This window comes from Macaca mulatta, chromosome 14 (genome assembly GCF_049350105.2).
Source record: "Macaca mulatta isolate MMU2019108-1 chromosome 14, T2T-MMU8v2.0, whole genome shotgun sequence".
NCBI lineage: Eukaryota > Metazoa > Chordata > Mammalia > Primates > Cercopithecidae > Macaca > Macaca mulatta.
The window spans coordinates 58,816,799-58,888,887 of NC_133419.1; the positions used below are offsets into that span (position 1 = coordinate 58,816,799).

Here is a 72,089-nt window from a genome sequence, read left to right on the forward strand (position 1 = left end):
AGCTAAAGCAAACCGAAGCAAAAAGAACAAAGCTGAAGACATCATCACATCGCTTTCCCTCACACTATATTTCAAGACTATAGTAATTAAAACAGCATAGTACTGGTAAAAAAGCAGACACATAGGTCACTGGAACAGAATAGAGAACCCAGAAATAAAACCGCATAACTTACAACCAACTAGTCTTTAATAAACTTGACAAAAATAGACACTGGAGAAAGGACACTATATTCAATGAACAGTGCTGGGAAAATTGGATAGTCATATGCAGAACAATAAAGCTGGACCCGTATCTCTTACCATATACAAAAATCAAATCAAGATAAAGATTTGAATTCAAAACCTCAAACTATAAAAATCCTAAAAGCAAACCTAGGAAATACCCTTCCTGGCATCAGCCTTCACAAAGATTTTTTGGCCAAGTTCCCAAAATCAATTGCAACAAAAACAAAAATGGACAAATTGGACCTAATTAAACTAAGGAGCTTTATGCACAGCAAAAGCAACTATACATACAGTAAACAGACACCCTACAGGATAGGAGAAAATATTTGCAAACAATGCATCTGTCAATGTCTAATATCCAGAATATATAAGGAACTTAAATCAACAAGCAAAAGACAAGTAACCTCATTAAAAAATGGGCAAAGCACATGAACAAACACTTGTCAAAATAAGACATACAAGAGGCCAACAAACATAATGGAAAAGTGCTCATCACTAATCATCAGAGAAATGCAAATCAAAACAACAACAAGATACCACTTCACACCAGTCAGCATGGCCATTATGAAAAAAAAAAAAAACAAAAGAAACAAGGGATGATGATAAGGCTACAGAGAAAAGGGAATGCTTACACACTGTTGGTGAGAATGTATATTAGTTTAACCACTGTGCAAAACAGTATGGAGATTTCTTAAAGAACTATCACAGAGCTACTATTGAACCCAGCAATTCTATTACTGAGTATATACCAAAAGGAAAATAGATCATTATACCAAAAAGACATGTGCACATGTATGTTCATTGTCATAGAAAAAACATGAAATCAACGTAAGTGTCCATCAGTTTGGTGAATTGGATAAAGCAAATGTGGTACATATACACCATGAAATACTATGCAGCCAGAAAAAAGAAACAATGCTCTTTGCAGTAACATGGATGGAACTGGAGGCAATAATCTTAAGCAAATTAAGGCAGAAACAGAAAACCAAATACCTCCCTTAAAATTGGGAGCTAAACCTTGAGCTCACATGAACATAAACATGGGGACAATAAACACTGTGGGTTACTAGAAGGAGGAGGGAGGAAGGTGAATGTGGGTTGGAAAACTACTTATGGGTACTATGCTTAATACCTGGTGTAATATATCCATGTAACAAACCTGCACATGTAACCCCTGTATCTAAAATAAAAGTTGAAAAAGAAAAAAAGACAGTATTTTTTTATTAAAAAGAATAATCTAAAAAGTTAGATTCAATGTGATTTGTTTTTATTCAATGAAACAAAGTTTAATATTTGAAAAGGTTTTATTAAGGAGGGATGTATGAAATTACAATCAGATTTTACAGAATTTATAGAGACAAAGATAATCAGCTTAAAACAACTGACTGTGATAAATAGACTTATTATTTAAAAATAGCACTTTTCCTCCAGAGACTGAAAATATACCTAATATAAAATTGATTTCCAAAAATTAATTACATTTATAGCCACTAGTAAAGTTACAAAACATTTTAAAGTAGAAATTGAAAGGAATATAAAGCAAATAAATCACACATGAATCAACAAACATACAACTAAGCAAACTTCTGATGACTTAACTGGAAATCATTTCATTTAGATTGTGCTTGGATCATAGAGAAACTTCAAAGTTAGAATTTTCATATGACTTAGACAATATTGATAGTGACTCTTGAGGACAACTCCTTCACAGTGCTTTCTCTTCCTTGAGGACACTTCATGGAAAATATATTTACAAGTTCCCATTAATGCAGGAAAAAGAAGTCACCGTAAACAAGTTTCTCCTCCAAAGGTGCTGAACAGCATCATAACAGAAGAGCTTTCTTCAGCACATGAAAGATTAAAGAAGAAAAAGGAGGTTAGAGGGAATACTCACTTTCTTTTCTCTGTTTTTAAAAATAAATACAGAAGTACTTTTTTACTGAGTTGGTAAATACTTTCTTAAAGAAAATAATTATTCTAACGTAAATAAAGGTAACATTTTTCTTTGCTGTTATGGTAATTAAAAGCACATTCTCATGTAGTAAGTTAAAATACTTTGAAATATACCCAACTATTGCCCAGTCTATAAAATGACCAACATAAAAAATAGTCATGGTAAAGGATATGAACAGACATTTCTCAAAAGAAGACATTCATACAGCCAACAGACACATGAAAAAATGCTCATCATCACTGGTCATCAGAGAAATGCAAATCAAAACCCCAATGAGATACCATCTCACACCAGTTAGAATGGCAATCATTAAAAAGTCACGAAACAACAGGTGCTGGAGAGGATGTGGAGAAATAGGAACACTTTTACACTGTTGGTGGGATTGTAAACTAGTTCTACCATTGTGGAAAACAGTGTGGCAATGCCTCAAGGATCTAGAACTAGAAGTACCATATTACCCAGCCATCGCATTACTAGGTATATACCCAAAGGATTATAAATCATGCTGCTATAAAGACACATGCACACGTATGTTTATTGCAGCACTATTCACAATAGCAAAGACTTGGAATCAACCCAAATGTCCATCAGTGACAGACTGGATTAAGAAAATGTGGCACATATACACCATGGAATACTATGCAGCCATAAAAAAGGATGAGTTTGTGTCCTTTGTAGGGACATGGATGCAGCTGGAAACCATCATTCTCAGCAAACTATCGCAAGAACAAAACCAAACACCGCATGTTCTCACTCATAGGTGGGAACTGAACAATGAGATCACTTGGACTCGGGAAGGGGAACATCACACACTGGGGCCTATCACAGGGAGAGGGGATGGGGGAGGGATTGCATTGGGAGTTATAACTGATGTAAATGACAAGTTGATGGGTGCAGCACACCAACATGGCACAAGTATACATATGTAACAAACCTGCATGTTATGCACATGTACCCTAGAACTTAAAGTATAATAATAATAATAATTAAAAATAAAAAATAAACATAAATACAGAAACAGGGAAAGGAAATAAGCAAAACATGCTTAACTTTCACAAACGGGGCACTGGTCAAATAAATTGTAGTTCATATGTTACATGGAAAACTATGCAGAAATTGAAATAAAGTCATCTAAATAGAGTTAATGAAAGAAAAATTATTTCTAACTTAATAAAAATATTATGTTATATAACAATATCAAAAGTATCAGCCATATTTGCTTGTTTAAACAAGACTAGAAGGAATATGACTAAAATGCTGACTAGCTATGCTGGACTGCTTATGCCTGTAAATTGCATTCTGTGGCTAAGCATTGCCATCAATATATTTATTTAAATGTTTTTTTCTTAGCCCATATTATATATAACTTTATTCATCTGGACAGGGAGATGGATACAGGATATGTCAGTATGATTTTCAGAAATTTAGCTCCCTACTGTCACCCAACAACCAGAACTCTGAAGACAGTGAAGATTTTTTCTCCAGATATGGGATCCAACTGTTGCTCAAGATGTGGAATCTAACTTTATTGTTGTCTGTTACTTAATAAAATTTACAAAAGGATATTACCAAGGATATCATGCATTATTTGCTAGCCCATACTTATTAAAAGTTTTAATATAATGTGCATATCTATTTGTGCCTAAACAGTATAAATATCTTGTAATAATTTTTTAAATGACTGGATATAAAGTTCATCAAAAGTCTACTGTCAAAGTGTCCCCGTAGAAGAAGTTTCTGAAATGGGGTTGTGATCAGGAATGGGAGAGGCCTCCTCTAGGTATTATTATTACAAGTGTTATATAAACTCTCTTATAGGTTAACTCCAGTTAATAGGAAGTCAAAGCATAATGTTCAATTTCTTCATTGTGCTTTTCTTTTATTTTCCAAGCTTTTTAGTATAAAATGCTTTAAAACACCTTTAATTCTGATTTCAGCTATTGGAATAGGATTTAGCACAGTGTTCCTCACATATTCATTTTTCAATAAACCATGAAATGAGTTTGAGTCCTGTGTACTATAGTGAGATTGACACCTCTCCAGACGTGGACTGAATTTTTAGTAAACATATGACCCTCAGAACTCATATTGAAATTGAGGTCACAAAACCTCCTAAACTTTTTCACGTGAAGTATTGATTATCAGATTATCAGATTAAGTGTTCCCTATCCTCCATTTACGTAATTGATTTTCCCATAAACCTAGATATAGAACTTTATTTTATCCTTTTTCCATTTGATCCTGTTTGTTTTCAACCATCTTTGTAATCTGCCAGTCTTTCAAAGTATTGTTTATATAATACAAGTCTTTTATAATTCCCCTTTGCTAGCACAGTATCTGGAGAAGCTTCTAATCTCTTGCATCAGTACAAGAGGTAGGAGTACTGGATCCACCCGGGTTATTCAGATAGGAATGCCATTCAGAGTGGCCGGAGGCAACTAACATCTACAGGCAATGGGGATTAATATAAATGACTTCTGTGCTCCAGATATCTAGAGGTTTCCAATGTTGAGTGAACTCCAAATTTCTCAATCTGCATTTTAAGTTTCTTCACAGCACATTCTTAATTTTCCTTTTCATCCTTATTTTAATTTCTTGTCCACTACAAACCTTGTACAGATGAATTCCAGATTGTAATTAACAATTTTTATTTGAGGCTAATAAGCCAGTGTATTTCACTATTTGCTAAAACATCACATTGACCAGGATCAGGAAACAAAAATCCTTCTTGATAAACAGAATTTTTAAAATAGCAATTGTTCTGCAGCTCTGTAAACCCTATTTCCCTTCATTAAAAAATGCTTACAGTTATGAACAAGACTGAGAAATATCAGATCAAAGCCAACTAAAGAGACAACATACCTACATGGAGTACAGTAGATTGGATTTGATCCTAGAACACTAAGTAATACTAATGGAAAAGATAATAAAATCTGAATAAAATGGCAAAATCTGAATAGTTAACAGTGATGTATCAAATTTGATTTCTTATTTTGACAAGTGTGTATGCTAATGAAGGATGAATACATTAGAATAAACAAATTGAGAGATACATGTGTGAAAAACTCTCTTTAGCATCTTTGCGATTTTTCTGTAAGCCTAATATTGTTCCAAAATTTTAAAGTTTATTTTAAAAAGAAACACATTATTAGTTTTTCCTTACCAAATATTTTAAGAGAAATTTGATTTATCATATTGGCTTTCATAAACTAAAGATATATTTTCCCTTCCTTGACAGCCACAATAACATGTACAGCCAACAGTTGGCTTTTTAAATATTTGCCTGAATTTTTTATTATCATGATACTCATGAATTGATGTTGTTTTTATTTAGCTAATTGATAAGACAGAGATGAAGTGAAGTATAATTAACAAAATTGATTAAGTTAGTGCTTTATATACTTAGCAACTCTAAAAAATTAATAGTGCTTTATATACTTAGCAACTCTAAAAAATTATGCCATCTCTTTTGAATATCACTATTTGGTGCCAGCAAGAATGAGTGGACATCTCCATGTGCCTGCTAGAGAAGAGGGTCTATAGGGCAGGTGTCTTCATTTTCTCTTAGAAGCATTCCTCAGATCAGGATTGCCTTGTTCGATTTTCATGTTTCATAGTCACACTTCATGAAAATCAACGGCCCCAGCCTTCCCAGAATTAGTGAAAATATACAATATGCCTTTCAAGAAAGAGTTTGGTTGGTTGGAGTGGGGAAAGAGCTAGGTCCATTCTCCACCAAATATCAGTCACACATAGGCCTTCAGATCCTCAAGGACTGGTGAACATTTTCTAAGACTTCTCATTTTTTCAGTCCCTTGCTTCAGCTCCCTGTAGCTAACTTTGGCTACTCACCAAGACACAAGTGCATCTCCTGGGCCTTCGTTCTGGAAAACTCCTAGCAGTTGACTCTAGATTTTATGGTTACTTGTGGCACAATTAGCAGCAGAGACAGAAATAACTGGGCTGTGGATGACTTGGTGGACAGAAGGATCTGTCAGTTCACCCTCTTCTTAGCATGCGGGCACACTTCACAGATGTTAAAGTCTGAGTGCTTCCTGGAGTCCAAAGCAGTGGTGGGGCCTCTTGTCACTGAGGAGGAATTATTATCCTATAGCTTCACTGTTTGCTGTCATTACTCTATGTTCCTTCCTGTTCTAGGCTGAAAACCTAGAGGGCTCTACACTGCAAGCACTCTCTTCTAATTTGTACTACTTAAATCCTGGCTGTAGTTCATATTCCAGCAGAGGTAATATTTTATATTTCTGTAATGAGGACAAAGCAGCTTTAGAAATGTTTTCAAAGGATTTTTTCTGTTTATTATTATGTGTAACTTGCCCATAGCTTTCTTTTTTTTCCAACTTTATTGAGATATGGATGACAAATATAACTAGAATGTATTTAAGGTATACAATGTGATGATTTGATATATGTATACCCTATGAAATGATGACCACATGCAAGCTAATTAACATAGCAACGTATCAATCACCTTACATACTTACCCTCTGTGCATGTGTGTTGTGAGAACACGTGACATCTACTTCTGTAGCAAATTTCAAATACACATTTTTATTAGCTTGTCACCGTGCTACACATTGGAACCTCAGAAATTGTTCATCTTAAAAATAAAATTTTGTATCTGTTGACTAATATTTTTCATTTTCTCCCACAGTCACCCCAAACCCTTGGCAAACACCATTCTACTCTCTGCTACTGAGTTAGACTCTTTTCTAGCTTCCACATTAAGCAAAATTAGGCAGCATTTGTATTTCTGGGTCGGGTTTATTCCACATAGCATAATATCCTCCAGGTTGGTCTATGTCATTGCAAATGACAGAGTGTCCTTCCCTTTTAAGGGTAAATAATATTCTATAGTATAAATAGACCAAGTTTTCCTTATCCATTGGTCTGTTGATAGGCTCTCAGGTTTTTTCCAATATTTTGTCTATTGTGAATAATGCTGCAATAAACATGGAGTGCAAATATGTCTTGGAAACAGCGATTTGATTACCTTTGGATATATAGTCCGAAGTGGGAATCTTGGATCATACAGTAGTAATAGTTTGAATGTTCAGACCTCCATCCTGTTTTCCATAATGGCTGTACCATTTTACGTTCCCATGAATTGTGTACACAGATTCCATTTTCTCCCCCTACTTACCAACACTTGTTTTGCTTTGACTTTTTTGGTTTTCAAAAATAATACTAACAGGCAAGAGGTGGTATCTCATTGTTTTTTATTTTTTGTTTGTTTATTTGTATGTTTTTTGAGACGGAGTTTCACTCTTGTTGCCCAAGTTGGAGTGCAATGGCACAATCTCGCCTCACTGCAACCTCCTCCTTGCAGGTCCAAGAGATTCTCCTGCCTCAGCCTCCCAAGTAGCTGGAATTACAGGCATCCACCATCACGCCCGGCTAATTTTTTGTATTTTAAGTAGAGACGGGGTTTCACCATGTTGGCCGGGCTGGTCTCAAACTCCAGACTTCAGGTGATCCACCCGCCTCGGCCTTCCAAACTGCTGGGATTACAGGCATGAGCCACTGCTTCCGGCCTCATTGTATTTTTGATTTGCATTCCCTTGATGATTAATGATGTTGGCCATGTTTTCATATACTTGTCAGTCATTTCTGTGTCTTATTTAAAAAGAAATGTCTATTTAAATCCTCTGCCTATTTTCAAATAAGGTTATGTGTTCTTAGGCTATTGAGTTATTTGTGTTCCTAATGTATTTTGGATACTAAATCTTTTATAAGATACACGGTTTGTGGCTGGGCACAGTAGCTTACACCTGTAATTCCAGCACTTTGGGAGGCAAAGGCGGGCAGATTTCCTAAACTCAGGAGTTTGAGACCAGCCTGGCCAACATGATGAAACCCTGTCTACAAAAAAAATACAAAAACTAGCCAGGTGTGGTGCCTGTGCCTATAGTCCCCGCTACTTGCGGGGCTCAGGCAGGAGGATGGCTTGAGCCCAGGAGGTTGAGGCTGCAGTGAGCTATGATCTCACAACTCAACTCCAGCCTAGGTGAGAGAGCAAGACCCTTTGTCAAAAAAGATACATTGCTTGTAAATATTTTCTCCCATTCCGTAGTTTTCCTTTTCATTTGATCAATTCCTTTGCCATGAAGAAACTTTTAGTGTGATGTACTTCCACTTGTTTATTTTTGCATTTGTTGCCTAGGTTTATGGGCCAAATTCAAAAAATTATTGCCAAAATCAATGTCATGAGCTGAGTTTTTCTTCTGTTTTCTTCTGAGAATTTTACAGTGTCAGGTCCTACCTTTAAGTCTTGATTTATTTTGAGTAGCATTGTGTGTGTGTATACAGTATAAGGGTCCAGTTTCATTCCTCTGTGTGTGGAGATTAAATTTTCCCAAAATAATTCACTGAAGAGGTTACTCTTTTCCCTTTGTTTATTCTTGGCACCTTTGTGAAAAAGAGTTGATGGTGTATGCACAGGTTTATTTCTGGTCTCTTTGTTCTGTTGCATTTGTCTGTGTGTCTGGTCTCATGTTAGTCCCATACTAATTTGATAGTGCTTTGTTATATGCCTATAGTTATATATATATACTTTGAAATCAGACAGTGTGATTTCTCCAGCTTTGTTCTTGCTCGTAATTGGTTTAGTTATGTGTATCTTTTGTGGTTCCACAAAAGTTTTAGGTTTCTTATTTTGTAAAAAATCACTCTAGAATTTTGATAGAAATTGCATTGAACTGTAGATTGCTTTGGATGTATGAACACTTAAACAGTATTAATTCTTCCAATCCATAAACACAGGATTTTTTTTTTCAATTTTTGTGTCTTCTTTGATTTCTTTGGTCAATGTTTTATAGTTTTCAGTGTATGGATCTTTCACTTCCTTGTTTAAATTTATTCCAAAGTATCGTATTCAATTTAGATGATATTTTAAATGGAATTATTTTCTTTTTTATAATTTTTAATTTTCAATTTTTTGGGTCCATAATAGGTGTATATAAGAAAGAATGAAGAAGATCTAGTATTTGATAGACACAGGGTAACCTTAGTTAATAAGAATTCAATTGTATTCTTAAAATTCTTTTCTTAATTTCTTTTTCTGATACTTTCCTGTTAATACATAAACATAAAAAATTATTAACTTTTATTTTGTGTTCTGTGGTACGTGTGAAGATTTATTACATAGGTAAACTTGTGTCAGAGGGGTTTGTTATACAGATTATTTCATCACTCAGGCATTAAGCCTAGTACTTAATAGTTATCTTTTCTGCTTCTCTCCCTCCTCCCACCCTCCACCCTCGAGTAGACCCCAGTGTCTGCTGTTTTCTTCTTAATGTTCATAAGTTCTCTTCATTAAGTTCCCACTTATAAGTGAGAACTTGTGGTATTTGGTTTTCTGTTCCTGAGTTAGTTTGCTAAGGATAATGGCCTCCAGCTCATCCATGTTCCTGTAAAAGACATGCACTCATTTTTTTTTTAATGGCTAGATAGTATTCCATCGTGTATGTACCACATTTTTCTTATCCAATCTGTCACTGATGGGCATTAAAATTGATTCCATGTCTTTGCTATTGTGAATAGTGCTGCAATGAACATTTACATGCATGTTATGGTAGAATGATTTGTATTGCTCTGGGTATATAACCAGTAATGGGATGGCTGGGTCGAATGAGAGTTCTGCTGTTAGCTCTTTGAGGAATTACCATACTGCTTTCCACAATGGTTGAGCTGATTTACATTCCCACTAACAGCATATAAGGGTACGCTTCTCTGCAACTTCTCTAGTATCTGTTATTTTTTGACTTTTTAATAATAGCCATTCTGACTGCTGTGAGTTGGTATCACATTGTGGTTTTGGTTTGCATTTCTCTAATGATCAGTGATATTGAGCTTTTTTCATATGCTTCTTGGCCACATATATGTCTTATTTTGAAAAGCGTCTGTCCATATCCTTTGCCCACATTGTATGGGCTTTTCTTGTTTTTCTCTTTTTTGTTTTTGTTGTTTAGGTTTCTTATAGATGCTGGGTGTTAGACCTTTGTCAGATGCACAGTTTGCAAATATTTTCTCCCATTCTGTAGATTGTTTACTGTGTTACTCTTTTATTTTGCTATGTAGAAGCTCTTTAGTTTAATTAGATCCCTCTTGTCAATTTTTACTTTTCTTGCAAATATTTTTGTTGTCATTATCATGAAATCTTTGCCCATTACTATGCCCAGAATGGTATTTCCTAGGTGGACTTCCAGGGGTTTAATAGATTGGGGCTTTACCTTTGTCTTTAACCCATCTGGAGTTGATTTTTGTTTGTGGTGGAGGAAGGTGTCCAGTTTCAATTTTCTGCATATTTGCTAGCCAATTATCTCAGCACCATTTATTGAATAGGGAGTCTTTTCCCCATTGCTTGTTTTTGTGAGCTTTGTAGAAGATCAGATGGTTGTGGGTAGGTGGCTTTATTTTGGGCTCTCTATTCTGTTCCATTGGTCTATGTGCCTGTTTTTGTACCAGTACCATGCTGTTTTGCTTACTGTAGCCCTGTGGTATGGTTTGAAGTCAGGTAAAATTATGCTTCCCGCTTTGTTCTTTCTGCTTAGGATTACCTTGACTATTCCAGTTCTTATTGAGTTCTATATGAATTTTAAAATAGTTTTTTCTAGTTCTGTGAAAAATACCATTGGTAGTTTGACAGGAATAGCATTGAATCTGTTCATTGCTTTGGGAAGTATGGCCATTTTAATGATAATGATTCTTCCTATCTATGGGCATGGAATGTTTTTCCATTTGTTTGTGTCATCTTTGATTTCTTTAAGCAGTGTTTTGTAATTATCATCAAAGAGATCTTTCTCCTCTCTGGTTAGCTATATTCCCAGGTATTTTATTCTTTTTGTGGCAATTGTAAATGAGACTGCCTTTCTGATTGGTTGTCTGCTTGGCTGTTGGTGGTGTATAGAAATGCTAGTGATTTTTGTACATCGATTTTCTATCCTGAAAGTTTACTAAAGTTGTTTATCAGCTGAAGGAGCTTTTGGGCCAACACTACAGGGTTTTCTAGATATAGGATCATGTTGTCTGCAAACATAGTTTGGCATCCTTGCTTCATATTTGGATGCCCTTTATTTCTTTCTCTTGTCTGATTGTTCTAGCTAGGACTTCCAATACTATGTTGAATAGGAGTGGTGAGAGAGGGCATCATTGTTTTGTGCTGGACTTCAAGGGTAATGCTTCCAGCTGTTTTCCATTCAGTATGTTGGCTGTGGAAACAACTAGTTTTTATACGCTAATTTTTTTTTTTTTTTTTTTTTTTTTTTTTTTTTTTTTTTGAGACAGGGTCTCCCTCTGTTGCCTAGGCTGGAGTGCAGTGGCATGATCTTGGCTCACTGCAACCTCTGCCTTCTGGGTTCAAGCAATTCTCCTGCCTCAGCCTCCTGAGTAGCAGGGACTACAGGTGCCCACCACCATGCCCTAGCTAATATTTTTTATTTTAATAGAGACGGGTTTTACCATGTTGCCCAGGGTAGTCTCCAACTCCTGTGCTCAGGCAATCCGCCCACCTCAGCCTCCCAAAGTGCTGTAATTAACAGATGTTTGCCACTGCATCCAGTCCTTTATATGCTAATTTGTTATCATGCAATTTTAGTGAATTTGTTTATAAATTCTTCCAGTTGCTTTTTGTTTATGGTGAGGTCTTTCAGTTTTTCTGTACAAAAGGCCAGGTCATCTGCAAACAAATAAATTTTACTTCTTTTTTTTCCAATTAGGATGTTTTTTATTTATTTGTGTTGCTGAGTTGCTCTCACTAGAATTTCCAGTACTATGTTGAATGTAAGCGGTAAGAGTGGGTACCCTTTTCTTTCACCTAATTTTAGAGGAAAAGCTTTCAACTTTTCACCATTAAGTACAATGTTAGCTGTGGCTTGTCTTTATTATGTTGAGTACATTCTTTCTATAATTTGTTGTGAGTTTTTACCAGGAAGTGTGTTGCATTTTTGTCAAATGCTTTTCATGCATCTATCAAAAGAATTGTATTATTTTAGACTTTATCTTTGTTAACATGATATATCACACTTATTGATTTGCATTGTTGGATCATCTGTGCATACTTGGGATAAGTCACACTTGGTTATGGTGTATGACTTTTTAAGATGTGCTGTTGAATTTGGTTTGCTACTACTGTGTTGAGGAATTTTATAACTATGTTCATCACGGATATTGGCCTGTAGTCTGTGTGTGTATGTGCCCTTGTCTGACTCTGGTATCAGGGTAATCCTGGCCTTGTAATTTAAGCTTGGGAAGTGTTCCTTCATCTGCAATTAATTTTTTGGAAGAGTTTTAGAAAGATGGTATCCAACTACTATCTAAATGTTTGATAGACTTTCTCTGAAGTCATCTGGTCTTGGGCTTTTTTGTTTGAGTATTTTTAATTATTGAGTCAATCTCCTTACTCAGTATTGATATGTTCAGATTTTTTATTTCTTCGTAATTTGGTCTCGGTATGTTGCATTTCATGTTTCTAGGAATTTACCCTTTTCTTCTAGGCTATCCATTTTGTTGGTGCATAATTGTTCACAGTAGTCTTCTTACGCTTATTGGATTTTTTCTGGTATCAGTTGTATATGTTCTCTTCCATTTATGATTTATTTAATTAAATATTTTATCTTCTTAGTCTAGTTAGAGGTTTGTCAATTTTAACTCTTGAAAAAGACAACTCTGTTTCATAGATCTTTTTTCTTGTTTTTATATCACTATTTTATTTATTTCTGCTCTTATCATTGTTATTTTCTTTCTTCCACTGATTTTAGGCTTAGTTTATTTCTTGTATTTCTTGTGTAAAGTTAGGTTTTAAATTTGTGACCTAACTTTCTCCTAACATAGGCATTCATTGTCCCTCTTAGAACTGCTTTTGTTGCATTCCATAAGTTTCAATATGTTGTGTTTTCATTCTTGCTTGTTTCAGGATATATTTTCATTTCCTTTTGATTCCTTAATTGACCCAGAGGATGCTCAGAAGTGTGTTGTTTAATTCTCACATGTTAGTGAATTTTCTAGTTCTTCTCTTGCTATTGATTTCTAGTTTTATACCATTGTGGTAACAAAAGATGCTTAATATAATTTTAATCTTAAATTTTTTAAAGTATGTTTTATGGGAGGTTGCTTCCAAGATGGCCAAATAGGAACAGCTCTGGTTTACAGCTCACAGCAAGATCAATGCAGAAGACGGCTGATTTCTGCATTTCCAACTGAGGCACCTCGTTCATCTCACTGAAACTGTTTGGACAATGGGTGCAGCCCATGGAGAGCGAGCCAAAGCCAGGGGGGTGGGGTGTCACCTCACCTGGTAAGCACAAGGGGTCAGCGGATTTCCCTTTCCTAGCCAAGGGAAGCCATGAGTGACTGTGCCTTGAGAAATGGTACACTCCTGCCCAAATACTGCACTATTCCTATGGTCTTCACAACTGGCAGACCAGGAGATTCCCTCCCATGCCTGGCTCTGCACGTCCCACACCCACAAGGCATGCTCACTGCTAACGCAGCAGTCTGAGATCAACCTGGGATGCTGGAGCTTGGTCGGGGGAGGGGTGTCCACCATTACTGAGGCTTGAGTAGGTGGTTCTGTGTTCACAGTGTAAACAAAGCAGCAGGAAGGTTTGAACTGGGTAGAGCCCACTGCAGCTCAGCAAGGCTTACTGCCTCTCTAGATTCCACCTCTGGGAGCAGGGGATATCTGAATAAAAGGGAGCAGACAGCTTCTGCAGACTTAAACATCCCTGCCTGACAGCTCTGAAGAGAGCAGTGGTTCTCCCTGTATGGCGTTCGAGCTCCAATAACGGACAGACTGTCTCCTCAGGTGGGTCACTGACCACCATGTAGCCTGACTGGGAGACACCTGCCAGTAGTGGCCAACAGACACCTCATACAGGCAGGTGCTCCTCTGGGACAAAGCTTCCAGAGGAAGGATCAGGCAGCCATATTTGCTGTTCTGCAGTCTCCACTGGTGATACGCAGGCAAACAGGGTCTGGAGTTGACCTCTAGCAAACTCCAATAGATCTGGAGCTGAGGGGCCTGTCTGTTGGAAGTAAAACTAACAAACAGAAAGGAATACCATCAACATCAACAAAAAGGACATCCACCCCAATATCCCAACTGTAGGTCACCAACATTAAAAACCAAAGGTAGATAAAACCACAAAGATAGGAGAAACCAGAGTAGAAAGGCTGAAAATTCCAAAAACCAGAACACCTCTTCTCCTACAAAGGAACACAACCCTTCGCCAGCAAGGGAATAAAACTGGACAGAGAATGACTTTGACAAGTTGCCAGAAGTAGGCTTCAGAAGGTCGGTAATAACAAACTTCTCCAAGCTAAAGGAGCATGTTCTAACTCATTGTAAGGAAGCTAAAAGCCTTGAAAAAAGGTTAGATGAATGGCTAACTAGAATAACCAGTGTAGGGAAGAGCTTAAATGACCTGTTGGAGCAAAAACCACAGTATGAGAACTTTGTGAAGTATACACAAACTTCACTAGCTGATTCAATCAAGTGGAAGAAAGGATATCAGTGACTGAAGATCAAATTAATGAAATAAAATGGGAACACAAGATTAGAGAAAAAAGAGGGAAAAGAAATGAAAACAGCCCCCAAGAAATATGGGACTATGTGAAAAGACCAAATCTACGTTTGATTCGTGAACCTGAAAGTGACAGGGAGAATGGAACCAAGTTGGAAAACACTCTTCAGGATATCATCCAGGAGAACTTCCCCAACCTAGTAAGGCAGGCCAACATTGAAATTCAGGAAATGCAAAGAACGCCACAAAGATACTCCTCTAGAAGAGCAGTTCCAAGACACATAATTGTCAGGGTCACCAAAGTTGAGACGAAGGAAAAAATGTTAAGGGCAGCCAGAGAGAAAGGTCAGGTTACCCACAAAGGGAAGCCCATCAGACTAACAGCAGATCTCTCAGCAGAAACTCTACAAGCCAGAAGAGAGTGGGGGCCAATATTCAACATTCTAAAAGAAAAGAATTTTCAACCCAGAATTTCATATCCAGCGAAACTAAGTTTCATCAGTGAAGGAGAAATAAAATCCTTTACAGACAAGCAAATGCTTAGAGTTTGTCACTACCAGGCCTGCCCTACAAGAGATCCTGAAGGAAACACTAAACATGGAAAGGAACAACCAGTACCAGCCATTGCAAAAACATGCCAAAATGTAAAGACCACCAATGCTAGGAACACACTGCATCAACTAACAAGCAAAATAACCCAGCTAAAATCACAATGACAGGATCAAGTTCACACATAAGAATATGAACCTTAAAAGTAAACGGACTAAATGGTCCAATTAAAAGACACAGACTAGTGAATTGGATAAAGAGTCAAAACCCATCAGTTTGCTGTATTCAGGAGACCTATCTCACATGCAGAGAAACGCATAGGCTCAAAATAAAGGGATGGAGGACGATCTACCAAGAAAATGGAGGACAAAGAAAAGCAGGGGTTGCAATCCTAGTCTCTGAGAAAACAGACTTTAAACCATCAAAAATCAAAAGAGACAAAGAGGGCCATTACATAATGGTAAAGGGATCAATTCATCAGCAAGAGCTAACTATCCTAAATATATATGCGCCCAATACAAGAGCACCCAGATTTATAAAGCAAGTCCTTAGAGACTTACAAAGAGCTTAGACTCCCATACAATAATAACGGGAGACTTCAACACCCCACTGTCAACATTAGACTGATCAATGAGAAAGAAAGTTAACAAGGATATCCAGGAATTGAACTCAACTCTGCACCAAGTGGACCTAAAAGACATCTACAGAACTCTCCACCCCAAGTCAACAGAATATACATTCTTCTCAGCACCACATCACACTTATTCCAAAATTGACCACATAGTTGGAAGTAAAGCACTCCTCAGCAAATGTAAAAGAAATTATAACAAACTGTCTCTCAGACCACAGTGCAATCAAACTAGAACTCAGGACTAAGAAACTCAATCAAAACCGCTCAACTACATGGAAACTGAACAACCTGCTCCTGAATGACTACTGGGTACATAACGAAATGAAGGCAGAAATAAAGATGTACTTTGAAACAAATGAGAACAAAGATACAACATACCAGAATCTCTGGGACACATTTAAAGCAGTGTGTAGAGGGAAATTTATAGCACTAAATGCCCACAAGAGAAAACAGGAAAGATCTAAAATTGACACACTAACATCACAATTAAAAGAACTAGAGAAGCAAGAGCAAACACATTCGAAAGCTAGCAGAAGGCAAGAAATAACTAAGATCAGAGCAGAACTGAAGGAGATAGAGACACAAAAACTCTCCAAAAAATCAATGAATCCAGGAGTTGGTTTTTTGAAAAGATAAACAAAATTGATAGACTGCTAGCAAGACTAATAAAGAAGAAAAGAGAGAAGAATCAAATAGACACAATAAAAAATGATAAAGGGGATATCACCACCGACCCCACAGAAATACAAACTACCATCAGAGAATACTATAAACACCTCTATGCAAATAAACTAGAAAACCTAGAAGAAATGGATAATTTCCTGGACACTTACACTCTCCCAAGACTAAACCAGGAAGAAGTTGAATCCCTGAATACACCAATCAGGCTCTGAAATTGAGGCAATAATTAACAGCCTACCAACCAAAAAAAGTCCAGAACAAGATGGATTCACAGCCGAATTCCACCAGAGGTACAAGGAGGAGCTGGTACCATTCCTTCTGAAACTATTCCAATAAATAGAAAAAGAGGGAATCCTCCCTAACCCATTATATGAGGCCAACATCATCTTGATACCAAAGCCTGGTAGAGACACAACAGAAAAAGAGAATTTTAGACCACTATCCCTGATGAACATCGATGCAAAAATCCTCAATAAAATACTGGCAAACCAAATCCAGTGGCACATCAAAAAGCTTATCCACCATGATCAAGTGGGCTTCATCCCAGGGATGCAATAGTGGTTCAACATACTCAAATCAATAAGCGTGATCCAGCATATAAACATAACCAAAGACGAAAACCACATGATTATCTCAATAGATGCAGAAAAGGCCTTTGACAAAATTCAACAGCCCTTCATGCTAAAAACTCTCAATAAATTCGGTATTGATGGAACACATCTCAAACTAATAAGAGTCATTTATGACAAACCCACAGCCAATATCATACTGAATGGACAAAAATTGGAAGCATTCCCTTTGAAAACTGGCACAAGGCAGGGATGCCCTCTCTCACCACTCCTATTCAATATAGTGTTGGAAGTTCTGGCTAGGACAATCAGGCAAGAGAAAGAAATCAAGTGTATTCAGTTAGGAAAAGAAGAAGTCAACTTGTCCCTGTTTGCAGATGACACGACTGTATATTCAGAAAACCCCATCATCTCAGCCCAAAATCTCCTTAAGCTGATAAGCAACTTCAACAATGTCTCAAGATACAAAATCAATGTGCAAAAATCACACACATTCTTATACACCAGTAACAAACAAACAGAGAGCCAAATCATGAATGAAGTTCCATTCACAATTGCTTCAAAGAGAATAAAATGCCTAGGAATCCAACTTACAAGGGATGTAAAGGACCTCTTCAAGAACTACAAACCACTGCTCAGTGAAATAAAAGAGGACACAAACAAATGGAAGAACATACCATGCTCATGGATAGGAAGAATAAGTATCATGAAAATGGCCATACTGCCCAAGGTAATTTATAGATTCAATGCCATCCCCATCAAGCTACCAATGACTTTCCTCACAGAATTGGAAAAAACTGCCTTAAAGTTCATATGGAACCAAAAAAGAGCCCGCATTGCCAAGACAATCCTAAGTCAAAAGAACAAAGCTGGAGGTATCAGGCACGTGACTTCAAACTGTACTACAAGGCTACAGTAACCAAAACAGCATGGTACTGGTACCAAAACAGATATAGACCAATGGAACAGATCAGAGCCCTCAGAAATGATACTACACATCTACAGCCATCTGAACTTTGACAAACCTGACAAAAACAAGAAATGGGGAAAGGATTCCCTATTTAATAAATGGTGCTGGGAAAATTGGCTAGCCATAAGTAGAAAGCTGAAACTGGATCCTTTCCTTACTCCTTATACGAAAATTAATTCAAGATGGATTGCAGACTTAAATGTTAGACCAAAAATCATAAAAACCCTAGAAGAAAACCTAGGTAATACCATTCAGGACATAGGCATGGGCAAGGACTTCATGTCTAAAACACCAAAAGCAACGGCAACAAAAGCCAAAATTGACAAATGGGATCTAATTAAACTAAAGAGCTTCTGCACAGCAAAAGAAACTACCATCAGAGTGAACAGGCAACCTACAGAATGGGAGAAAATTTTTGCGATCTACTCATCTGACAAAGGGCTAATATCCAGAACCTACAAAGAACTCAAACAAATTTACAAGAAAAAAACACACAACCCCATCAAAAAGTGGGGAAAGGATATGAATAGACATTTCTCAAAAGAAGGCATGCATACAGCCAACAGGCACATGAAAAAATGCTCATCATCACTGGCCATCAGAGAAATGCAAATCAAAACCACAATGAGATACCATCTCTCACCAGTTAGAATGGCAATCATTAAAAAGTCAGGAAACAACAGATGCTGGAGAGGATGTGGAGAAATAACTCTTTTACACTGTTGGTGGGATTGTAAACTTGTTCAACCATTGTGGAAAACAGTACGGTGAATCCTTAAGGATCTCGAACTAGAAATACTATATGACCCAGCCATCCACTACTGGGTATATACCCAAAGGATTATAAATCATGCTACTATAAAGACACATGCACAAGTATGTTTATTGTGGCACTATTCACAATAGCAAAGACTTGGAATCAACCCAAATGTCCATCAGTGACAGACTGGTTTAAGAAAATGTAGCACATATACACCATGGAATACTATGCAGCCATAAAAAAAGGATGAGTTCGTGTCCTTTGTAGGGACATGGATGCAGCTGAAAACCATCATTCTCAGCAAACTTTTGCAAGAACAGAAAACCAAACACCACATGTTCTCACTCATAGGTGGGAATTGAACAATGAGACCACTTGAACTCTGGAAGGGGAACTTCACACACCGGGGCCTATTATGGGGAGGCGGGAGGGTGGAGGGATGGCACTGGGAGTTACACCTGATGTAAATGATGAGTTGATGGGTTCTGACGAGTTGATGGGTGCAGCACACCAACATGACACAAGTATACATATGTAACAAACCTGCACATTATGCACATGTACCCTAGAACTTAAAGTATAATTTTTAAAAAAATGATAAAGGGAATATCATCACGTATCCTGCAGAAATACAGACTACCACCAGAGAATACTATAAACACCTCTACACAAATAAACCAGAAAATCTAGAAGAAATGGAAATATTCCTGGACACATACACTCTCCCTAGACTAAACCAAAAAGAATTTGAATCTCTGAATAGACTAATAACAGGTTCTGAAATTGAGGCAATAATTAATAGCCTACCAACAAAAAAAGTCCAGGACCAGATGGATTCACAGCTGAATTCTACCAGAGGTATAAAGAGGAGCCGGTACCATTCCTTATGAAATGATTCCAATCAATAGAAAAAGAGGGAATCCTCCCTAACTCATTTTATGAGGCCAGTATCATCCTGATACCAAAGACTGGCAGAGACCCCACAAAAAAAAGAATTTTAGGCCAAATTTCCTGATAAACATTGATGTAAAAATGCTCAATAAAATACTGGCAAAATTAATCCAGCAGCACATCAAAAAGCTTATTCACCATGATCAAGTTGGCTTCATCCCTGGGATGCAAGACTGGTTCAACATACACATAAACAGAACCAATGACGAAAACCACATGATTATCTCAATAGATGCAGAAAAGGCTTTTGACAAAATTCAACAGCCTTTCATGCTAAAAACTCTCACTAAACTAGGTATTGATGGAACACATCTTAAAATAATAAGAGCTATTTATGACAAACCCACAGCCAATATCATACTGAATGGGCAAAAACTGAAAGTATTACCTTTGAAAACTGGCACAAAATAAAGATGCCGTCTCTCACCACTCCTATTCAACATAGTGTTGGAAGTTCTGGCCAGGGCAATCAGGCAAGAGAAAGAAATAAAGGGTATTCAATTAGGAAAAGAGGAAGTCATATTGTCCCTATTTGCAGATGACATGACTGTATATTCAGAAAACCCCATCATCTCAGCCCAAAATCTCCTTAAGCTGATAAGCAACATCAGCAAAGTCTTGGGATACAAAATCAAAGTGCAAAAATCACAAGCATTCCTATACGCCAAGAACAGACAAACAGAGAGCCAAATGATGAGTGAACTCCCATTCACAATTACTATTAAGAGAATAAAATACCTAGGAATCCATCTTACAAGGAATGTGAAGGGCCTCCACAAGAAGAACTACAAACCACTGCTCAATGAAATAAAAGAGGACTCAAACAAATAGAAGAACATTCCATGCTCATGGATAGCCATCTGGCCCAAGGTGGTTTGTAGATTCAATGCTATCCCCATCAAGCTACCAATTACTTTTTTCACAGAATTGGAAAAAGCTACTTTATATTTCATATGGAAACAAAAAAGAGCCCACATAGCCAAGACTATCTAAGCCAAAAGAACAAAGCTGGAGGTATCACACTACCTGACTTCAAACTGTAATACAAGGCTACAGTAACCAAAACAGCATGGTACTTGTACAAAAATAGATACATAGACCAATGGAACAGAACAGAGGCCTCAGAAATAACACCACACATCTACAACCATCTGATTTGTGACAAACCTGAGAAAAAGAAGCAATGGGGAAAGGATTCCCTATTTAATAAATGGTGCTGGGAAAACTGGCTAGCCATATGGAGAAAGCTGAAACTTAATCCCTTTCTTACACCTTACACAGAAATTAACTCAAGATGGATTAAAGACATAAATGTAAGACCTAATACCATAAAAACCCTAAGAAAAAAACCTAGGCAATACCATTCAGGACATAGGCATGGGCAAAGACTTCATGACTAAAACACCAAAAGCAATGGCAACAAAAGCCAAAATAGACAAATGGGATCTAATTAAACTAAAGAGCTTCTCCACAGCAAAAGAAACTACCATCAGAGTAAACAGGCAACCTACAGAATGAGAGAAAGTTTTTGCAATCTATCCATCTGACAAAGGGCTAATATCCAGAATCTACAAAGAACTTAAACAAATTTACAAGAAAAAAAGAAAAAAACTTCATCAAAAAGTGGACAACGGATATGAACAGACACTTCTCAAAAGAAGACATTTATGGATCCAACAGACACATGAAAACATGCTCATCATCACTGGTCATCAGAGAAATGCAAATCAAAACCACAATGAGATACCATCTCACACCAGTTAGAATGTCAGTCATTAAAAAGTCAGGAAACAACAGATGCTGAAGAGGATACGGAGAAATAGGAACACTTTTACACTCTTGGTGGGAGTGTAAATTAGTTCAACCATTGTGGAAGACAGTGTGGCAATTCCTCAAGGATCTAGAACTAGAAATACCATTTGACCCAGCAATCCCATTACTGGGTATACACCCAAAGTTTTATAAATTATGCTACTATAAAGACACATGCACACATATGTTTATTGTGGCAGTATTCACAATAGCAAAGACTTGGAACCAACCTAATGTCCATCAATAATAGACTGGATAAAGAAAATATGGCACATATACACCATGGAATACTACGCAGCCATAAAAAAGGATGAGTTCATGTCCTTTGAAGGGACATGGATGAAGTTGGAAACCATCATTCTCAGCAAAATATCACAAGGACAGAAAACCAAACACTGCATGTTCTCACTCATAATTGGGAGTTGATTAAAACATTAATCCCATTTGTGAGGGATTTGCTTTCAAGGTCTAATTATCTTCTGAAGGCCCAATTATATGATTTGGCTCAGTAAGATTTGAGATTCGTGGGCACACCCAAATCTCAACTCAAATTGTAATCCCCATGTGTCAACTGAGCAACTTGTAATCCCCATGTGTTGAGGGAGAGAAGTGATTGGATCATGGAGGTGGCTACCCGCATGCTGTTCTCATGATAGTGAGTGAGTTCTCATGAGATCTGGTGGTTTTATAAATAGTGATTTTCCTGCCCTCTTCTTACTTGCCCCCCTGCCACCTTGTGAAGAAGGTGCCTGCTCCCCTTTACCTTCCGCCAAGATTGTAAGTTTCCTGAGGTCTCCTCAGTCATGTGGAACTGTGAGTCAATTAAACATTTTTCCTTTTAACTAACCATTCTCTAATATTTCTTTACAGCAGTGTGAAAACAAACTAATACATCCCACCTCCTGATACCATCACATTGATAACATATGAATTCTGGATAGACACAAACATTGAGACTATAGGAGATTAAAACCTGTCTCATTGAAGATATATTTGGGTTAAATCTGTTAAGAGATTTTTGAGCTACATGTATATGGATCTTAATATCTATACTCAGATTTGTGAAATTTTCAACCATTATTTTTTAAATAAATTTTCTTTCCATTTGTCTCCACCTTCTGCCTCTTAGACTCCCATAATGTAATTTCTTTCTCTTAATTGTGTTTCATAATCCTGTTGACTTTCCTCATTTTTTGTCACTCTTTTTTTTCTCCTCTGATTAGATAATTCCTGTCCTCAAGTTTGTTGTTTCTTTCTTCTGTGTAATCAAGTCACTGTTGAAACTATTACATATTTTGTAAACCAAAATATGTCATTGCATTCTTCATCTCTAAAATTTGTTTGGTTCTTTTATGCTTTCTCTTTCTTTTTGGAACCTCTCATTTTGTTTTTGATTACATTTATCTGTGTTCTTTTGTAGCTCATTGAGGAGCTTTAGAACAATTATTTTGAATTATTTGTCAGGCTACTTGCACATCTCCATTTCTTTAGGCTAGGTTGCTGGACATTTATTGTGTTTCTTTGGTGGCATTATGTTTTCCTAATTCTCTAGAATCCTATAATTCTCCATACTCCTATCTTCCATAAGTCTTGCATAGGGGTTTGCACATTTGAAGAAGCAGTCACCTCTTGCTAATCAATGGACTGGCTTTAGTAAGGAAAGATTTTACCTGTTGGAGAAGGCACAGTGAAGTCAGCTGTGGCACTGAGCCTGGTGTCGTAAGGTTCCTGAGCTAACAGAGCAAGTGTGGATGTATGTAGGAAAGACACAATGTCTTGTTAGCTTAGACAGCTGAGATACACTTCAGCAATTGTGTGGCCATGATGACAGAGTTGCAGAAGGTCCACTGTGGCTGCAAGGGCTGTTGGGGTCCTCTTAGCAGTGCCACTGGGACTGGTAGCAAGGGCCTGGGCAAGTGGCAAGGGCCATGACCAATCATAGACATATGCATGGAGACCAGCGGTGAGCATACATGAAGCTACAAGGGTTAGGGCTGGCAGTCTGCATGTATGAGGCTGCAGGGGTCATTCTCAGGTGCCTGAACAGTGGTGGGGGCTTGTAGTAGGAGTCACATCAGCTGCGTGCACACACACAGCTATGGGATCAGCTATAAGTGCACATGGCATCACCACCCAGGTCAGCTTTTGGTGAAGGTCTGTGAAGAAGGTGACTGGGGCCCATGACAACAAACACTGTGGTGTCCTCAGTAGTGAAAGCTGCAGGGGGCGTGTGACAGCTGCAAACACTATTGATGTTCTGAACAACAGAAGTTGCTGGGGTCAGAGCAGGTCACCTGGAAATGCAGTGGCTCCCTTTGCATCGCACATGCTGATAGCTTCAACCCTTCTTCATTCCTAGCCATCTTCAGATATCTCTGCTATCCCAGGCTCACCAGTGACCTAGTGGGGTGGTACAGAAGTGGGTCCTTCAGGCAGTGCTCCAAACTGGTGGGGATGCTGGTTGGTCACCCTGCTCTCCTTTTCTCTGTGAGTGAAACTCATGGGCTGGGGAGTTTCCTTGGGGAGCATTCTTGGCCTGGGGAATAAAAGGCCAACAAAATGGCATTTTTACTAACCTTTTTATGTAACTATTCTGATCTTTTTTTTTTTTTTTTTTTTTTTTTTTTTTGCTGCACTGAGTTGCTACACCTTTTAAAATGGATTTCTGACTTCTCCCAGGGCTACTTTCCCTCATGGATAGCTGTCTAATTATTGTATTGTCGTAGGAGTTGAAGGCTGAGATCTCCTACTCTGCCATCTAGCTGATGTCACTCCCCTTACACATATAACTTTTTATCCTAATATAAATTATATAATATTGGCAAGGAAAATATTGTTAACCCATTTAATGGATGAATAAACTGAGGAAAAATGACACATTTCTAAGGTCAATTGTCAAAAAAGCTAGTGAAATCTAGATTAGAAACCAAGTCTTCTAATTGGTGAACAAAGTTATTTTCTATAATATTGCTTCCAAATTATCTTTCTTCCATGAGTCTGAAGTAACATCTGTTAGATGAAATTTTTTCCAAGTTCTTCAGTCAAAAAGAATTGCTCCCTTGTTGGAGTTCTCAGAGCATTTTGTTTGTAGCTCTCTTATGGCACATATCACATTCTATCTTAATTATACTATATAGCTCTTATTTTACATAAAACATCATAGGCTCCCAAAATATAGGGATCAGGACATATGTTTTTATTCCAGAGAATGTATAGCACACTGCCCTGTACATAGTATGAGATAGTGAAAGCAGGAAGCATATTTTACATAAAGAACGAAACAAATAAATGTCTTTATTACCTTTAACCTATTTATGTTTCTTATGGTGGTTTCAGTGGTCTGAATGCAGCACCTGAATTTATGCTTTAAGAATAGGGGGAATTTAGTAAAATCAATTAGTAACCACTTGTTATATCACCTTGCATATAAGAGTAAGTGAAAAGGACCACACCATACTCATAGGTATAAATAGCATTGTTCCAGGATCAAACAAGAATTTAGACATAAATGGAGATTCAGCTTCCCAGGTCCCCTGGACATATCTTGGCAGTACACACCAAGTTTCCCTAGAGCTAGGAAAGACAGTGTAAGTTGGTCCCTGGGGAGAAGACTTGGGAAAAAGGATAGGCTAGAGCTGAATATATTATTCTGTCCCTTCTCATGTCTTCTTGCCTTAGAGTTGCAATACCTACCATGTAGACTAAGCAAGGGCCATACACACTTCTACAGAAAGTATCCGAATCTGTAGATCAGTTCACTTTCTCGTGATCAGTGTAAATGTCTGAAGAATTTTATGTTTTCAGAGTAAGGACAGACAGACCATGATGAGTGGTAGAAGACACCAAGACAGATTGGCTGATTCCTGAAGAAAGCTCCAACAAGATGAGGAAGATCTTGGGAAAATGACTGAAGGTATCATTACTGAACATGATAAAGAGTATTTTGGTGAGACAAGTGGAAAATGAGATCTAGTACATCCTAACTCCAAGTTGGGGAAATTTGGGCAGCTCTGGATTTTCTGGATATTGAACAAGTGCATAAAGGATATGTTGCTTGCTCCTAAAATAGTCTGTCAGGGTTGATATTGTCTGTTGAGTACAAGCATGATCGTAACTGTAAAAAAGAAATATTTGTATAATGAAACATTTTTCTTCCCCTAGGATATCGTACAGAGCCCAGAGTTCAAGGCTTTTGTTCTAAAACAAAGATACTCAAATGAGATTGTTCTGTGTCTTTACATGGTTCAAACTAGAGCATACTGGAGGTACATTTGTTGCAAAAAGTGGAAGAAAATGTGAAGGAAACATAGATATGCTTAAGTAATAAAAACAATTCATTGAAGTGTGAACTAGGAATAAGGCATAAGTGGTCTATAATTCTGTTCTCCAGAAATTTTGGGTTATTTTATTCCCCAGAATATAACAGGAAAAGTGAGAAAAGAGAATAAATGACTATGTATGTTTATGAATATATGTGAGTAAACATATCTGAGTATATCTAATTAAGTAAACATGTATGGGTCTAATATGATATAATAACAATTCATGCTTGTAGGTAATAATGTTGGATCAAGTCCTATGTCAAATGTCCTCCATGCATTCTCGCATTTAATTCTCACAGCACAATCTAATAAAGTAGGCATTATTATAGCTTTTCTCATTTTACAGGAGAGGATATGGAAGTACGTAGTAATTGTTAAGTGATCTGTTCGGTATGACACAACTATTGTGAAATGGAAATAAGACTAAATTTTGTTCTGATTCTAAATCAGTGTTCTTAAATTCTATGCAGAGGTGAATTTTTGGTAAATTGTGTGGCTGATGGAATCGTGGGTTGTTACAAATGTCCTGAAGAGTAGAAGCCTCTACATTGGTGTTGCTTCCTACTGGGGCTAGACCAGGGGTAAAGCTAGCCACTTCTACTCCCAGAACAGTTTCTTTTCCTCAAGAAAAACATTAGATCAAAGGTATTGAAGAACTAGGCCAGGAACTCCTTGCCAGTTAACTATGAGTGAAGTGTAGCTTGGAGGCTGGGAGTAAGGGACAATCTTTTCCCACCCAGAAAAGAGCCCTGAGCTCTGCCAGTGTGTGCTGCTATGGAAAGGAGACAGTGGTGACAATAATATGCATTTGACACATCATCATTCAATTCCTTGCCATGAGCTATGCCCAAAATATCTCTAGTCCAGGCGAATGTGAGAGTGAATCCTGACTGACGTACCAATCTTTCTGTGCCAAGAGAAGAACATAGTGGACAGGAGGTTGTCAAAAAAAAAAATGAATAATGGTCTGAATGCAGCACCTGAATTTATGCTTTAAGAATAGGGGACATTTAATAAAAATCAATTAGTAAGCTAGTTGGTCTAGCTCACAGAAAACATTCTGCCTTCCAGCATTAAAAGATCGATCTGTCCTTCTGCATGTATGTGCCTTTCTTCCTCTCCTTACCTTTCTGGGCCAGAGTATTAAAAAATAGTTCATATTTAGAAACACGGACCTACCAAGTGAATTAACAACAAAGCTGAAATCTAATGTGCTCAGACACTAGGGATGTGTTTACTATGAAAGTGTCCTGGGTGTGCATGCAGTGGATATTTCAAAGATATGCAGCGTATAGATATGTGCTTCCTGCCAGCGAAGACCCAGATTATTGCTTCCTTCTGTCTCTGACCTATATCCTGTGAATCCCAAAGCACCACAGGATTTATTAATCCACATATTAGTTCATATTCAATTAAAACTTATGTGTTTCCCAGTCACTGTTCTAGACATTTCGCTCAGAGTCGTGAAGGACAAGGTCTTGAGTTTGGGAAGCTTGCAGTGCAGCAGGGAAAAATATTGATGCATGTGAATGCTGTGCACTGGGAAGAAAATGTTGATGATGCATTTGACCCAGTTTGTGTAGATACCTCCTAAATGGAATTATGAATCCTGAGTATCATGGAATAATTCCATACAAATGGAATTATGCAATAGGAAGAGGGAAGAGAGTATGGAGAGCCGTGGAGGTCAGAGAGATTATAGTGTGCTTGGGGAGCAAACATTAGTTGAGTATGTCTGGAGCATGGACTATCACTTAGAGGGTCACAAGAAATGAAGTTGGAGAAATACGTAGGAATCAAAACATGAAGTGCCTCCTGGGTGTGGTAACTGAAACCTTTGCATGTTTATGTGAAGTCAATGCAAGGGTCACTAAGACATGTTCCAATAGTTTTAACAGTTTTAAAATTTCATCATACTCTAATTTGAATAAACTATGCTAGATCAAGAACCAGGGATCACCCAAATATTAAACTTCTTAACTTTTTCTGACTTGATGTTTTTATTTATGTTTCCCTTCAGGTAAGAATAAATTTTTGTGCAGTGAGTTCTTAATTAAACCAATAACTGAAATCAACATGGGAGAGACAAGTGGGTTCCTGTTCATTGCCAAAGGAGCTAGGAATGATGTAAATATTGACATTCCAATCATTGTCATCAGGTGCGTGAGAGTTGGGATGGAGGTGCATTTTTTAAAAATTGATGAAAATGTTTGCTTCACATTTGAAGATGTGTCCCATTAACGTAAATTATTTTATGAGTCTCATTCACAGAAAAGACTGAATTATTAACGTATTTTTGTCTTATATTTGATGCCATGGTCCTCTTTATTATTTGTGGTGTTGCCATAGAAGACTTCAGTGTTGCTCAGTGCTTTTAATCATGCTGTGGCTAAACATTACTCTGGTCACTGAGTTCATCCTGATGGGCTTTCCCGCTGCCCCCATGGCTGCAGGTCCTGCTCTTCTTCCTCTTCTTTGTGGTCTACCTGTTAGTGGTGGTAGAGAATCTTGTCATCATGCTCACTGTTTGGGTCACTAGCTCCCTCCATAAGCCAATGTACTATTTCCTGAGTAGCATGTCCTTTCTGGAGGTCTGGTATGTCTCTTTCACAGTCCCCAAGATGCTGGACGGATTCCTCCTCAGAGACGGTGCATCTCCTTCACAGGTTGCATGACCCAGCTCTACTTCTTTATCTTGCTTGCTTGCACAGAGCATATACTCCTGGCGGCCATGGCCTATGACCGCTACATGGCCACTTGCCACCCTCTTCGATACTCAGTCATCATGACCACAGGTTATTGTGGGCAGCTGGTGGCTTTCTCTTACATGAGTGGGTTCATGGTCTCTGTCATCAAGGTCTATTTCATTTCACATGTTGCTTTCTGTGGCTCCAATGTTATGAACCACTTTTTCTGTGATATCTCACCAATCCTCAAACTGACATGTAAAGACATGTCCACAGCTGAGCTAGTGGACTTTGCTTTGGCTGTTGCCATTCTTGTGTTCCCTCTCATTACCACTGTCCTCTCCTATATCTACATTGTCTCCACCATTCTGCATATACCCTCCATCCAGGGAAGGAAGAAGGCCTTCTCCACCTGTGCATCTCACCTCACTGTAGTCATAATTTGTTACACAGCCATGATTTTCATGTATGTTCAGCCCAGAGCTATTGCATCATTTAATTCCAACAAACTGATCTCAGCTGTATGCAGTCCTCACACCCATGCTAAATCCATTCATCTACTGCCTAAGGAACCAGGAAGTCAAAAATGCTATCAAAAAGACCTTGAGGGGTGGCTAATGTCTCCTTCTCAGTTGAGCCCTGCTGATTTGAGGAGAAGACAGTGTCCACGCAGGATGCCATTCCCATGACATTTATCATAGCCCTACTTATTATTATCACTGCTCTACAGGCCTGGATTCTTAAATAAATCACAACATGGCCAAAGTGAAAAAAAATTAAAAGAGAAACAGGATACTTGATATATATTGCTTTAAGCATTAACTATTATTAACATACATGTAAATATATCATAAGTACCTTGGAATAATATAATAATAAATATTTAACACATACAAGATGTTCATAGCACATTACAAATAATAAATTATTTGATTCACATAATACCTTAGGGATTATTTATGATCAGTTGCCTGATAATGCAGATCAGAAAACTGAAGCACAGAGAGGTTATGTAAGTTGTCCAAGACTACATACCTAATTTATATCAAAGCCACTACTTAAGCCCAAGGAGTTGGGCTCTAAAATCCACTGAATTAGAGCCTCTTTATATCTACAATTCTGTGATAGTAGCACTAGAGCCATATTAGCTAACAAACACTGAGGTCTGAATGGAACAAGCAATCTAGTGATTAAGGTATGTATAGACGTGATGATAACTGACAATAATGATACAGTGATGGTGGTGATAGTGGCAGTTGTGATTACATCAACTTAGTGATTATGGATTATTATTGATATTAATAATATTGATCATTTTGCAATGTTCTTCCAATTTTAGCTTCCTTCTAGGACTGTAACAGTTAATTTCTCATTTCAAGAGTGAAATCAATAGTTCCATGAGAGATGAAAGAATCGATATTACTGTAACTTTTACCATACATTTGCATCTCTTCAGACACTTTCTTTAGAGATGTTGAATTTTTGTGGCCCTCCATGCTATATCATGACTACCATCAGCAAACTAATGGAATATCATTCCATCAATAGATGTCTGAGCTGAAACTCTCAATACATTTCTACGATATAGGTCTACATAAAAATTAGGTGAAAAACAAATCAAAATTTCTAAGACAAATGAGAGTGTTAAATATCATTGAGGCATGTGCTGACTAGATAAAGAAATATAGTGTACCAGAGAAAATTCTACAAAATTTCATTAATTGAGACTAAATATAGAAGAAATAGTCAGGAAGAGCCACTCCAGCTGTATATCCTGACTCTTTTAAGTGGGAGCCCAAAATTTGTCTACCCTTCTCATCTAAATCACCTTCAAAGTTATTCAAAATATCTGACTAGCAGTCCTCATATATTGCTCTTCTAATATTACTCTACTGCTTAAGAATTCTTGATTTGAATTAAATATGCTTTATCCATTATTTTTATTATTATTATTTTAGAATTACTCTAGCATTCATAAAACTTAATAATATCTTCTCTCCATCTATACCAACCCAACCTTATATTTTCCTCATCACCAGTATGAAGCATCCATTCTGATAATATCAGTCACTAGAATGTACTCAGTAATTATAAAATATCAATTCTTGCCTTGCTTAATGTATTCATTTATTTATCCCTTCTTGTGCTTTATTCCATGCCAGGCATTGTGATTGTCTATGAGGATACAATAGACAATGAACAAACAAAACAAATACACACAAATTTTTCCATTCAAGAGTTCAGAGATGAACACAGAAGATATAAGTATAATTACATTATAAAGTATAGGTGTGAGGAAAGAGGAAAAGTGTTCTATGAAAGCAAATGGTTGGTGAGTGACTAGCATAGTCAGAGATATTCTAGCAGAAGTGGCGTTTAAGCTAACACTTGAAGCAATTAGACAGATAAAAAATGGTGGCCGGGCGTGGTGGCTCAAGCCTGTAATCCCAGCACTTTGGGAGGCCGAGACGGGCGGATCACGAGGTCAGGAGATCGAGACCATCCTCGCTAAAGCGGTGAAACCCCGTCTCTACTAAAAAAAAAATACAAAAAAACTAGCCGGGCGAGGTGGCGCGCGCCTATAGCCCCAGCTACGCGGGAGGCTGAGGCAGGAGAATGGCGTGAACCTGGGAGGCGGAGCTTGCAGTGAGCCGAGATCCCGCCACTGCACTCCAGCCTGGGCAAGAGTGAGATTCCGTCTCAAAAAAAAAAAAAAAAAAAAATTGGTGAGTAATAGTGAGTGTCAGAGTTTGGAGGGAAAGGAATGGACAAGAATCAAGAAAGATAGTAGCACACTCAAAGAACCAAAAGATGATTAACATGTCTGGAGAATAAAGGGGCATGAGGAAGAAAGGGGTCACATGAGGAAGTAATTTCATCATTACCAATAAAAATCTTGCAATTTGTGAATTTTCTTTTTTCTTTCTTTTTTTTTTTTTTTTTTTGAGACGGAGTCTCGCTCTGTCGCCCAGGCTGGAGTGCAGTGGCCGGATCTCAGCTCACTGCAAGCTCCGCCTCCCAGGTTCACGCCATTCTCCTGCCTCAGCCTCCCGAGTAGCTGGGACTACAGGCGCCCGCCACCTCGCCCGGCTAGTTTTTTGTATTTCTTAATAGAGACGGGGTTTCACCGTGTTAGCCAGGATGGTCTCGATCTCCTGACCTCGTGATCCGCCCGTCTCGGCCTCCCATAGTGCTGGGATTACAGGCTTGAGCCACCGCGCCCGGCCTGTGAATTTTCTTTTTAAAAAATTATGAATACACAGTAAATTCTGTAAAGGCATTTTTCAATTTCTACAATTACTAGATCTTCAACCTGTAGTACTTCTACAAGGTGAATGTCAGTCATTAATAAGGTGAGGCAGGGGCAAGTTGAGTTGACTAAATATTTGGCCTCAGCTACAGCACCTTTTCATTTTGAATAGCAGATATCCATTATCATTTATATGTTTGACTTCCTCAGTATGTTGTGAGTTCCTTTAGAGTAGAAACTAACCTTATTCGTTATTGTACCTTACAATACCTGCCATAGTACCTAATAAGTACTGTGCAGGTGATTATTTCTCTCTTCTAGCCCCCAGTTTTCCATTCTTTGCATCTCTCTATCCCTCTCCATACCCCATCTTTAAGTAGTTGGAGAAAAACTGATCCTGTGGACTCTATCCCTCTGGATGTATTGGCCTCTGACTTCCAATTTGGTTGGGCCAATGGGAGGCACTAGCAGGGAATGGAAGCTGCAAAGAAAAGACAAGGGCTTTCCTCCCTCGCTGGTTCAGTGGCTCGGGCACTGGCTACAACTTCTGTAACAGAGGCATCCCTTCCAAGGATGCAGCTGCCACTAGGTTTCTGCACTGCTCATCCTTAAGTCACTCAACATCTCTTGCTGGTTGTTTTCACCTTGTCTGACCTCTGTTAATAGTTGTAACATTTAATTCTACTCAAAAACTTATGCAAGAATTGCTTTCTGTTTCTTGCTGACTGGTATGACATTTGATAAATATTAGTCAAATTGAAGCATATCTCAGTGGCAATGCATGGAATAAATATATCATTGTAAAAACTCAAGTGTTTACATTTTAAAATCAATAACATAAGCAAAGTTCATTTTCTGCTTAAATATGATAAATGGTGAAATTGAATAAAATACAAAACCTTTTGTTCCACGTTTACATTTTCAAGTATTACCCCATAAATAACTTCTACTGTTCTTCCATCCCCATGATGCCACTTCCAAATTCAACTGATTCTGAGATGTCTGAGTTAACACGGTCAGAAAATTTAAACAGAAATTTTAAATATATTGTGCTTCAGTTTTTCTGCCACTTATCTTAAGACTCCATCTGCTATCAGGAAGCAGTGAGTTCCTGTAGAACTAGTTGAATAAGTTTGCTACTCAGAGAACCACCCCTCTGCTTTTTCCCTTTTAGGCTTCTCATTCTCTCATCAAAGCAAATCAGCTTCTATCTTAAGATCCGTTCAAGAATTTCTCCAATATACTTTTCCTGTTGCTTCTAACTCAATCATTCAGGTTCGCTAAATTCCAACAAATAACAAATTTTGACCTTTAAAACTGCTGTTTTGATATACGTTTACAATGTGGAATGATTAAATCAGGTAACAAATCTGTCACCTCACAATACTTATCATTTTTCGTGGTGAAAACATTTAAAATTGCAATTTTGAAATATACAGTGCATTATTTATTGTAGTCACGATTCTGTGCCATAGATCACTAATGATTATTCTTCCAACTATTAAACCTTATAAAAGAGGGAAATCATTTCTTTAGTGGTAACATGGATGAATCTAGAAGACATCATGTTAAGTGAAAAAAGCCAGGCACAGAAAGACAAATACTGCATGATCTTCTTGTATGTGAAATCTAAAAAAGTTGAACTCATAGAAGTAGAGAGTAAAATGGTGGTTATCAGGAAATGAAGGAGGAAGGATGGGAGAGAACATGGAGATGCTGGTCAATAGGTACAAAGTTTTATTTAAAAAAAGGAATAAATTCCGGAGTATTGTATAGCAAAATGATTATAGTTAATAGTAATGTAATGCATCCTTAAAAATTGCTAAGAAACTATATTTTAAGTGTTCTCACCACAAAAAAATTATAAGCATGTGAGGTAATAAATATGCTGAATTAGCATAATTGATTTAATTATTGCGCAAGGTACACATATATCCAAATATCATGCAGTACGCCATACATTTATGTAATTTTTGTCAGTTAGAAATCAAATAAAATTCAAAAAACTGTGACCTACATTATACCTAATGGTGAAACTCTTTTTTTTGTTTGTTTGTTTGTTTTTTTTAATTTATTTATTATTACTGTACTTTAAGTTGTAGGGTACATGTGCATAACGTGCAGGTTTGTTACATATGTATACTTGTGCCATGTTGGTGTGCTGCACCCATCAACTCATCATTTACATCAGGTATAACTCCCAATGCAATCCCTCCCCCCTCCCCCCTCCCCATGATAGGTCCCTGTGTGTGATGTTCCCCTTCCTGAGTCCAAGTGATCTCATTGATCAGTTCCCACGTATGAGTGAGAACATGCGGTGTTTGGTTTTCTGTTCTTGTGATAGTTTGCTAAGAATGATTTATGACCCAGCCATCCCATTACTGGGTATATACCCAAAGGATTATAAATTATGCTGCTATAAAGACACATGCACACGTATGTTTATTGCAGCACTATTCACAATAGCAAAGACTTGGAATCAACCCAAATGTCCATCAGTGACAGATTGGATTAAGAAAATGTGGCACATATACACCATGGAATACTATGCAGCCATCAAAAAGGATGAGTTTGCGTCCTTTGTAGGGACATGGATGCAGCTGGAAACCTAATGGTGAAACTCTTAATGCCTTCCCCATAGGTAGGGAATAAGGTGAGAAGGCCCACTCACTCCTCCTCTTCAACACAGTTGCTGTAAGTTCTAGTTCATGAAATAAAGCAAGGAAATGGAACTAAAGGCATAAAGCTCAGAATAGAAGAAAAATTGCTGGGCGTGGTGGCTCAAGCCTGTAATTCTAGCACTCTGGAAGGCCGAGGCAGGTGGATCACCTGAGGTCAGGAGTTCGAGACCAGCCTGGCCAACATGGTGAAACCCTGTCTGTACTAAAAATACAAAACAATTAGCTGGGCATTGTGGCATGTGCCTGTAGTCCCAGCTACTTGGGAGGCTGAGGTAAGAGAATTGCTTGAACCACGGAGATGGAGGTTGCAGTGAGCCGAGATCGTGCCACTGTACTCTAGCCTGGGTGACAGAGCAAGACTCTGTCTCAAAAAAAAGAAAAAAGAAAGAAAGAAAGAAAAAGAATAGGATAAAAAGCCTATCCTTAAAGCATATAACATTGTTGTCTATGTAGGAAATCAAAGGAGTCTACAACAAAAATCTGAGAACTAAAAATAACTTCAGCAAGGTCATAGGATACATGACAAACATACAATAGTTAAGTATTCTAAAGTGAATATGTACACACTTAAATTAATAACACAATACCATTTGAAATTACTCAAAAAAGAAATAGGTGATATAAACATAACAACACATTACAAAACTTGTATGCTTAAAACTACACAATGCTGATAAAGGAAATCAAAGAAGATCTAAATAAATTGAGAAATGTACTATGTTCATGGAATGGAATACTTAATAAAGGAATGAGGTCAGCTCTCTCCAAACTGACATACAAATTTAGCTCAATTTCTCTCAAAACCAGAGCAAGTTTTTTTTTGTCAGTATTGACAAGATTATTCTAAAATCCATATGAAAAGCAAATAAACTAGAACAACTAAAATAAACTTCAAAAGAATAAAAAGTAAGGGGAATCAGTCCACCAAATTTCAACATTGTAGACTATTTATTTGTTAGAGTGCTACAATATTATTTATTATAGAACTATAAGATTATGTGTTATTTAGGATGGCATAGGCACATAAATCAATAAAACAGAATAACTAATCTAAAAATAGACTCATAAACATATGCTCACTGATTTTTGAAAAATGTCCAAAAGCAATTAAATTAAGGAAAGAACACCTTTTCCACAAACGGTGCTGAAGCATTTGGGCATCTCTGGATTTGGAGCATCCATAGATAAGCCTCGATCCAAGTTTCATATCTTACACAAACATTTACTCAAGATGGATCATGGACTTAAGTTAAAATGCAACTATAAGACTGACTGAGGGAAAAAAAACAACAGGAAGAACCTATGGGATCTAGAGCCAGACAAATAATTCTTAGAATTCACACAGAAAAGAAGATCCATAAAAGTTTTACAAATTGGACTTCATTGAAATTAAAAACATTTGGTTTGTAAAAGACTCTGTAAAGAGGATCAAAAGAGAAACTGGAAGAATATATTTGCAAACAGTATAGAAATAGGATCTGTAGTATATAAAGAACTCTCAAAAGTCAGGAAACAACAGATGCTGGAGAGGATGTGGAGAAATAGAAACACTTTTACACTGTTGATGGGAATGTAAATTAGTTCAACCATTATGGAAGACAGTGTGGAGATTCCTCAAGGATCTAGAACCAGAAATATTATTTGACCCAGCAGTCCCATTACTAGGTATATACCCAAAGGATTATAAATCATTCTACTATAAAAACACATGTACACGTATGCTTACTGCAGCACTATTCACAATAGCAAAGACATGGAATGAACCCAAATGCCCATCAGTGATAGACTGGATGATGAAAATGTGGCACATATGTACCATGGAGTACTATGCAACCATAAAAAAATGATGAGTTTATGTCCTCTGCAGGGAAATGGATGAAGCTGGAAACATCATTCTCAGCAAACTATTACAGGAACAGAAAACCAAACACCACATGCTCTCACTCATAAATGGGAGTTGAACAATGAAAACGCATTGACACAGGGAGGGGAACATCACAAACAGGGGCCTGTCTGGGGTGGGTGCCTAGGGGAGGGATAGCACTAGGAGAAATACCTAATGTAGATGACAGGTTGATGGGTGTAGCAAACCACCATGGCACGTATATACCTATGTAACAAACCTGCACATTCTGCACGTGTATCCCAGAACTTAAAGTATAATTTAAAAAAACAATAATAACAATCATCTAAATAGAAAACAGGCAAAAGAAATGAAAAACATTTCATTGGATATATATATATCCAATGATATATAGGTTGCAAATAAGCACATGAAAAGATGTTCAATTTCATTAACCTCTAGGTAAATGCAAATTAAATCACAATAAGATCACAACACACCTATTAAAAACATGAAAATGGCCGGGCGCGGTGGCTCAAGCCTGTAATCCCAGCACTTTGGGAGGCCGAGACGGGCGGATCATGAGGTCAGGAGATCGAGACCATCCTGGCTATCACGGTGAAACCCCGTCTCTACTAAAAATACAAAAAATTAGCCGGGCGCGGTGGCGGGCGCCTGTAGTCCCAGCTACTCGGGAGGCTGAGGTAGGAGAATGGCGTGAACCCGGGAGGCGGAGCTTGCAGTGAGCTGAGATCCGGCCACTGCACTCCAGCCTGGGCGGCAGAGCGAGACTCCGTCTCAAAAAAAAAAAAAAAAACATGAAAACATAAAGTAGTGACAATACTTAATGATGGCAAGCATGCAGAGAATCTGTATCACTCACACATTTCTGGTAGTAATTTAAAATGGAACAACCAGTCTGGAAAGTAGTTTGGAAGTTTCTTTAAAACCTGAACATTCAATCGACATATGAGTCGGCAATTGCATTCTGTGCATGTTCCTCAGAGAAATGAAAACTTATGTTCACATGAAAGCTGTACACAAATGTCTGTAGTAACCTTATTCATAATAGCCCCAAGCTGAAAACAATCCATATGTCCTTCAACTGGTGCATGTTTAAACAAAACTGAGCTACGTCCATAGCATGCAATACTACTCAGCAATTAAAAAAATAAATGATTGATGTACACAATGACCTGGATAAATCTCTAGAGAATTATACTGAGTGAAAAAAGTCAATTTCAAAAGATAACATATGATTTCATTATATTGCATTCCTAAAATGACAAATTGTAAAAATGAAAAACAGGTTAGTGGTTGCCAGGGGTTAAAGAAAGAAATGAGGACCCTCTGTATCCTGACTGTATTTGTGTGGATATACAGTGTGCGATAGTGTACAATAATTTTGTAACACATTATCACTTTGAGAAACTGAGAAAAGCACACATGGAATATTTCTGTATTATTTAACAACCATATAACAGTTTTTAGCTTAGTCCTCATATTTTCCATGAGCATATTCATAAAATATTCAACTAATATCGTTGCATCTATCTTTTCAATATTTATTTTTTTTATTTCATGTTGTATCGACAAAAATTTCCAAAGCAACATAAAATAATGGAGATTAAAAAATGTTCTTGCCATCTTCTGTTTTAATGAGAACACATCTACTACTTCCCCATTTGGTACATACATTTGCTTTAAATAGGTAAATATTCCACCAGCCCTTATCTGTAGTGCCAAAATCCAAGCAGTTTTAAAAACTGAACGTTTGTTCCTAAGTTTGGGACCTGAATGTATAAAACCTGTGGTGAACTGATATGAGATTGTTTGTGGTCTTTACTTATTTCACATTGTATAAATAGTCACATATTATACTGTAGACATATTCATATGTTAGATCATAAGATGGTGCTTCAGAACTCTTTGGGGATTTGGGGAAATGTATGGTATATGCTGCATATTGCTTTTTAAAATCTGAAAAAGCCAATTTGTTGTAGATAAAGAAACGTGGACCTGTTATTTATTTAAGAATGTATCCCCTTTATCCTCATGGGTGTCAGGTTTATCAAGTGGATTAAACAATGCATATATTGAAATGAATATGGTTTATTTTATTTTGACCTATTGATGTGGTCTATCAACTGGTAATAGCTAAAAGCAAACTGACATCAACTTCAATAAATCTAAAGAATTTGGGCCGGGCTGGGTGGCTCACACCTGTAATCCCAGGACTCTAGGAGGCCTAGGTGGGAAGATCACCTGAGGTTGAAGACTCCTAGGTTTGAGACCAGCCTGACTAGCCAACATGGTGAAACCCTGTCTCCACTAAAATAAAAAAAATTAGCCAGGCATGGTGGCGCATGCCTGTAATCCCAGCTACTTGGGAGGCTGAGGCAGGAGAATTGTTTGACCTGGGAGCAGAGTTTGCAGTGACCTGAGATCATGGCATTGCACTCCAGCCTGGGCGAAAAGAGTGAAACTCTGTGTCAAAAAAAAAAGAAAAGCAAAATCTAAACAATTGAAAATATGCCTCATTTAGACAGCACTACCCTGGCAACCAAGACAACACTAATTCAACCAATTGCTAGCTTTAAAGGTTTTTCAACTAACAATACAGAATGTTAATTATACTATATGCGTGTGTATGTGTGTGTGCACACATACATACACACACATACACACATGTTCTTATTCAAAATAGAGTTTATTATACCGTCTATGGCATATGATTTTACTCTAAAGTAGGCTTTTATTTTAAGAGTATTTTCAGATAGTCTTTTATACCCTACTCTTCCTTGCTGCTGCAAATTCATTTTGCTGCTGCAAATTCATTTTATCATTTGCTTCTGGCTTGGTCAATTCCCCATGATTTCCTGAGTGTCTTTTTTATTTCAGGAGCGCTAAGTTTCATTCTTAACATGGGATCTGTGAGACTTATGAGCAGCACACTGATACAGATAACAACTGCCCAATAACACTCGGTTTGTTCTGATTATTTAAATTTTTGGAAATGTTTCCTCCCAATTACTTATAAAAATCCTTCTTAAACTCAGAATCTCAAGATCTTTCTCTTATGTCTCCAATGTGCTCATGAATAATTATTTCTCCTGTCCCAACAGACTCAGATTCAACAAATATTATTGAACAATAGCTAATACTTATTGAGAAATGCTATGTTCTCAGTGCTGTTCTAAGAAACTTCCATTCATATATTAATTAATTTAATCCTCACAACAACTCTATGAAGTAGACATTAGAATTATTCTCATTTTACAGCTGAGAAAACAGAGGCCCAAGGAATTTAAATATTTTCACAAGATCCCTTAGTTGAACACAGCAATGTGACTGTGAATCCCATGTAATTAATTTGCTGGACCTCAATATGACACAGAATACTGTGGATTGAGTGGGGTGTCAAATCTTGTCACAAACTTAAAATGCCTATGATGTATGTTATTTTCATAATGGATATCATTATATGGAAAACAACCATATACAACAAAATCCCAAATTTTTTTTAAAAAATCCAATACAAACATGGAACTCAAACCCAGAAACCCTAACTCTCAACTCAGTGCTCCTTGTATGACATCATGGAGTTAATGAGTGTCAACTATATGGCATCAGGAGACAAAGAAGGAACTGTCTAGCATTGTTGAGCCCCTGTCATGCTCCAGGATCTGTACATATATTAATGACATTTACTCCTCTCAACAATCCTGTCAGGCATATGAATCCTATTATGTAGATTAGGAATGTAAGGCCCAAAGGGTTAAACAAATTGCCCAAAATTACATATCTGAGTTAGAATATCAGCCCGTGTCTTTCTTTTGAGCAGGAGTATGACATGATAGAAAGGGGAGACTGACAAGGAACAGGAAGGCAAGAGAGGGAAATATGAGTTCAGGGGTATCTTGACATTCTCTCTTTCATGAAACTTCCTGATAAAACCTTATGGCCTGAGCTTTCCAAACCTTCCCCTTCCCTGTCCTCTGCCCCAGTCTTTTTTTCCCTCTTGTATCTCTTTTGGTCTCTTGGTCTTCTGCCTCAGAGCCATCCCAAAGCATCAGAAGGAGGAGGGGAAAATGGGGACTGAAGGAGTGAGGTGCGGGATAAAGGAATCTTTCCTAGCTTGGCAGTGTTCTCTATCTATGGGAGGAAGAGAAAGTGGAATCTCTTTATCATCTTTCTTTGTCCTGATGCTTCAACCTTCTTTTCCAAACATCTTTTAAGTCCTCTCCTAACCAACCCAGCTATCTCAGGAGGACCTTGATGAGTCAGTGACATCTGAATAAAGTGAGTGGATCTGCTGATTCTTCTTCAAGTGGTCAATTATCCCAGGTTTTCTTTACTTATGTCTAATATATCCATCTTCTTATTCCTCTCTATAGCTAATAAAATCCCAAATCCCTCAATATTTTCCACATATGGTTAATTCTGTTGATACTTAGACTAATATCACTTTCTTTATCTTTTCCTCTCATAGCTGGTCCTTTATTTATTCATAATCTACCTGCTCTCCCTACAGTATTTCTGAACATCCATGTCCAGTCTATCCTTTCCATATTCTAGTTATCTTCACCTTGTCTCCCATTGGATTTATTTCCTGAATAGCAAGTTCCTTCTACCCAAATATTATACCTCTTATTCACATAAGTCCAATCTTCCTGCATTTAATCTAACTTCCTCGTGTTTTATCTAGTCCCTGCAGATCTAAAATCAATGTATGTTTTACTTGCATATAATTCCAGCTGTGTCATATTCTCAGTTAACCACTTAAATTCTCTATTCCTGACCATTTATACCCAGATCCCTTTTACATTCTTCCATCTTTATATTCCATTCCTCCTATCTGGAATTCATCTGTTCTGCCCGCATCACAACTTTGTGCATTTTTCCATGCATTCAAGCATCCATACAGCCACCTTTAATAATCAGTAACTAAAGCAGATCTTATAATAGGAACCACTGTCAGAAGGCAAGACAGACACACTAGCGAATAATCTAGTGCATAGGAATTGGGGTACTTTGGGAGGGGTGATAACTAAGGGACTAAAACATAAAAAATAAAAATTCCTGGAGTGAGTGTTTTTGGCAGAGAGATGTGTAAAGTTACGGAGTTAGATAATACCATGACATGTGTAGAAAATGGTAAATAGTGGACAATGACTGAACTGTTGTATAACAGTTAAAAGGACATACATTTGATGCTTTATGGGAGGATTTTGTATGTGCTCTCAAAAACCGGATGCCATTGTGGTCAGCCGTTTCTACAGAGAAATATGACTCTAATAATAAGTGGAAGTTATATAGATGAGAATACAGACTGGAGGAAAAAAGACCAAGTAAGATCCTATTTAAGTAGTTAAATCAAGAAATACCAAGGACCTGCTGTGAGGAACTAGGAGGAAGCCAGTAGAAATAGGGCAGAAGAAAAGGGACTGATATGAGAGATCATTAAAGAGGCATTTTAGCTAGAAATTGGATTAGTTAAGTGTGGGATGTGTGTCGGGGGAGAGGAGGATGGGTACGGAATATCTAGGAAATTTCCAAATGGCTTGCTTAGGAGACTGTATGAAAGCTAATGCCATTTATTGTAATAGAGGAATAACTTGCTTGGGGAAGGTTATTCTAGACATAGTATATTTGTGGTACCCATGACACCCATGGAATTATATCCACTATCCACTCCATACTCCACCATTAAGGACATGTGGGGCCACTTCAGCTACAGAGGTCCTTCTTACATCTACTTGAGCAACAACAGCAGTGATACAGCAAGCAAAATGATATATAGGCTTTCATGGACTCTAATGGGAGCTCTAACCAGAGGAATCTCACCAAACCTGTGAAGGGAAAAGGAAGAAACCAGGGTAACTAATGTCTCTATGGGGAGATACCCCATGAGCCAAGACTTGAAGGTTAAATAGGAGTTAGCCATACTCAGGGAGATTGTCGCATGAGGAAAGCTATGAGGTGATACACGTGGTGAGTGATGAGAGCTGCAGGGTATAAAGTACACTGTAGACTGTGGTAAGAAATAAGGTTTAGGTGAAAGCAGTGGCAAAATCAAGAAGTGCCTATAGGCCTTGTACCTGTAGGCTAAATAATTTGAAACTTTATTGTGTACACAAAGGCGCACTATGGATGAGTTTTAAGGAGGGGACTAAAATGGTCAGTTTTGAGCTAAGGTCTCACCTTTAAGGGTAAAACTATAAGCAGAAAGATCAGTTAGGGGTCCATGTGTGAAAAGCTATTTTTTTCAAGTGTGCAGAACATCAAACATGAAGGTTGAAGTGGCTAGAAAATATGAATGAAAATCTGAGGCCAAGAGAATCAAAAACACAAAGAAGGGTATATGAGGCAGGTATTGAGAAAGGATCAAGGCTAAGGTCATAAATGGCAAGTGTAGGTTTAATGTTCCCACTTTTCTATGTATCCACATGTATGGTATAGGGATAGACATGTGGCTTAAACTTTCATGGATGAAAAGATAAGATATGCCCCTACAACTAGATTGTAAGATCCTGAAGACTCAGCATGTGTCCATGAACCTTTATATACCACAACTCTTAGCCCATGGTCTAGAGCATTGTTGATCAACCATAAATTTTGAAATAAGTAAAATTGTGGGTGTGGATGGTAAGAATGGGAGTGATGGGAAATGAAAGCCAGGGACGTAGGTGTTTTGTAATTGCATTACCATATTAAGAGAAACTTCAAGGACTCCAGTACTGAGTAATGGTCAAGTAATGATAGCAGAGCATGAAGGGAAGAGAAACATGGTATAAAATCATTAGTAGGTTGGTTTGATTTGAGAGCACATTCTAACCCTGCTAACTTCAGAGGAACAGATCTAAGACTAAAAATTAAGAAATCTGAGAAGATTACATCCAGATGCTCAGCTGACTCTACACCATTCTCCTTTCGAAACTCTACACTCTCTCCCAATGCTGAAACTGTACAGGGGCACAAGGTAAAAATAACCCTTCCTTCATATCAACTCCCATGTAAAAATGCCAACTTCTTTTCGTCATGAGACACAAAAATGGCTTGAAGTTTTTAAAGAGAAAGGGAAATTTTATCTTTGATACAAAGTTATACAAAGAGAGTATCCTAGTAAATGCATGTTTTTATGTGGGCCTTAATGTTAAACAAAGGTACTCTATTCTTATTTCAAGATACTCAGTACAACGTTCAGAACTGACGGAATTCTTAGTCTTTCTGCCATCCATCATCCATTTCCTAATCTGATTTCCAGGTGAATCCCAAGTCTTCCTTGTAAGTACTGGGTTCTATAGACTTCCACTCTACAGGTGCTGTGAACTTCTTGTGTTCTGCTTTTGTCTTTCTTTCCATCTGGCAGGAAGGAACTGTTTCTCTAAATGAGTCCCAAAGATCCTCTCTCCCAGCTGTAAATCCAAGATGTATTGTACAGTCCCTCCTTTACGTCATCTAAATATTTTGGAAGCTCCAAGGTCCTGACTTCCTGGTTCCACTTCTTGCTATTTCTGCAACCCAGAATTAGTCACTTAATTCTATATTTTAGTTTCTTTAGGCATTAAGTTGTAGCTATTAGTAGTACTAGCTCACAGGATTGTTCTGAAGATCAAGTGAATTGATACTGCTAATGTTTAGAGCAGTGTCTGAACTAATAATAACTCAACTGCGTTATACGTGATTGTTATTCCTCCATTGTGTAACTTATTTCCTCAAAACAAAGTCATGATCCAACTCATAGACAAACTCTCATTTTAGGCCACCCGGACTCCCTTTCCACTTTTGGTTTTTATCTGTGTTCTTTGGGGACAAACTGGTGTCATTTTTACCCTATGCTTGTCAATGCATGCTTCTCCAAAGATCAGAACAGATTCCTATCTTGTCCCCAATACAAAACCATTTATTTCTACATGTTTGTCTTAGCTCATTTCCAGATTTAAAAAGAGAGCAGTGGCCTCAGTTCTGCGATTAATTACATGATTCTACCAGTATAAACCCACTAAGAGAGACTGGGTTCTTGTTGCGGCCTACTGAAGACTCTATTGTCATGTCCTGAAGAGCAGTAAGAAAGACCAATGACATGGAGTGGAGGAACCATAATGGGAGAGTGAGTGAGTTTGTGTTGCTGGGCTTCCCTGCTCCTGTGCCACTACAGGTACTATTGTTTGCCCTTTTGCTCCTGGCCTATGTGTTGGTGCTGACTGAGAACACACTCGTCATTATGGCAGTTAGGAACCATTCCACCCTCCACAAACTCACGTACTTCTTTCTAGCTAATATGTCCTTTCTGGAGATCTGGTACGTCACTGTCACTATTCCCGAGATGCTTGCTGGCTTTGTTAGGTCCAACAGGATCATGGACGGCTAATCTCCTTTGAGGGATGCATGACAGAGCTCTACTTTTTCCTTGGCTTGGGCTGCACTGAGCGTGTCCTTCTCGCTGTTATGGCCTATGATCGCTATGTGGCCATCTGCCATCCTCTCCACTACCCAGTCATTGTCAGTGGCCAGTTGTGTGTGCAGATGGCCGCTGGATCTTGGGCTGGAGGTTTTGGCATCTCCATGGTCAAAGTTTTTCTTATTTCTCACCTGTCTTACTGTGGCCCCAACATCATCAACCACTTTTTTTGCGATGTGTCTCCATTGCTCAACCTCTCATGCACTGACATGTCTACAGCAGAGCTTACAGATTTCATTCTGGCCATTTTTATTCTTCTAGGGCCACTCTCTGTCACTGGGGCCTCCTACATGGCCATTACTGGTGCTGTGATGCACATTCCTTCAGCTGCTGGACGCTCTAAGGCCTTTTCCACCTGTGTCTCTCATCTCACTGTTGTGATAATCTTCTATGCAGCTGGTATCTTCCTCTATGCCCGGCCAAAGGCACTCTCAGCTTTTGACATCAACAAGCTAGTCTCTGTACTCTATGCAGTCATCATACCACTGCTCAACCCCATCATTTACTGTTTGCACAATCAAGAGGTCAAGAGAGTCCTATGCTGTACTCTGCACCTGTACCAGTGCCAGGATCCTCACCCCAAGAAAGCTATCAGAAATGTGTAGATGGGATGTGCAAAGTCTAGTAAAATATTACTAAACTTGGCATCGATATATTCTATGAAGTCCAGTGGAGTTCTTAGGGTCTACATTAGGGGCCAGAATTTCAAAGACATCACCAAGGTACTAGGAATACTTGCTTGTAACTAGTCCAAGAGGAGAAAGAAGGATAGGTTGCAAACTAGAAACTGGATTTCTACAGGACAGCGCCATAAAATACAGGATAGAGCTGGGTCCACTATTGTCTGCCCCATTGTAATTTGCATAGGCATGGTTCCATTTAAGGAATCATGGGCTTCATTATGGAAAAGCAACATAAAACTTCTTGATAATACCTCTTCCAGTCACAGGTCACTTACTGTAGCCTATTAGGTAGCAGAGGCCCAGGAGGTGATCATTCTAGTGTGTGTTACAGACAAAGAGATGAGAAACTAGGAACTTTTGTGTTTGAAACATATCATCTGATGAACCATAGGGGTTTCTAGATTTATTTTCTAATTTACTGTGGCCAGTGTCCACATTGAACTAATGACTGAGAGCTGTTGTTTCTTCAATACTCTGTTTCCCTAATTAGACTATACGCACCATGGAAACAGGATCAGATTTTCTTTTACATCCTTTTATTACCATGAGCAGGAACAGTATCTAGGGTATGATGGCTATGAATACATATAATGAACGAATGTAGTTTGGAACCATGTAGGCAAGGCATGTGTGTCATGCCTATTTGTGGGGCTGGTAGGTGCGGGAACTAAACCCCTCATACTTTACTAGTGTGCAGAGAGATACAAATTGGCTCAGCCTTGCCAGAAAAATATTTTGAAAACATGTATTACAAATCCTAAAAGTGTTGCAACCATTCTAATTCGGAAAGATTTGTGCAGATAGACACTTTTACTTATAAATACAGAAAAAGAGAAATATACTTAACTTTCACAAACAGGGCACTAGTTAAACAAATTGTAGGTCATATGTTACTTGGAAAACTATGCAGAAATTGAAATAAAGTGATCTAAATAGAGATGATGAAAGAAAAAATGTTCCTAGCATAATTTTTTTTTTTTTTTTTGAGACGGACTCTCACTCTGTCACCCAGGCTGAGGTCCAGTGGCACAATCTTGGCTCACTGCAAGCTCTGCCTACTGGGTTCACATCATTCTCCTGCCTCAGCCTCCCGAGTAGCTGGGCCTACAGGCACCTGCCACTACACCCAGCTAATATTTTGTGTTTTTAGTAGAGATGGGGTTTCACCATGTTAGCCAGGATGGTGTCAATCTCCTGACCTCGTGATCCACCCACCTCGGCCCCCCAAAGTGCTGGGATTACAGGTGTGAGCCACCGCACCTGGCCTCCTAACATAATTTTTAAAAATATGTTATATAACAGTATCAAAAGCATTAGCCATATTTGCTTGTTTAAACAACACTAGAAGTAATTTGACTAAAATGTTGACTGTAGCTATGCTGGACTGCTTTCTCCTGTAAATTGCATTCTGTGGCAAAGCATTTCTATCAAAATATTTATTTAAATGATTTTTTCTTAGTGAATACTATGTGTAACTTTATTCATCTGAAAAGAGAGATGGTTAGAGGGTATTTCAGTATGATTTTCAGAAATTTAACTCCCCACTGTCACCGAACAACCAGAACTCTGAAGACAATGAAGATTCTATCTCCAGATGTGGGATCCAACTGTTGCTCAAGATGTGGAATCTAACTTTATTGTTTTCTATTACTTAAAATTTACAAAAGGATACTACCAAGGATATCATGCATTATTTGCTAGTCCATACTTGTTAAAAGTTGTAATATAATATGCATATTTATTCATGCCTAAACAATATAAGTATCTTGTTATATTAATTTTTAAAATGACTGGATATAAAGTTCATCAAAACTCAGCTATCCAGTGTCCCTGTAGAATAAGTGTCCAAAATGGGATTCCAATCAGGGAGAGGAGAGTTCTCCTCTAGGCATTGCTATTACAGCTCTTATATAAACTTCCTTTATAGGTTAACTCCAGTTAATAGGAAGTAAAAACATGATGTTGAATTTCTTCATTGTGCTTTTCTTTATTTTCCAAGATTTTTAGTATAAAATGCTTTAAAACACCTCTAATTCTGATTTAATGTATGAAATAGGGTTTAGCCAGTGTTCTGCACATATTCTTCTTTCAATAAACCATGAATGAGTTTGAGTCCTGTGTACCATGGTGAGATTGGCACCTCCCTAGACTTGGACTGAATTTGTAATAAGCATATGACCTTCAGGGCTCATATTGAAATTTAGATCGCAAAACCTCCTAAGATTTTTCAAATGAAGTATTATTGATTATCAGATTAAGGATTCCCCATCCTCCATTTATGTAACTGATTTTCCCATAAACCTAGATATAGAACTTTATTTTATCTTTGGTTCATTTGATCCTGTTTCTTTTAGACCATGTTTGTAATCTGCCAATCTTTCAAAGTATTGCTTACATAATACAAGTCTTTTGTAATTTCCCTTTGCTAGTACAATATCTGGAGAAGCTTCTAATCTCTTGCATCAGTACAAGAGGTGGGAGTACTGGATCCACCCGCGTTATTCAGATAGGAATGCTATTCAGAGTGGCCAGAGGCAACTAATATCTACGGGCAAAGAGGATTAATATAAATGACTTCTGTGCCTCAGATATCTAGTGGTTTCCAATGTGGAGTGAACTCCAAGTTTCTCAGTCTGCCTTTAAGTTTCTTCACAGTGTGTTCCTACCTTTCCTTTTGGTTCTTATTTTAATTTCTTGTCCACTACAAACCTTGTATTGGTGAATTTTAGATTGTGATGAACAAATTTTACTTGTGATTAATAAGCCAATATATTTCACTATTTGTTAACATATCACATTGACCAGGATGAGGAAACAAACATTTTTCTTGATAAAGAGCATTTTTAAAATAACAATTGTTCTGCACCTCTGTAAATCCTATTTCCCTTCATTAAAAATGCTTACAGTTATGAACAAGACTGAGAAATATCAGATCAAAGGAGATTAAAGAGACAAGATACCTTCATGGAGTATGGTATATTGAATTGGATCCTGGAACATAAAGTAATACTAATGGAAAAGATAATAAAATCTGAATAAAATGGCAAAATCTGAATAGTTAATAGTGATATATCAATTTTAATTTCTTAGTTTTGACAAGTGTATATGCTAATGAAGGATGAATACATTAAGGGAAACAAACTGAGAAATAGGTGTGTGAGAAACTCTCTTTAGCATGTTGATAATTTTTCTGTAAGCCAAATTTATTCTAAAATTTAAAAGTTTATTTCAAAAAGAAACACATTATTAGTTTTTTATACCAAATAATTTTGTAGAAGTTTGATTTATTTCATTGGCTTTCATAAAATAAAGATACACTGTCCTTTCCTTTATAATTACAATAATATGTACAGCTACCACTTGATTTTTGAATTTTTACCTGGATTTTTTATTATCATGACATTCATGCCTTGCTGTTTTAATATAGCTAATGGATAAGAGAGAGATGAAATAAAGCATAATTGACACACAGCTACTGCTTTATATATTTAGCAACTCTAATATATTATACCAGCTCTTTAGAATATCACCATTTGGTGCCAACAAGAATGACTAGACAGCGCCATGTCTTCCATAGAGAAGACACCCTATAGGGCAGGTGTCTTCATTTTCTCTTAGAAGCACTCCTCAGAGCAAGATTGCCTTGTCTGATTTTCATGTTTCATAGTCACACTTCATGAAGACCAATGGTCCTGGCCTTCCCAGAATTAATGACAATACACAATATGCCTTTCAACAAAGATTTTGGTTGGTTGGAGTGGGGAAAGAACTAGGTCCACTCTTCTCCAAATATCAGTCACATATAGGCCTTCAGATCCTCAAGGACTGGAGAAAGTTTTCTAAGACTTCTCATTTTTTTAGTCTCTTGCTTCAGCTCCCTGTAGCTAACTTTGGCTACTCACCAAGATGCAAGTGCATCTCCTGGGCCTTTGTTCTTGCAAAATTTCTAGCAGTTGACCCTAGATTTTATGGATACTTGAGGCACAATTACTAGCAGAGACACAGATAAACAGGCTGTGGATGATTTGATGGACAGAAGGGTCTGTCAGTTCACCCTCTTCTTAGCATGCCGGGCACACTTTACAACTGTTAATGCCTGAGTGCTTCCTGGAGTCCAAAGCAGTGGTGGGGCCTCTTGTCACTGAAGAGAAATTATTATCCTATAGCTTCACTGTTTGCTGTCATTACTCTATGTTTCTTCCTGTTCTAGTTTAACACCGAAAGCCCTCTTATCTAATTTCTACTACTCAAATACTGGCTGTAGTTCATATTCCAGCAGTATTAGAACTGTTTTCAAAGAATTTTTTTATGTTTATTATTATGTATAATTTGCCCATAGTTCTCTTTTTTCCAACTTTTTAGAGATATAGTTCACAAATACAATTAGGATGTATTTAAGGTATACAATGTAATGATTTGGTATACGTGTACCCTGTGAAATGATGACTACATGTAAGCTAATTAACATATCAAAATAACGATCACCTTGCATACTTAGCTTCTGTGTGTGTATTTTGTGAGAATATGTGACATCTACTTCAGTAGCAAATTTCAAGTATACATTTGTATTAACTGTAGTCACCATGCTATTACATTGGAACCTCAGAAATTATTCATCTTAAAAATGAAAATTTGTATCTGTTGACAAATATTTTCCATTTTCTCCCACAGCCACCCCAAACTCTTGGCAAACACCATTCTACGCTCTATTACTGAGTTAGACTCTTTCTAGCTTCCAATTTAAGCAAAATTAGGCAGCATTTCCGTGTCTGGCTTATTCCACATAGCATAATGTCCTCCAGGTTGATCTATGTCGTTGAAAATGACAGAATGTCCTTCCCTTTTAAGGATAAATAATATTCTATTTTATAGACATTTTCTTTATCCATTCATCTGCTGTTAAACAACCCTTAAGTTGTTTCCAATATTTTGGCTATTATGAACAATGCTGCAACAAATATGATTTAATTACTTTTGGATATATAGTCAGAAGTGGGAATCTTTGATCATACAGTAGTAATGGTTTGAATGTTCAGACCTCCATACTGTTTTCCATAATGGCTGTACCATTTTACATTCCCACGAATTATGTACGGGGGTTCCATTTTCTCCCCATACTTACCAACAATTGTTTTGCTTTGATTTTTTTTTTAATAATACTAAAGGGCATGAGGTGATATCTCACTATACTTTTCATTTGCCCTTCCCTGTTTATTAGCAATGCTGACCATCTTTTCATATACTTCTTGGCCATTTCTGTTTCTTCTTTATAGGAATGTCTATTCAAATGCTCTGTCTATTTTTAAATCAGGTTATTTGTTTTTATGCTATTGAGTTATTTTTGTTGCTAATGTATTTTGGATACTAATCCTTTTATAAGATACTTGAGGCAGAATTAGTAGCAGAGAGAGAGATCACTAGTCTGTGGATGACATAATGTACAGAAGGGCCTGTCAGTTCACCCTATTTGTGGCTGGGTGCAGTGGCTCACACCTGTTATTCCAGCACTTTGGGAGGCCAAGGCGAGCAGATTGCCTGAGCTCAGAAGTTTGAGTCCAGCCTGGCCAATGATGAAACCCTATTTCTACAAAAAACTACAAAAATTAGCTCGGTGTGGTGCTGGTGCCTGTAGTCCCAGTTACTTGAGGGGCTCAGGCAGGAGGATGGCTTGAGGCCAGGAGGTCAAGGCTGCAGTGAGCTGTGATCTCACCACTGCACTCAAGCCTGAGTGAGAGAGCCAGACCCTCTTCCTCAAAGAAAAAATATATGTTGCTTCTAAATGTTGTCTCCCATTCTGTAGTTTTCCTTTTCATTTTGTTGATTGTTTCCTTTGTCATGAAGAAACTTATAGTTTGACGTACTACCAGTTTTTTGCATTTGTTGCCTAGACTTTTGAATCGAATTCAAAAATCACTGCCAAAATCAATGTCATGAGCTTTTCCTCTGTTTTCTTCTGGGAGTTTTACAGTGTCAGGCCTTACCTTTAAGTCTTGATTCATTTTAATTAGATTCTTTTGTGTATGGTGTAAGATAAGGGTCCAATTTTATCCTCTTCATGTGGAAATTAAATTTTCCCAAAATAATTCTTTGAAGAGGTTATCCATTTCTCGTTGGGTATTCTTAGCACCTTTGTGAAAAAAGAGTTGATGGTTTATGCACAGGTTTATTTCTGGGCTGTTTATTCTGTTCCATTCGTCTATGTGTCTGTTCTTATGTTAATTCCACAATATTTCCGTAGTGCTTTGTAGTATAGTTTGAAATCAGGCAGTGTGATTTCTCCAGCTTTGTTCTTCCTCAAAATTGGTTTAATTATGTGTATCTCTTGTGGTACCAACAAATTTTAGGTTTCTTATTTTGTAAAAAATTGCTCTGGAATTTTGATAGAAATTGCATTGAATCTGTAGATTGCTTTGGAGAGTATGAACACTTGAACAGTATTAATTCTTCCAATCCATGAACACAGGATATTTTTTTCATTTTTTGTGTCTTCTTTGATTTCTTTCATGACTGTTTTATAGTTTTCAGTGTATGGATCTTTCACTTCCTTGGTTAAATTTATTCCAAAGTATTTTATTCAATTTTGACTCTATTTTAAATGGAATTATTTTCTTTTTTTATAATTTTTCATTTTAAACTTTTTGGGATCCATCGTACATGTATATAAGAAAGAATGAAAAGGATCTAATATATAATAGTACATAGGGTCACCTTAATTAATAATAATTCAATTGTATACTTGAAATTATTTTCTTAATTTATTTTTCTGATGGTTTACTGTTAATATAAAATTTTCTTAACTTTTATTTTAGGTTCTGGGGTACATGTGGAGATTTGTTACATAGGTAAACTTGTGTCACAGGATTTGTTGTACAGATTATTTCATCACCCAGGCATTAAACCTAGTACCTAATAGTTATCTTTTCTACTCCTCTCCCTCCTCCCACCCTCTTCCTTCAAGTAGACCCCAGTGTCTGCTGTTTCCTTTTTAGTGTTCATAAGTTCTCATCATTTAGTTCCCACTTATAAGTGAGAGTGTGTGGTATTTGGTTTTCCATTCCTGCATTAGTTTGCTAAGGATAATGGTCTCTAGCTCCATCCATGTTCCTGCATAAGACATGATCTCATTCTTTTTTATTACTACATAGTATTCTATGGTGTGTATGTACGACACTTTGTTTATCCAGTCTGTCATTGATGGACATTTAGGTTGATTCCATGCTTTTGCTATTGTGAATAGTGCTGCAATGAACATTCGTGTACATATGTCTTTATGGTAGAATGATTTGCATTGCTCTGGGTATGTACTCAGTAATGGCATTGCTGGGTCAAATGCAAATTCTGCTTTTAGCTCTTTGAGGAATTGCCATACTGCTTCCCACAATGGTTGAACTAATTTACATTTCCACTAGCAGTGTATGAATGCACTCTTCTCTGCAACCTCTCCAGTGTCTGTTATTTTTTGACTTTTAATAATAGCCATTCTGACTCGTGTGAGATGGTATCTCACTGAGATTTTGGTTTGCATTTCTCTAATGATCAGTGATATTGAGCTTTTTTCATATGCTTATTGGCCACATATACGTCTGCTTTTGAAAAATGTCTGTTCATGTCCTTTGCCCACATTTTACCCACATTGTAATGGGTTATTTTTTGTTTTTTTCTTGTAAATTTGTTTAAGTTTCTTGTAGGTGCTGGATATTAGACCTTTGTCAGATGCATAGTTTGCGAATACTTTCTCCTATTCTGTAGATTGTTTATTTACTCTGTTAATAGTTTCCTTTGCTCTACAGAAGCTCTTTAGTTTAATTAGATCCCACTTGTCAAATTTTGCTTACTTGCAATTGCTTTTGTTGCCTTTGTGATGAAATCTTTGCCTGTTCTTTAGTACAGAATTGCATTGCCTAGGTAATCTTCCACAGTTTTTATAGTTTGGGGTTTTACCTTTAAGTCTTTAATCCATGTTGAGTTGATTTGTGTATATGGTGTAAGGAAGAGTTTCAGCTTCAATCTTCTGCATATGGCTAGCCAATTATCTCAGCAGCATTTATTGAATAGGGAGTCTTTTTCCCATTGCTAGTTTTTGTCAGCTTTGTCAAAGATTAGATGGTCCTAAGTGTGTGGTCTTATTTCTGGGCTCCCTATTCTATTCTATTGGTCTATGTGCCTGTTTTTGTACCAGTACCATACTGTTTTGCTTATTGTAGCCCTGTGGTATAGTTTGAAGTCAGGTAAAATGATGCTTCCAGCTTTGTTCTTTCTGCTTAGGATTGCCTTGACTATTCCAGCTCTTTTTAAGTTCTATATGAATTTTAAAATAGTTTTTTTTCTAGTTCTGTGACAAATGCCATTGATAATTAGATAGGAATAGCACTGAGCCTGTAAATTGCTTTGGGAAGTATGACCATTTTAATGATATTGATTCTTCCTATCCATTAGCATGGGATATTTTTCTGTTTGTGCCATCTCTGATTTCTTTGGGCAGTGTTTTGTAATTCTCATTGTAGAGACCTTTCACCTTCCTGGTTAGCTGTATTCCTAGATATTTTATTCTTTTTGTGGTAATAGTGAATGGAATTGCCTTTCTGATTGGTTCTCTGCTTGGCTGTTGGTGGTGTATAGAAATGCTAGTGATTTTTGTACATCGATTTTTCTTCCTGAAAGTTTGCTGAAGTTGTTTATCAGTTAAAGGAGCTTTTGGGCCAACACTATGGGATTTTCTAGATATAGGATCATGTTGTCTGCAAACAGAGATAATTTGACTTCCTCTCTTCATATTTGGATGCCTTTTATTTCTTGCTCTTGTCTAATTACTCTAGCTAGGACTTCCAATACTATGTTAAATAGGAGAGGTGAGAGAAGGCATCCTTGTCTTGTTCCAGTTTTCAAAGGGCATGCTTCCAGCTTTTTCCCATTCAGTATAATGGTAGCAATGAAAAACAACTCATTTTTATATGCTAATTTTTATCATGCAGTTTACTGAATTTGTTTATCAGTTCTTCCAGTTGCTTTTTTATAGTGAAGTATTTCAAGTTTTTTGAACAAAAAAAAAACATGCTATCTGCCAACAAATGAATTTTACTTCTTTTTTTCCAATTAGAATGCTTTTTATTTTTATTTTTTGTTGACTAATTGTTCTATCTAGAACTTCTGGTATTATGTTTAAAATAGGTGGTAAGACTGGGTACCCTTTTCTTTTACCTAATCTTAGAGAAAAAGCTTTCAACTTTTCACCCTTAAAAAGTATTCGCTGTGGCTCTTCATCTATAGCCTTTATTATGTTGAGTACATTCTTTCTCTACTCGGTTTATTGAGAGTTTTTATTGGAAAGGATGTTGAACTTTTCTCAAATGTTTTTATGCATCTATCAAAATTATCATATCATTTTTAGACTTTATTTTTATTAATATAATATACTTATTAATTTGCATTGTTGAATCATCCATGCATTCTAGGGATAAGTCACACTTGGTTATGGTGTATGATTTTTTTTAATGTGCTGTTGAATTTGGTTTGCTAATATTTTGTTGAGGACTTTTGCAACTATGTTCATCATGGATATTGACCTGTGGGGTGTGGGGTGTGTGTGTGTGTGTGTGTGTCCTTGACTTCTTTGTTTGACACTGGTATCAGGGTAATGCTGGCCTTGTAATACAATTCTGGAAGTCTTCCTTCCTGCGAAATTAATTTTTGGGGAGAGATTGAGAAAGATGGTGCTCAACTGTTATTTAAACATTTGATAGAATTTTCCCTGAAGCCATCTGGTCTTGGGCTATTTTTGTTTGAATAGTTTTTGTTATTGAGTTAATCTTATTCAGTATTGATATGTTCAGATTTTCTATTTCTTCATGATTTGGTCTTGGTATGTTGCATTGCATGTTTCTAGGAATATACTCTTTCCTTCTAGGTTATCAATTTTGTTGGTACATAATTATTCACAGTAGTCTCTTATGATGTTTTAAATGTTTCCTGGTATCAGTTGCATATCTTCTCTTTCATTTATGATTTGTTTATTTAAATGTTTTCTATTAGTCTAGTCTAGTTTGTCAATTTTAGCTGTTGAAAAAGACAGCTCTGTTTCATTTATCTTTTTTCTTGTTTTTCTAATCACTATTTAATATATTTCTGCTCTTTGTTACTTTTCCCTCTTCAACTGACTTTAGGCTTAGTTTATTCTTGTTTTTCTAGTTCTGTGAGTTGTAAAGTAAGGTGTTTTTGTTTTGTTTTGTATCGTTTTGTTTTTTTGAGACAGAGTATCATTCTGTTGCCCAGGCTGGAGTGCATTGATGGGATCTCAGCTCACCACAGCCTCTGCCTCCCGTTGAAGTGATTCTCCTCCCTCTGCCTTCCAAGTAGCTGGGACTACAAACACGCACCACCATTAATTTTTGCATTTTTAGTAGAGATGGGGTTTCACTATGTTGGCCAGGCTGATCTCGAACTCCTGACTTCATGATCCGCTGGCCTTAACCTTCCAAAGTTCTGGGATTACAGGTGTGAGCCACTGTGCCCGGCCAAAGTTAGGTATTTAATTTGTGGCCTTCCTTTTTTCTTAACATAGGCACTCATTGTCCCCCTTAGTACTGTTTTCGTTGCATTCCATAAGCTTCAAAATGTTGTGTTTCAATTTTTCCTTGTTTCAAGGTATTTTAATTTCCTTTTTGATTCCTAATTGACCCACAGGATGTTCAGAAGTGTTTTGTTTAATTCTCAGATATTAGTGAGTTTTCTGGTTTTTCTCTTGTTATTGATTTCTAGTTTCATACCATTGTGGTAACAAAAGATAGTTAATATAATTTTAATCTTAAATTTATTAAGATATGTTTTGTGACCTAACATAAGATCTATCCTGGAGAACATTCTATGTGCACTTGAGACAAACAAGGGATCTCAAATTGAGAACTCTTGCACAATGTAGTGAACATAATTAAAAATATTTTATTGTACATTTCAAAATTGTTAAGAGTAAATTTCAAAAGTTCTCACAATAAAAATAAGTAGGATGATGAACATATACATTAGCTTGATTTAATTATTACAGATTGTATACATTAATCATAACATTTTAGTACCCTGTAAATATATATATATATAATTTATCAATTTGTAATACAAATAAATAATTTTTCAAAAATGTGTATTATGCTGCTGTTGGATGGAATATTCTGTATATGTCTATTAGGCTCATTTGGTCTAAAGTATGGTTCAAGTCCAGTGTTTCCTTATTGATTTTTTATCTTTATGCCTTATTACCCATTGCTGAAAGAGAGGAATTGAATTTTCTTACTATTATTTTATTGAAAGGTTTTTTTTCCTCACCTCAGATTTCCTTTATATAATTAGGTGCTGTGATGTTGGGTGAATATATATTTATAATAGTTATAGCCTCATGTTGAATTGACCCCAATATCATTATATAAGTAGGTCCTTTCTCTAGTGTCACAGTTTTTTACTTAAAGTCAATTTTGTCTGATATAAATGTAGCTTCTCCTGCTGTCTCTTGGCTTGCATTTGCATATCTTGTTCCTTCTATTTACTTTGAGTATATGTGTGTCCCTAAAGTTGAAATATGTCTTGTAGGCAGCATATAATTTGGTCTTGCTCTTTTTTTTTTTTTAAATTAGATTTTACGTTCTAGGGTACATGTGCATAACGTGCAGGTTTGTTACATATGTATACTTGTGCCATGTTGCTGTGCTGCACCCATCAACTCGTCAGCACCCAACAACTCGTCACTTACATCAGGTAAAACTCAGAATGCAATCCCTCCCCCCTTCCCCCTCCCCATGATAGACCCTGGTGTGTGATGTTCCCCTTCCCGAGTCCAAGTGATCTCATTGCTCAGTTCCCACCTATGAGTGACAACATGCGGTGTTTGGTTTTCTGTTCTTGCGATAGTTTGCTAAGAATGATGGTTTCCAGCTGCATCCATGTCCCTACAAAGGACACAAACTCATCCTTTTTGATGGGTGCATAGTATTCCATGGTGTATATGTGCCACATTTTCTTCATCCAGTCTGTCACTGATGGACATTTGGGTTGATTCCAAGTCTTTGCTATTGTGAATAGTGCTGCCATAAACATACATGTGCATGTGTCTTTATAGCAGCATGATTTATAATCCTTTGGGTATATCCCCAGTAATGGGATGGCTGGGTCATATGGTACTTCTAGTTCTAGATCCTTGAGGAATCGCCATACTGTTTTCCATAATGGTTGAACTAGTTTACAGTCCCGCCAACAGTGTAAAAGTGTTCCTATTTCTCCACATCCTCTCCAGCACCTGTTGTTTCCTGACTTTTTAATGATTGCCATTCTAACTGGTGTGAGATGGTATCTCATTGTGGTTTTGATTTGCATTTCTCTGATGGCCACTGATGAGCATATTTTCATGTGTCTGTTGGCTGTATGAATGTCCTCTTTTGAGAAATGTCTGTTCATATCCTTTGCCCACTTTTTGATGGGGTTGTTTGTTTTTTTCTTGTAAATTTGTTTGAGTTCTTTGTAGGTTCTGGATATTAGCCCTTTGTCAGATGAGTAGATTGCAAAAATTTTCTCCCATTCTATAGGTTGCCTATTCACTCTGATGGTAGTTTCTTTTGCTGTGCAGAAGCTCCTTAGTTTAATTAGATCCCATTCGTCAATTTTGGCTTTTGTTGCCATTGCTTTTGGTGTTTTAGACATGAAGTCCGTGGCCACGCCTATGTCCTGAATGGTATTACCTAGGTTTTCTTCTAGGGTTTTTATGGTTTTAGGTCTAACATTTAAGTCTCTAATCCATCTTGAATTAATTTTCGTATAAGGAGTAAGGAAAGGATCCAGTTTCAGCTTCCTACTGATGGCTAGCCAATTTTCCCAGCACCATTTATTAAATAGGGAATCCTTTCCCCATTTCTTGTTTTTCTGAGGTTTGTCAAAGATCAGATGGCTGTAGATGTGTGGTATTATTTCTGAGGACTCTGTTCTGTTCCCTTGGTCTATATCTCTGTTTTGGTACCAGTACCATGCTGTTTTGGTTACTGTAGCCTTGTAGTATAGTTTGAAGTCAGGTAGAGTGATGCCTCCAGTTTTGTTCTTTTGACTTAGGATTGTCTTGGAGATGCGGGCTCTTCTTTGGTTCCATATGAACTTTAAACCAGTTTTTTCCAATTCTGTGAAGAAACTCATCAGTAGCTTGATGGGGATGGCATTGATTCTATAAATTACCTTGGGCAGTATGACCATTTTCACGATATTGATTCTTCCTAGCCATGAGCATGGTATGTTCTTCCATTTGTTTGTGTCCTCTTTTATTTCACTGAGCAGTGGTTTGTAGTTCTCCTTGAAGAGCTCCTTTACATCCCTTGTAAGTTGGATTCCTAGGTATTTTATTCTCTTTGAAGCAATTGTGAATGGAAGTTCATTCATGATTTGGCTCTCTGTTTGTCTGTTACTGGAGTATAAGAATGTTTGTGATTTTTGCACATTAATTTTGTGTCCTGAGACTTAGCTGAAGTTGCTTATCACCTTAAGGAGATTTTGGGCTGAGATAATGGGGTTTTCTAAATATACAATCATGTCATCTGCAAACAGGGACAATTTGACTTCTTCTTTACCTAACTGCATACCCTTGATTTCTTTCTCTTGCCTGATTGCCCTAGCCAGAACTTCCAACACTATGTTGAATAGGAGTGGTGAGAGAGGGCATCCCTGTCTTGTGCCAGTTTTCAAAGGGAATTTTTCCAGTTTTTGCCCATTCAGTATGATATTGGCTGTGGATTTGTCATAAATAGCTCTTATTATTTTGAGGTACGTTCCATCAATACAGAATGTATTGAGAGTTTTTAGCATGAAGGGCTGTTGAATTTTGTCAAAGGCCTTTTCTGCATCTATTGAGATAATCATGTGGTTTTTGTCTTTGGTTCTGTTTATATGCTGGATTACATTTATTGATTTGCGTATGTTGAACCAGCCTTGCATCCCAGGGATGAAGCCAAGTTGATCATGGTGGATAAGCTTTTTGATGTGCTGCTGGATTCAGCTTGCTAGTATTTTATCGAGGATTTTTGCATCGATGTTCATCAGGGATAGTGGTCTAAAATTCTCTTTTTTTGTTGTGTCTCTGCCAGGCTTTGGTATCAAGATGATGTTGGCCTCATAAAATGAGTTAGGGAGGATTCCCTCTTTTTCTATTGATTGGAATAGTTTCAGAAGGAATGGTACTAGCTCCTCCTTGTACCTCTGGTAGAATTCGGCTGTGAATCCATCTGGTCCTGGACATTTTTTGGTTGGTAGGCTATTAATTATTGCCTCAATTTCAGAGCCTACTATTGGTCTATTCAGGAATTCAGCTTCTTTCTGGTTTAGTCTTGGGAGAGTGTAAGTGTCCAGGAAATTATCCATTTCTTCTAGATTTTCTAGTTTATTTGCGTAGAGGTGTTTATAGTATTCTCTGATGGTAGTTTGTATTTCTGTGGGGTCAGTAGTGATATCCCCTTTATCATTTTTTATTGCATCTATTTGATTCTTCTCTCTTTTCTTCTTTATTAGTCTTGCTAGCGGTCTGTCAATTTTGTTGATCTTTTCAAAAAACCAACTCCTGGATTCATTGATTTTTTGGAGAGTTTTTTGTGTCTCTATCTCCTTCAGTTCTGCTCTGATCTTAGTTATTTCTTGCCTTCTGCTAGCTTTTGAATGTGTTTGCTCTTGCTTCTCTAGTTCTTTTAATTGTGATGTAGGGTGTCAATTTTAGATCTTTCCTGTTTTCTCTTGTGGGCATTTAGTGCTATAAATTTCCCTCTACACACTGGTTTAAATGTGTCCCAGAGATTCTGGTATGTTGTATCTTTGTTCTCATTGGTTTCAAAGAACATCTTTATTTCTGCCTTCATTTCGTTGTGTACCCAGTAGTCATTCAGGAGCAGGTTGTTCAGTTTCAATGTAGTTGAGCAGTTTTGATTGAGTCTCTGAGTCCTGAGTTCTTGTTTGATTGCACTGTGGTCTGAGAGACAGTTTGTTATAATTTCTGTTCTTGTACATATGCTGAGGAGTGCTTTACTTCCAATTATGTGGTCAATTTTGGAATAAGTGCGATGTGGTGCTGAGAAGAATGTATATTCTGTTGATTCGGGGAGGAGCGTTCTGTAGATGTCTATTAGGTCCGCTTGGTGCAGAGATGAGTTCAGTTCCTGGATATCCTTGTTAACTTTCTGTCTTGTTGATCTGTCTAATGTTGACAGTGTGGTGTTAAAGTATCCCATTATTATTGTATGGGAGTCTAAGTCTCTTTTTAAGTCTCTAAGGACTTGCTTTATGAATCTGGGTGCTCCTGTATTCGGTGCATATATATTTAGGATAGTTAGCTCTTCCTGTTGAATTGATCCCTTTACCATTATGTAATGGCTTTCTTTGTCTCTTTTGATCTTTGATGGTTTAAAGTCTGTCTTATCAGAGACTAGTATTGCAACCCCTGCTTTTTTTTGTTCTCCATTTGCTTGGTAGATCTTCCTGCATCCCTTTATTTTGAGCCTATGTATGTCTCTGCTCGTGAGATGGGTCTCCTGAATACAGCAGACTGATGGGTCTTGACTCTTTATCCAGTTTGCCAGTCTGTGTCTTTTAATTGGAGCATTTGGTCCATTTACATTTAAGGTTAAGATTGTTATGTGTGAACTTGATCCTGCCATTATGATATTAACTGGTTATTTTGCTCATTAGTTGATGCAGTTTCTTCCTAGCCTCGATGGTCTTTACATTTTGGCTTGTTTTTGCAATGGCTGGTACCGGTTGTTCCTTTCCATGTTTAGTGCTTCCTTCAGGGTCTCTTGTAAGGCAGGCCTGGTGGTGACAAAATCTCTAAGCATTTGCTTGTCTATAAAGGATTTTATTTCTCCTTCACTTATGAAACTTAGTTTGGCTGGATGTGAAATTCTGGGTTTAAGATTCTTTTCTTTAAGAATGCTGAATATTGGCCCCCACTCTCTTCTGGCTTGTAGAGTTTCTGCCGAGAGATCTGCTGTTAGTCTGACGGGCTTCCCTTTGTGGGTAACCCGACCTTTCTCTCTGGCTGCCCTGAAGATTTTTTCCTTCGTTTCAACTTTGGTGAATCTGGCAATTATGTGTCTTGGAGTTGCTCTTCTCGAGGAGTATCTTTGTGGCTTTCTCTGTATTTCCTGAATTTGAATGTTGGCCTGCCGTACTAGGTTGGGGAAGTTCTCCTGGATGATATCCTGAAGAGTGTTTTCCAACTTGGTTCCATTTTCCCCCTCACTTTCAGGCACCCCAATCAGACGTAGATTTGGTCTTTTTACATAATCCCATACTTCTTGCAGGCTTTGTTCATTTCTTTTTCTTCTTTTTTCTTTAGATTTCTCTTCTCGCTTCATTTCATTCATTTGATCCTCAATTGCTGATACTCTTTCTTCCAGTTGATCGAAGCTTGTACATTTGTCACGTATTTCTCGTGTCTTGGCTTTCATCTCTGCCCATTCGTTTGTGGCCTTCTCTGCATTATTTATTCTGGTTATCAATTCTTCCACTCTTTTTTCAAGATTTTTAGTTTCTTTGCACTGGGTACGTAATTCCTCCTTTAGCTCTGTGAAGTTTGATGGACTGAAGCCTTCTTCTCTCATGTCGTCAAAGTCATTCTCTGTCCAGCTTTGATCCATTGCTGGCGATGAGCTGCATTCCTGTCTTCTGTGTCGCTCGCGCTGGGAGCTGGAGACTGGAGCTGTTCCTATTGGGCCATCTTGCTCCACCCCCCTTGTCTTGCTCTTTTGATATTCATTAACTGAATTCAATCACTCTTTGTCTTTTAATTGGACAGTTTAGTCCATTTACACTTATGTAATTATTGATATGTAAATATTTACTATTGTCATTTTGTTAATTGTTTTCTTTTTATTTGTAGAACCTTTGTTGCTTTCTTCTTCTCTTTCTGTCTTTGAAACTTAATCATTTTCTGTAATGGTATGTTTTGATTTTTCTCTCTTCATATTTTCTGTGTATACTATAGGTTTATGCTTTGTGATTACCATGAGGCTTACATAAAATATCTTATAGTTGTAACAGGCTATTTGTAAGCTGACAACTTAAACTTGATTACATACAAAACTCTACATTTTTACCTCCCCCACAGAAACAATGTGTATTTCTGATGTCACAATTTACATATTTTTATATTGAACACCCATTAACAAATTATTATAGGTGTACTTTCAATATTTTAATTTTAACCTTTATACCTGAGTTATAAGTGACTTATACAATTACAAAATTTACTCTGAATTTGACTACATATTTACATTTACTAGTGATTTTTATATTTTTACGTATTTTCATGTCATTAAATAGTATCCTTTATTTGTGCTTGAAGAATTTCCTTTAGCATTTTTTTTAAACTAGTCTGGTGGTAATGAACTTCCTCATCTTGTGTTTTTCTGGAGAAATCTTTATCTCTTCTTATTTCTAAAGGACAGTTTTGTCATGTAAAGTGTTCTTGGTTGGCTTTTTTTTCTTTCAACCCTTTGAATTTTTCATCCCATCTTTTCTAGTCTGCAAAGTTTCTGCTGAGAAATTCACTGATTGCTTTATGGGTGTTACATTTATGTGACAAACCTCTTTTCTCTTGCTGCTTTCATAATACTCTTTTTATCTTTGATTTTTGATTATTCCTTTTCCATTTGGGTTTCTATAAAATAGTACCATAGACTAAATAGCTGAGAAACATCTGGGAATTTATTTCTCATAGTTCTGGAGCCTAGTACATTTAAGGTTAAGGTGCTAGCATATTCAGTGTCTGGTGAGGGCCTGCTTTCTGGTTAGCAGATGTTAAATTCCTGCTGTGTCTTTACACAGTGGATAGGGCAAGGCAGCTCTCTGTGGCCTCTTTGATTAAAACATTATTCCCTTTTGTGAGGGATTCATGCTCATGGTCTAATTATCTTCCAATGACCCCATGACATGATTTGGCTCTGTGTCCCCACCCAAATATCATCTTGAATGGTAATCCCCATATGTCCAGGAAGAAAGCAGTGATCCCCATGTGTTGAGGAAGGAAAGTGACTGGATCATGTGGTCGGGTTTCCCTATGCTGTTCTCGTGATAGTGAATGAGTTCTCATGAGATCTGATGGTCTTTTAAATGGCAGTTTCCCTACCCTCATCTCACTTCACCCACCATGTTGTGAAGAAGGTGTGTGCTTCTCCTATTCCTTTCGCCATGATTGTAAGTTTCCCAAGGCCTCCCCAGTCATTCAGAACTCTGAGTCAATTAAACCTCTTTCCTTTATAGTACCCAGTCACAGGTGTTTCTTTATAGCAGTATGAAAACAGACTAATATACTTCACCTCATGATACCATTGCAGTGATAACATAGGAATTTTGAGTAGATACAAACATTGAGACTACAGCAGATTAAAACACGTCTCACTGAAGATACATTTGGGTTAAACCTGTTAAGAGGCTTTTGAGCTACATGTACATGGATCTTCATGTCTATACCCAGATTTGGAAAATTTTCCACCATTATTTTTAATGAGCTTTCTTCCCTTTCCTCTTAGATTCCCATAATGTATTTTTTTCTCTTAATTGTGTTTCATAATCCTGCAGACTTCCTCATTCTTTGTCACTCTTTTTTTCTCCTCTGACTGGATAATTTCAAATAACCTGTCCTCAAGTTTGCAGATTCTTTTCTCTGCACAATAAAATCACTGTTGAAACTCTCTATTATATATTTTGATTTAGTTATTGCATTTTTCATCTCCAAAATTTGTTTTGTTCTTTTTATTATTATTATTATTATTATTATTATACTTTAAGTTCTAGGGTACATGTGCATAACGTGCAGGTTTGTTACATATGTATACTTGTGCCATGTTGCTGTGCTGCACCCATCAACTCGTCAGCACCCAACAACTCGTCATTTACATCAGGTATAACTCCCAATGCAATCCCTTCCCCCTCCCCCCTCCCCATAATAGGCCCCGGTGTGTGATGTCCCCCTTCCCGAGTCCAAGTGATCTCCTTGTTCAGTTCCCACCTATGAGTGAGAACATGCGGTGTTTGGTTTTCTGTTCTTGTGATAGTTTGCTAAGAATGATGGTTTCCAGCTGCATCCATGTCCCTACAAAGGACACAAACTCATCCTTTTTGATGGCTGCATAGTATTCCATGGTGTATATGTGCCACATTTTCTTCATCCAGTCTGTCACTGATGGACATTTGGGTTGATTCCAAGTCTTTGCTGTTGTGAATAGTGCTGCCAATAAACATACGTGTGCATGTGTCTTTATAGCAGCATGATTTATAATCCTTTGGGTATATCCCCAGTAATGGGATGGCTGGGTCATATGGTACATCTAGTTCTAGATCCTTGAGGAATCGCCATACTGTTTTCCATAATGGTTGAACTAGTTTACAATTTGTTCTTTTTAGGTTTTCTATTTCTTTTTTAAACCCATCACTTTGTTTTTGATTCCATTAAATTATTTATCTGTGTTCTTTTGTAGCTCACTGAGTAGCTTCAAAACAATTATTTTGAATTATTTGTCAGGCTATTTGTGCATCTTCATTCTTAGGGTAAGTTACTGGACATTTATTGTGTTTCTTTGGTGGCATCATGTTTTCCTAATTCTCCATAATCCTATAGTCTTGCATAGGGTTTTGCACATTTGAAGAAGTAGTCATCACTTCCTAATTAATGGACTGGCTTTAGTAAGGAAAGATTTTTACCAGTTGGGGAAGGCACAGTGAAGTATGTTCTGGCCCCAGGCCCACAGTCACAAGGATCCTGAGCTAACAAAACAAGTGTGGATGTGTGTGAAGGAGACACAAAGTCTTGTTAGCTCAGATGACTGAGATATACATTGGCAATTGTGTGGCCCCACTTGCAAAAGTTGCAGAAGGTCCAGGGTGGCTTCAAGGGCTGTTAGGGTCCTCTTAGCAGTGCTACTGGGTCTGGTTGCAAAAGCCTGGGCAAGTGGCAGGGGCCATGACCAACCACAGACATATGCATGGAGGTCAGCGGTGTGCATACATGAAGCTACATGGGTTAGGTCTGGCAGTGTACATGTATGAAGCTGCAGGAATCATCCTCAGATGCCTGGACAGTGGTAGGGGCTTGTAGTAGGAGTCAGAGTCAGCTGCATGCACACACACAGCTATGGGATCAGCTGCAAATGCCCATGGCATCATCACCTGGGGCAGTTTTTGATAAGGAGTGACTGGGAAGGGTGACAGCTCAGCTTTGCAATGGTGGAAAACTACAGTACCCTTAGAGACAAAAACTTTGGGGGATCCCCTGTGAAGCAGGCTGCTGGGGTCCATGACAACAAATGCTGTAGGTTCCTCTGTAGCAAAAGCTGCAGAGGGTATGTGGCAGCTGCAAGGGCTGCTGATGTCTTCAACAACAAAAGTTGCTGGGGTCAGAGCAGGTCACCTGGAAATGCAGTGGCTCCTTTTGCATCACACATGCTGAAGGCCTCAACCCTTCTTCATTCCTAGCCATCTCCAGATGTCTCTGCTATCCCAGGCTCACCAGTGACCTAGTGGTGTGGAACAGAAGTGGGTCCTTCAGGCAATGCTCCAAAATGGTGGGGATGCTGGTTGGTCACCCTGCTCTCCTTTTCTCTGTGAGTGAAACTCATGGGCTGGGGAGTTTCCTCTCAGCCCTGAGCATTCTTGGCCTAGGGGATGAGATGCAGATAAAATGAAAAATTTCTAACTAACTTTTTGTGTAAGTATTCTGAGGATTTTTTTTCTGCACTAGTTGCAACACCTTTTAAAATGGCCTCCTGACTTCTCCAAGAATTATTTTCTATCAAGGATAGCTGTCTAATTATTGTGGGGGGATTGAAGGCTGACATCTCCTACTCTGCAATCTTGTTAAAATGGCTCCCTTTATACATATAACTTTCTGTGCTAATATAAATTATATAATATTGACAAGGAAAATACTGTTATCCCATTTTATGGGTGAATAAAATGAAATATAAAGACAAGTTTCTACAGTCAATTGTCAAAAAATGTTAGTGAAACTTGGATTAGAAACAAAGATTTGTGATTGGTGAACAAAAATTACTTTCTTTAATACTACTTTCAAACTATATTTTTCCATGAGCCTCAGATAACATCTATTTGGTGAAATCTTTTCCAGGTTTCTCAGTCAAAAAGAATTTCTCCCTCACTGGAGTTCTCAGAGTATTTTGTTTTAACTCTCTTATGGCACATATCACACTCTTAGTTATACTATATACCTCTTATTTTACTTGAAACATCATAGGCTTCCAAAACATAGGGATCAGGACATATATTTTTATTCCAGAGAACACGTAGCACCGTGCCCTATATATAATATGAGATAAGTGAAAGCAGGAAGCATGTTTTATACAAAGAATGAAACAAATAAATGTCTCTATTACCTTTAACCCACTTATATTTCTTACGTGCTTTCTGAGTCATTTGATGTTATATCACCTTGCATGTAACAGTTAGTAAAAAGGACTACGCCATACTCATAGGTATAAATAACACTGTTCCAGGATCAAACAAGAATTTAGACATGAATGGAGACTCAGCTTCCCAGGTCCCCTGGACATATCTTGGCAGTACACACCAAGTTTCCCTAGAGCTAGGAAAGACAGTGTAAGTTGGTCCCTGGAGAGAAGACATGGGAAAAGGGTAGGCTAGAGCTGAATATATTATTCTGTCCCTTCTCATGTCTTCTTGCCTTAGAGCTGCAATACCTACCATGCAGACTAAGCAATGGCCATACACATATTGTTAGAAAGTACAAGAAACTGTGGAACACTTTGCTTTCTTATGATCAGCATAAATATCTGAAGGATTTTCTATTCTGAGAGTAAGGACAGACAGACCATACTGAGTGGCTGGAGAAACCAAGACAGATTGATTGATTCCTGAAGAAAGCTCCAGGGAAGATGAGGAAGAACTTGGGGAAATGACTGAAGGTATCATTACTGAACAGGATAAAGAGTATTTTGAGGTGGCAAATGGGAAAGTAGATCTCACACATCTTTACTCCAAGTTGGGGAAATTTGGGCAGCCCTGGACCCTCTGGATGTTGGCCAAATGCATAAGGGATGTGTTTCTTTTTCCTAAAGAAGTCTGTCAGGGTGTTGTTTTCTCTTAAGAACCACCATGTTCAATACTGCAAAAAAGAAGTTTTACAGTATAGTGAAAGGATTTTTCCCCATAGGGTGCCCAAAGCTCAAGGTTTTTGGTTCTAAAACAAAGACACTAGAATGACATTGTTCTATATCCCTACGTGCTTAAAACTAGAGCATGCTGGAGTTATATTTGTTGCAAAAAGTGGAGGAAAATGTGAAGGAAACATGGGTATGCTTAAGTAATAAAAATAATTCATTAAAAAGAAAACTAGGAATACGGCGTGAGTGGTCTACAATCCTGTTCTCCAGGAATTTGGGGTTATTTTCTTCACCAGACTATACCAGGAAAAGTGAGTAAAGAGAAAGTAAATGACTGTGTGTGTTTCTGAATATATGAGTAAAAACATGTGAGCATATATAATTAAGTAAATATGTATGAGTCTAATATGACATGGTAATAATTGATGCTTGTAGAGAATAACTTTTCATCAGGTCCTATGATAAAGGTCCTCCATGCATTCTCACATTTAATTCTCACAACACAATCCAGGAAGGCAGGCATTATTATAGCTTTTCTCATTTTATAGGAGAGGAAAAGGAAGTATGTAATGGTTAAGTGATCTGTTCGGTATGACACAACTACTACGAAATAAAAATAAGACTGAAATATTGTTCTGATTCTAAAGTCCGTGCTCTTAAATTCTATGCAGAAGTGAATTTTTGGTACATTGTGTGGCAGATGATGGGATTGTGGGTTGTTACAAATGTCCTGAAGAGTAAAAGCCTCTACATTGGTGTTGCTTCCTACTGGGGCTAGACCATGGGTAAAGCTAGCCACTTCTGCTCCCAGAACAGTTTCTTTTCCCCAAGTAAAACATTTGAGCAATGATATTGAAGAACCAGGCCAGGAACTCCTTGCTAGATAACTATGAGTGAAGTGTAGCTTGGAGGCTGGGAGTAAGGGACAATCTTTTCCCACCCAGAAAAAGAGTGCTGAGCTCTGCCAGTGTGTGCTGCTATAGAAAGGAGACAGTGGTGCCAATAATATGCATTTGACACAGCATCAGTCAATTCCTTGCCATGAGCTATGCCCAGAATATCTCTAGCCCAGGGTAATGTCAGAGTGAACCTTGATTGACGTACCATTCTTTCTGTGCCAAGAGAAGAACATAATGGACAAGAGGTTGTCAGAAAAGATGAACAATGGTCTGAATGCAGCACCTGAATATATGCTTTAAGGATAGGGGACATTTAATAAAATCAATTAGTAAGCTAGTTGGTCTAGTTCACAAAAAATTCTTCCCTCCAGCATTACAAAATCTATCTGTCCTTCTACATTTATGTGCCTTCCTTTGTCTCCACAACTTTCCAGGCCAGAGAATGAAAAAATAACTGATATTTAGAAACCCTGACCTACCAAGTGAATTAGCACCAAGGCTCACTACACAGAAAGAGTAGTAGGTCAATCAGGGTTCACTCTGACATTTGCTTGGACTAGAGATATTCTGGGCAGAGTTCATGGCAAGGAATTAAACGATGACGTGTCAAATGCATATTATTGGCCTACTTTCTCCTTTCCATAGCAGCACACACTGGCAGAGCTCAGCACTCTTTTCTGGGTGGGAAAAGATTGTCCCTTACTCCCAGCCTCCAAGCTATACTTCACTCATAGTTTACTAGCCAAGAGTTTCTGGACTAGCTTCAATACCTTTGATCAAGTGACTTTCTTGAGGAAAAGAAGCTATTCTGGAAGCACAGAGTGGCTAGCTTTACCTATGGTCTAGCCCCAGTAGGAAGCAACACCAACGTAGAGGCTTCTACCCTTCAGGACATTTGTAACATCATCAGCCACACAATTTACCAAAAATTCACTTCTGCATAGAATTTAAGGACACTGATTTAGAGTCAGAACAATATTTCAGTCTTATTTTCATTTCGTAGCAGTTGTGTCATACCGAACAGATCACTCAACCATTACATTCTCTCCTATAAAATGAGAAAAGCTGTAAGAATGCCTACCTTACCTTAGTTATAATTTCCAATTTTCCTCAGACTCTAATTTGCATAATCTGTGTGGATCAAGGCTCAGGGGTCACCCAAATATTAAACTTCTTAACTTTTTCTGACTTGATGCTATCTTCTATGTTTCCTTTCAGATAAGAATAAATGTTTGTGCAGTGAGTTCCTAATTAAACCAATAACTGAAATCAATATGGGACAGACAAATAGGTCTATATTCATTGTCAAAGGAATTAGGAATGATGTAAATATTGCCATTTCAATCATTGCCATCAGGTGCATGAGATTGGGATGGAAGTCCATTTTGATTTCAAGAGACTTTTATTTTAAAAATAAAACATCAATGAAAATATGTGCTTCACATTTGAAGATGAGTCTCCATTAACATAAATTATCTTAGGAGTCTCATTCACAGAAAAGACTGAATTATTAACGTATTTTTGTCTTATATTTGATTCCATGGTCCTCTTTATTATTTGTGGTGTTGCCATAGAAGACTTCAGTGTTGCTCAGTGCTTTTAATGATGCTGTGGCTAAACATCACTCTGGTCACTGAGTTCATCCTGGTGGGCTTTCCTGCTGCCCCATGGCTGCAGGTCCTGCTCTTCTTCCTCTTCCTTGTGGTCTACCTGTTAGTGGTGGTAGAGAATCTTGTCATCATGCTCACTGTTTGGGTCACTAGCTCCCTCCATAAGCCAATGTACTATTTCCTGAGTAGCATGTCCTTTCTGGAGGTCTGGTATGTCTCTGTCACAGTCCCCAAGATGCTGGATGGATTCCTCCTGCAGAGACGGTACATCTCCTTCACAGGTTGCATGACCCAGCTCTACTTCTTTATCTCACTTGCCTGCACAGAGTGTGTGCTCCTATATATATATGAGCATGTGCTCATACATGTTCGTGTGCTCATATATGCTCATATATATTCAGCCCAGAGCTATTGCATCGTTTAATTCCAACAAACTAATCTCAGCTGTGTATGCAATCCTCACACCCATGCTAAATCCATTCATCTACTGCCTAAGGAACCAGGAAGTCAAGAATGCTATCAAAAAGACCTTGAGGGGTGGCTAATGTCTCCTGCTCAGTTGAGCCCTGCTGCTTTGAGGAGAAGACAGTATCCCATGCAGGATTCCATTCCCATTACATTTATCATAGCCCTGCTTATTATTATCACTGCTCTACAGGCCTGGATTCTTAAATAAATCACAACATGGGCAAAGTAAAAAAAAAAATTAAAAGAGAAACAGGATACTTGATATATATTGCTTTAAGCATTAACTAGTATTAATATACATTGTAGATACTTAATAAGTACCTTGAAATAATATAATAAATATTTAACATGTACAAGATGTTGTTCATAGCACATTACACATAATAAATTATTTGATTTACATAGTACCTTAGGAACTAGTTATGATCAGTTGCCTGATAATGCAGATCAGAAAACTGAAGCACTTAGAGGTTACATACGTTGTCCAAAGCTACATACCTAATTTATATCAAAGCCACTACTTAAGCCCAAGTCGGGCTCTAGAAGCCATTGAATTAGAGTCTCTCTATACCTAAAATTCTGTGCTAGTAGCTCAAGAGGCATATTAGCTAACAAATGTTGATGTCTGAAAGGAACAAGCCATCTAGTGGTTAGTATAGATATGATGATAACTGATAATTATGTTGTAGTGATGGTGGTGATAATGACAGCTGTGATTAAATCATGTTAGTGATTATCAATTACTATTGATATTAATAATAATGTTGATCATTTTACAATCTTCTTCCAATATTTGCCTCCTTCTGAGTCTGTAACAGCTAATTTCTCATTACAAGAGTGAATCAATAGTTTCATGAGGGATTAAATAATATTACTGCAACTTTGCCATATATTTGCATCTCTTCAGACACTTTCTTTTGAGCTCTTCAATTTTTATGGCCATCCATGCCATATCATGACTACCATCAGCAAACTAATGCAATTTCATTCCATTGATATATGTCTGAGCTTAAACTCTCAATACATTGCTACAACATAGGTCTACATAAAATTAGGTGAAAAACAAATGCAAAATTTCTAAGACAAACGAGAGTATTAAATATCATTGAGGCATGTGCTGACTAGATAAGGAAATACAGTGTACCAGAGAAAATTCTACAAAATTTCATTAAATTGAGACTAAATATACAAGAAATAATCAGGAAGAGCCACTCTCACTGTATATCCTGACTCTTTTAAGTGGAAGTCCAAAATTTGTCTACCATTTTTATAACTTTAAAATTATTCAAAATACCTGATTAGCAGTCCTCATATATTGCTCTTATAATATTACCCTACTGCTTAAGAATTCTTGATTTGAATTAAATAGAACCTATCCATTATTTTTATTATTATTATT

At 37.5% G+C, this 72,089-nt stretch overlaps 2 protein-coding genes across 2 annotated transcripts; both read left to right on the forward strand.

Moving 5' to 3' along the window:
• Positions 1–28,343: 28,343 nt before the first annotated feature.
• LOC100428443 (olfactory receptor 6B9-like) lies at positions 28,344–29,268 on the forward strand. The gene is given in 4 exon segments (XM_015114995.3): positions 28,344–28,403; positions 28,405–28,600; positions 28,603–29,170; positions 29,172–29,268. Coding segments are annotated over 4 exon segments (921 nt in total).
• A 15,242-nt stretch (positions 29,269–44,510) lies between these two features.
• OR6A2 (olfactory receptor family 6 subfamily A member 2) lies at positions 44,511–45,493 on the forward strand. Its single transcript, XM_015114999.3, is given in 2 exon segments — positions 44,511–44,775; positions 44,778–45,493. Coding segments are annotated over 2 exon segments (981 nt in total).
• The last annotated feature ends 26,596 nt before the right edge of the window (positions 45,494–72,089 follow it).